This window comes from Dipodomys merriami, unplaced genomic scaffold, assembly GCF_024711535.1.
Source record: "Dipodomys merriami isolate MVZ:Mamm:240054 unplaced genomic scaffold, mDipMer1.0.p SCAF_28, whole genome shotgun sequence".
NCBI lineage: Eukaryota > Metazoa > Chordata > Mammalia > Rodentia > Heteromyidae > Dipodomys > Dipodomys merriami.
In genome coordinates, this window is record NW_027204270.1 from 8,797,016 (window position 1) to 8,857,963 (window position 60,948).

General features: G+C 52.4%; 2 protein-coding genes across 4 annotated transcripts; both read right to left on the reverse strand.

The window, feature by feature from the left end:
• Window positions 1–5,905: 5,905 nt before the first annotated feature.
• Window positions 5,906–12,441, reverse strand: LOC138837964 (PRAME family member 12-like). 3 transcript variants are annotated; one of them, XM_070036959.1, is made up of 5 exons: window positions 12,385–12,441; window positions 10,015–10,086; window positions 8,347–8,643; window positions 7,170–7,760; window positions 5,906–6,716 (listed from the first exon to the last, which is right to left on the reverse strand). In XM_070036959.1, the coding sequence occupies exons 2-5, from the start codon at window positions 10,056–10,058 to the stop codon at window positions 6,140–6,142; spliced, it is 1,509 nt and encodes a 502-aa protein (XP_069893060.1). In that variant the 5' UTR covers window positions 10,059–10,086; window positions 12,385–12,441; the 3' UTR covers window positions 5,906–6,139. The 3 variants fall into 3 exon arrangements, with proteins under 3 accessions (XP_069893060.1, XP_069893059.1, XP_069893061.1); XM_070036958.1 differs by lacking the exon at window positions 12,385–12,441 and adding an exon at window positions 11,465–11,487; XM_070036960.1 differs by lacking the exon at window positions 12,385–12,441 and adding an exon at window positions 11,138–11,157.
• Window positions 12,442–25,459: 13,018 nt separating this feature from the next.
• Window positions 25,460–50,826, reverse strand: Lrrc38 (leucine rich repeat containing 38). Its single transcript, XM_070036961.1, has 2 exons — window positions 50,202–50,826; window positions 25,460–25,742 (listed from the first exon to the last, which is right to left on the reverse strand). Exons 1-2 carry the CDS (start codon window positions 50,824–50,826, stop codon window positions 25,489–25,491), a joined length of 879 nt encoding a protein of 292 aa, XP_069893062.1. The 3' UTR covers window positions 25,460–25,488.
• Window positions 50,827–60,948: the final 10,122 nt, after the last annotated feature.

A 60,948-nucleotide genomic window follows, 5' to 3' on the forward strand; every position in this document is an offset into this window, starting at 1 on the left:
TCAGCCAGGCTAGCCAATCATCCTCTGTACCTAGGAGGGTCTTGACTGTTCCAAACAAACCAGTTGCCATCTAACAAATGGCTTAAGGGGAGGAGGAAAAAGGGAAGGGCAATACAAAATAGCAGTCTCTGGCCACCCAGTGCTCCAAGTCACCCTGCTTATTCCTCTGACAGGCCTTTACTGTGGTTTTTTGTTTTTCTTTTTTCTGGTCCTGAGACTTGAACTCTAGACCTGGGCACTCTCCCTGAGCTCTTTTTTGCTCAAGGCTAGCACTCTACCATTTGAGCCACAGCACCACTTCTGGTTTTCTGGAGGTAAATTGGAGATAAGAGTCTCACAAACTTGGGCTGGGAAGGTGGCTCAGTGGTAGAGCGCTTGTCTTTTATGCCTGAGGCCCTGGGTTCGATTCCTCAGCACCACATAAGCAAAAAGAAAAAAAGCCAGAAGTGGCGCTGTGGCTCAGGTGGTAGAGCGCTAGCCTTGAGCTGAAGAGCTGAGGGACAGTGCCCAGGCCCAGAGTTCAGCCCCACGACCGGACCCTCCCCCCCAAAAAAAAGAGTCTCACAAACTTTCCTGCCCAGGCTGGCTTTGAACCACGATCCTCAGATCTCAATCTCCTGAGTAGCTAGGATTACAGGCATGAGCCACAGGCACCTAGCTACACAAGTACTTTTCTGCCTGGGCAGGCTTCGCTCCACAAACCTCAGATCTCAGCCTCATGAGTAGCTAGGATTTCAAGTGTGAGCCACAGGCACTGACTGAGAGCCATGTTCTCTTGATTTTATGTAGAGAATTTCAAGATCTCTTTTTAAGAGGTTCTATAGAGCTCTCTCTTGCTCTCGCTCTCGCTCTCGCTCTCTCTCTCTCTCTCTCTCTCTCTCTCTCTCTCTCTCTTGTGCTGGTACTGAGGCTTGAACTCAGGGCTTTTTCCGCTCTACCACTTGAGCCACAGCTCTACTTCCAGTTAGCTACTGAAGATCTGAAGATATCAGTTCAAAACTAGCCCACTCAGAAAAAGCCATGAGGTGGGAAGGTGGCTCAGTAGTAGAGTGCTTGTCTTGCATGCATGAGGCCCTGGGTTCGATTCCTCAGCACCACATAAGCAGAAAGAGTCAGAAGTACCACTCTGGCTCAGGTGGTAGAGCACCAGCCTTGAACTGAAGAGCTGAGGGACAGCACCCAGGCCCAGAGTCCAGACCCCACACAAAGAAAGAAAGAAGAAAGAAAGAAAGAAAGAAAGAAAGAAAGAAAGAAAGAAAGAAAGAAAGAAAGAAAGAAAGAAAGAAAGAAAGAAAGGAAGAAAGGAAGAAAGGAAGGAAGGAAGGAAGGAAGGAAGGAAGGAAGAAAGAAAGAAGGAAAGAAGGAAAGAAGGAAAGAAAGAAAGAAAGAAAGAAAGAAAGAAAGAAAGAAAGAAAGAAAGAAAGAAAGAGCCATGAAACTCTTATAGCTGGAAGTGGAAGTGGGGCTCAACTGGTAAAGCACCAGTATTGACCAGAAAAAGCTAAGCAAGAGTGATATGGTGGAGGAAGTAAATATGGAATATAATATTTGACTTGGATTGTGTAAAATGGATAATGAATGATTTTAAGATATAAATGTAAGTGTGCTGTGGATAAGACTTCTTGGAAACTAGCTATTTTAGCTAGTAACTGTAATTGTAACTGTAACCCCATAACTCTGTAACTCTGCTTCTGCCGTTTTCTGAACAATGAGAGCCCTAACCCAGCTGAACCATCACCACCCTTTGTTCTATTCCCCTGCTTCCTGCTAGCAAAACCTTGGCAGGAAACTTAAACTTCAGGTGCAAATTTCTTGTAACAATCATTGGCTAAAACCAACACCCAACCTTCCCCCTTTCCCTGCCCTAGTCCAAAACGCTTAAAAGCTGATATGGGCTGGCACTCAGGGCCGTTTCCTGGGATCCTGACTCCAGGTGCGGTCCTGGTACATCAGCACTTTTCACTCAATAAAATCTTTTTTGTTGTTGTCGTTGTTGGTGGTGGTGGTGGTCACTGGGCCTGAACTCGGCCTGGGCGCTTTCCCTCAGCTCTTCAGCTCAAGGATAGCACTCTACCACTTGAGCCACAGCGCCACTTCCGGCTTTATCTGCTTATGTGGTGCTGAGGAATCGAACCTAAGGCCTCATACATGCAAGGCAAGCGCTCTACCACTGAGCCACCTTCCCAGCCCTCAATAAAATCTTTAACATTTTCACTGCAGACTCAGTGGCCTCACTGACCTCCCCACTACAAGAGTACTGGACCTGAATTCCATCCCAGTCCCAGCACACACATGAATCTGTTCATCTGAAGGAGAACTATTACAATATTTTCTGTGGCATCTTGAGCTGGGTCATCCCTGAGATTGGTTGAGGCCTGGACTCTGCACAAAGTGAGGGACTTACCCATCTTGAATCTGATGGGCAGTGATCTCTGAGACCCTGAAAGGCCAAGGAAGAACTCCATGTCCCCTCCTAGATTCTACTTCTCTCACTCCTCTTAAGATTCATTTATTTACCTTCCTGCTAACTCCTAGCCTCCAATCAGAAATCAGCATCTGTTTAGAGTTCTGAAGTTTCACCTAGTTGATCTGGATTGGCTCAGCTTTTGCTAGGTCTACCTTTAGAAAATGGAAAGGAGGGGCTGGGAAGATGGCTCAGTGGTAGAGTGCTTGCCTTGCAGGCTCAAGGCCCTGGGTTCAATTCCTCAGCACCACGTAAGAAAAAAGAAAAAAGCCGAAGTGGCGCTGTGGCTCAAGTGGTAGAGCACTAGCCTTGAGCTGAAGAGCTGAGGGACAGTGCCCAGGCCCAGAGTTCAGGCCCCACGACCGGACCCAAAAAAAAAAAACAAAAACGAAAATGGAAAGGAGGGCTGGGAAGGTGGCTCAGTGGTAGAGCGCTTGCCTTGCATGCCTGAGGCCCTGGGTTCGATTCCTCAGCAGCACATAAGCAAAAAGAAAAAAAAGCTAGAAGTGGCGCTGTGTCTCAAGTGGTAGAGCGCTAGCCTTGAGCTGAAGAGCTGAGGGACAGCGCCCAGGCCCAGAGTTCAGGCCCCATGACTGGACCCCCCCCCCAAAAAAAAAAAAAAGAAATGGAAAGGATTAGGTAGAGTGTGAAAAGCAGGACCCATAGATGTGAAATAACAAAGGGTGCTTAACCGATTTTGCAGTATTTAAATGAATGTTTTTGTTTTTGTTTTTGTTTTTGTCTCTCTCTCTCTCTCTCTCTCTCTCTCTCTCTCTCTCTCTCTCTCTCTCTCTCTCTCTCTCTCTCTCTCTCTCTCTCTCGTCAGTTGTGGGGCTGGAACTCAGGGCCTGGGCACTGTTCCTGAGCTCTTTTGCTCTAGTGCTCTACTACTTTGAACCAAAGCTCCACTTCTGGTTTTCTGGTGGTTGACTGAAGAGTCTCACAGGCTTTCCTGCCTGGGCTGGCTTTGAACCATGACCCTCAGATCTCAGCCTCCTGAGTAGCTAGGATTACATATGTGAGCCACTGGCAGCCAGCCGAATGCCATTTTTTTTTTTTTTTTTTTGCCAGTCCTGGGGATTGAACTCAGGTCCTGAGCACTGTCCCTGTGCTTCTTTTGCTCAAGGCTAACACTCTACCTCTTGGGCCACAGTGCTACTTCTGGCTTTTTCTGTGCATGTGGTTCTGGGGAATGGAACCCAGGGCTTCATGCATGCCAGGCAAGCACTCTACCATTAAACCACACTCCCAGCCCTCTTATCATCTTAAACAGCTCCAAACTCAGAAGATCAGTTCCCAGCAACTTGTTTCCATTGCTTTGCAGAGGTAAAAGTGGTGAAAATTCTCCAGAACTCCCCAAAGACAAAAGCTGAGCTATGGTGAACCCGGCCACACCCTGACCAGAACTGTTGTAACTCTGCAGAGCTTTCTCAGCCCCTGCCTCCAATTCTCCCTATTTAACCCAAGGCCAATGCCTGCACTCCTGAAGATGGCTGAAGGTGTATTGAAGTGCTGTCTTCCCTTGGATGCCATGGAATAAATCTCCTTTGTCTGCTCTTCATCCTCTATTTGGCATATGGGGAGGGAGTGCCCTGACCTAACCTGGGACTCCTGAACTTTGGAACTGGGGTCTAAAAAAATGAGTTTCACAAATACAATGGACTCTGACAGTGTTGGAGGTGGATTTGTTCTTGCTGTGGTTTTCACAGCTGATGGGGAGGAGCAGTGTGCTGCTACTCTCCAGGGTTTGAGCAACAAAAATGTTTTTGACAGGATTTGAAGATATGTGACCTGTGATGGAATTCTCCCGTAGCCATTGTGATAAGCCCAGCTTAAAATCCTAGCTATTCAGGAGGCTGAGCTCTGAGAACTGCGGTTCAAAGCCAGCCTGGGCAACAAAGGCATCAAGAAACAGTTTTCTCGAGTTAGCCACCCAAAAGCCAGAAATGGAGTATGGCTCAAGTGACAGAGTGCCAGACTTAAGTGAGAAGCCAAATGAGTGTGCAAGGCCTTGAGTTCAAGCCCTAATACTGGCACCAAAGGAAAAAAAAATATCACTAATTTTCTTTTTGGTGCCACTGTTAGGGCTTGAACTCAGGGCCTATACAATGCTCCTGAACAATTTTCTGCTCAATGCTAGAGCTCTGCCTCTGGAGCTACCGCTCCTTTCAGCTCTTTTTGGTGGTTAAAAGGAGGTAAGAGCCAGGCGATGGGGGCTCACACCTGTAATCCTAGCTAATCTGCAGTCTAAACCCAGCAGGCATGGGAAAGTCCATGAGACTCTAATCTCCAATTAACCAGCAGAAAACCCAAAGTAGAACTGTGGCTCAAAGTGGTCAAAAGAGGCTCAGAGACAGCACACAGGCCCTGAGTTCAAGCCCCACGGCCTTAAAAAGAGAGATGAATCATAATCCTCAGATCATAGAGCCGCTAGCACCTGGCACTAATTTTCTTCTAATATAAAAAATATTGCGGCCAGGCACCAGTGGCTCATGCCTGTAATCGTAGCTACACAGGAGGCTGAGATCTGAGGATCGTGGTTCAAAGCCAGCCCAGGCAGGAAAAGTCCGTGAGACTTATCTCCAATTAACCACCAGAAAGCCCAAAGTGGCACTGTGGCTCAAAGTGGTAAGCACTAGCCTTGAGTGCAAGTAGTTCTGGGACAGCACCTAGGCCCTGGGGTTAAGTCCCACAACTAAAAGAAAAAAAATGTTATTGGGCTGTTTTTTTTTCCACATTTCTCCAAGGTAGGATCACAACTTCAGTTTCTGGTAGACATTTGTTCTTTATTTTTGTGTTGGTCCTGAGCCTTAAACTCAGGGCCTATGTATTCTCCCCAAGCTTTTTTGCTCAAGGCTAGCACTCTACCACTTGAGCCACAGTGCCACTTCCGGCTTTTTTCTTTTTGCTTATGTGGTGCTGAGGAATTGAACCCAGGGCCTCGGGCATGCAAGGCAAGCACTCTACCACTGAGCCACCTTCCCAGCCCTCAGTTCCAGCTTTTTTAGTACCAAGAGTCTTACTGACTTTCCTGCCTGGCTTGGTTGTGAAAAATGATCCTCAGAGCTCAGCCTCCTGAGTAGCCAGAACCACAGATGTGAGCCACCTGCGGGGCCCTCCCCCACTAGTGTGCGCCTGGGTCTATTCCTGACCACCTTGACTGTTGTCTCCACTGCACATCTCAGATAAACCACCCGTGGTGTGTGAACCAAACCACAGACACAGAACGAAGCAAGAAGTAACAGGTGCCCCGAGAGAGAATGGGAGGGCATGAAGAACATGGCAGCACTGCATGCTGGGAGTTCCTGGAAACTAAACCCTATTGAACAGACAACATTGGTCCTTTGCCACCATCAAAGATGGTGATGTGTGAATTTAAACTGTAAAAGGCAAGAGGATCATGGAAGAAACAAAATGGTATTTTTCTGAGATGCTCTTTATTTCTATTTCTTTACAACCATCTATACTGAAGTAACAATCTCAAAACATGAAATCTTAACCTAGAAACTCAAAATTTCTATTTCTGAACCCTTTAGAACATGAATCTCTGAAGGTTCTCAACTTCCCAGGTCAACACCTCCCATCCAAGGCTGCCCCTGCTGTCGGCCCTGTCCTTTCCCCTCCCCAGACTGAACAGGTTCTGGGTCAATAGCCCAGAAGCAGGGTTTTAAATGCCTAGGCCCAACGGTAACACCCAGGGCACAGGTGAGCCTGGGCTTCAAACTGGGCCTGGTTGCCAGGGAGAGGACAGGGAATGGTACTGAACCAGATTGTTCTGGACTGTCTTAACGGCTCTGCCATTATCATCAGCTTATCACGAAGTTGGTTGAGCCTCCACTGGTGCAGGGCGCCCTGGGGGCCGTAGACCTCCAGCGGAGTAGAATACATCTCCAGGCTTAAGTGGCTCAGGTGCACAGTGTGGACCAGCAGGGCCTCCAGGGCGGTCACAGACACGGGGTTCCTCAGGTAGTTGAAGGTGGTAAGGCTGGAGCAGCGGCTCAGGGCGGGCAGGATGGCGGTGAGCTGGGCATCCCGGATCCCACAGTCCTCCAGGTCCAGGGTCTTCATGGTGGCTGCGACACTCTCCAGCAGAACTCGGAGGGGCTCAGGGCTGAAGCGAGTCATCCTGACACCGCTCAGGTTCAGCTCGCTGAGCTGACGGATGCTCGGGCTCTGCGACAGACACGTCAAGTCTGATTCTGAGAGCCGAGAGTCGGTTATTGAGAGGGACTCCAGTGGGGTCCTCAGGAACCTGAGGAGAGAGCCAACGGTTATATCTGAGAACTGAAGGGGAGAGGCGGGGAGCGGGGAGGGGGAATGGCCTCCAAGGAGAGGACCATGGGGAACGGGATCCAGGCTGCTGTGACCACAGCCAGGATGCTGTGTGGTGAAGAGCCTGACTGTAGTCACAGCCACCCTCCAGGGATCTTTGCCCCACAGATAGCTTCCTGGTATGGTGGCCCTTTCTAGGCCACACGCTCCAGCAAAACCCTCTGTCTTTCATGAACCCCAGGTTAGCCCTCTGTATTTATTTACATGCACCCCAGCTTTGACCTCTGCCTTCACATGTGTGCTAAGAGGAGACCTGGCTACAGACAGAAATAGACATTCCTAATGTTCTGGTGTCTGGATCTCTGAGACAATCCCTGGTGGCCGGCACAGTAGGTGCTCACTAAACTTCCAGGGACAGCAAAGGCTCCCTCACCTGAGCACCTGGTGCAGGCGGCCTTCCAGGAAGCAGACAGAGTCCATGGACAGCTCCTGGAGGCAGCCCAGGTGGGCAAACTGAGAGGTGAACTGCAGGACCAGCCGCTCCTGCTCCTCTGGGGCAATGGAGGCGGCCCGGTGGACGTGGGAGAGGAGGAGGCTGCGAAGATTTCCCATCCGGCTGAGGTAAGGAGCAAAAGTGGCCAGGCTGGACAGGGTCCAGTTGCAGTTCACTTCCACTTCCTCAACACAGGCCAGCTGCAGCTTGTCCAGGATCTTCTCAGCACTGTGCACGTATGGGGTGATGATCTTGAACTTCTTACAGCTCAGCAGCACCAAAGCCTTTCTCTGCTCCACCCACAGGAGGAGGTAGGACAAGAATGGGTCCAGGGTTCTCTGGCTGAGGTTCAGGTCCATCAACACCTCCAAGAGCGGCTTCGTACCCATCTCCCCTCCATTCTCCTCTGCTGGACTCTTCAGTCTCCTAGTCTTGGCCTGTGCAGGGCTGACATCGGCATTGCCTCCAGCCCAAAGCTTCCAGAAGTTGTGGTGAAGGTTCCTCAAATCCAGCACCTGCAATTTCCACCGTCTGCGGGGGAAACAGAAGCCCAGATATGCAGAAAGGACCAGGCTTCCACTTGAAATTCCCCTCTTCTTCCCAACTCCCTCTGTTTCCCTTTCTTCCCTCTCCCTTCCTTTTCTTTCATATCCTCTCCTCTTTCTCTCCTGCCCCCGCCACTCTTGTTTTTTGGCCAGTACTGGGGCTTGATTTCAGAGCCTGGTTGCTGTCCCTGGACTTCTTTGTGTTCAAAGCTAGTATTCCCAGTTGAGCCACAGCACCACTTCCAGCTTTTTCTGAGTAGTCTATTGGAGAGAAGAGTATCTGAGTAGTCATGGACTTTTCTGCTGGGGCTGGCCTCAAACCATGATCCTCAGATGCTCAGCCTTCAAGTAGCTAGGGTTGCAGGCGTAAGCCTTCTGCCCTCCCTGCATCCGTTCTAAGGAGTCCTACCACCCGGAAGATGTTCCTGGATGTGCTCAGCCACCGCCCAGGACTCGATGGTCCTCCTGACTGGTACCAGAAGAAATATCTGGACTACTAGTTCAACCCATTCTCCCAGACCCCAGCTGGCTCTTCCCTGCACTTTAAGGGGTTTTCTCTTGATAAACCTCACCTTGGCCGATCTGTCAGAGCAAGCAGCATGTCCAACCCATCTAAGGCAACCTGCAAGGCCTCCAAATCTGACGCCTCCATCAGCGCCCCCAGGGGGAGGCAGGGGAAGGGCCAGGCCTGGATCAGGGCCTTCAGCGCCTCTGTGCATCTCCTGGCGAAGGCCTCCCTGAACAGTGGAGGGAAGAGCTCCACGGGCAGGTCCTCCAGAGCCGAGATGGCCAAGGCCTGGTTCGTCAGCAGGCTCCGAGCCGCCAGCTGCACCAGTGTGGGCAAGTCCTGATCTTCCATCCTGATGGACCTGCAGGGAAAGGATTTTGGGACAGTATCTAGGAAGAAGTTTTCTTGTTCCCTTCACATGTGTAACCCTAACTTGTCCTCTCCCAAATGAAGACTCAACTGAGGATCGCACTCATTGTCTTCCCACATCCTCAGTTTACCCATCCACTTCCAAGCACCGTGTTACTGAATCCTGGACCTACTATAGCTGCTGAGGTAGACTTTCTCATCATTGGATGGGCACCAGTGGCTCACCCTGTAATTCCAGCTTGTCAGGAAGCTGAGATCTGAGAATCATGGATCCAAGCCAGCCAGATCTAAAAGTCTATGAGATTCTTATCTCTAACTGACCAGCAGAAAACCTGTAAGTGGAGCTGTGGTGCAAGTGATAGAGCACTAGCCTTGAGTGAAAAAGCAGAGGGAGGGGCTGGGAACCTGGCTTAGTGGTAAACTGCTCACCTAGCATTCATGAAGCCCTGGGTTAGATTCCTCAGTTCCATGTACACAGAAAAAGCCAGAAGTGGAGCTGTGGCTCAAGTCGTAGAGAACTAGCCTCAGGAAAGAAAGAAAGGGAGAAAGAAAAGAAAAGAAAGAAAGAAAGGAAGGAAGGAAGGAAGGAAGGAAGGAAGGAAGGAAGGAAGGGAGGAAGGAAGGGAGGGAAGGGAGAAAGGAAGAAAGGAAGAAAGAGAAAGCAAGAAAGAAAGAAAGAAAAAGCAAGCAAGAAAGAAAGAGAAAGGAAGGGAGGGAGGGAGGGAGGGAAGGAGGGAGGAAGGGAAAGGAAAGAAAGGAAAGAGCAGGCAAAGGGATAGCACTAGGTCCTGAGTTCAAGCCCCAGTACCAGCATACACACACACACACACACACACACACACACACACACACACACACACACACACACACACACACACACACACACACACACACACACACACACACACAATTCCCATCATCATTCAGCACTTTAAAATCAAGAGATCAGAAACATCCCGAGTCCCAACAGTCTACAGCCTTAGTTCCCACAGTTAACCTGGCTGGGAAAAATTAAGGTCATTAGTTTTTGTTTCATATAATCTCTCTTCCTAGACCACAGCCAGGTCCCTGCATCTCCCTTGCCCTTGTGCCCGGCCTCACACAGCTAGCTGGTCAGGAAGGCACAGGTACTAAGCAGGGTGAAAATCGACCTGTCTCAACAACAGGCCCTGGAATTCTCTCAGGTTATCAAGAGCCATCTGAGTGAGCTGAGTGGGGTGGGTCATGCCTATAAGCCCAGCCAACAGGGGATCAAGATGGGGAGAATGTCAGATCAAGGCCAGCATAGGCGAAATTAAAAGAAATCTCCCAAGTGAATCATCTGGGAGGAGTGGTCAAGTTTATCACTTGTGAACACAGTTACCTGGAGGACTGCAGAAGGGAGGACCACAGTCCAAACCTCTCCATGCCACAGAGAAAAAACGTCAGCCTCTATCTGAAAAGACAAAAATAGATAAAAGCTGAAACTAAACAGACAGGGTTCATGGCTTAAGTGGTATAGTGCTTGCTAGAAGCATGTGGTCCTGAGTTCAAATATCTGCACTGAAAATAAACCCTGAGCTACCAGAATCTATGAAAGTATGTGGGTGCCCTGGTTGGTGGAGGTGGGCAGAGGAGGAAGGTAGAGGCTGTGTTTTAGAAAAGGGAGGAAGCAGGTTGGATGCTGGTGGCTCACATCTGTTACTCTACCTACTCAGGAGGCTGAGATCTAAGGATCATGGTTGGAATCCAGCCAGGGAGGGAATGTCTGTGAGACTCTTCTTTCCACTAAGAATACCCAAAAAGCCAGAAGCAGAGCTGTGGCTCAAGTGGTAGAGTGCTAGGCTTGAACAAAAGAAACTTCAGGACAGTGCCCAGGAACGCCAGTACTAGAATTGGCACCAAAAGAAGAAGAAAAAGGGTGTAGCAGGGCTGAAGGCCTACAGGTGATCTCTAGAAGCATAGGAGATGTTTGGGGTGAGGATGCAGGAGGGGCCCCTTCCTTTGGGGAACGTTGGGACCCTGGAGTTGCCCAGATTCCTTCCTCCCCTGAAAACCCAGTGTGTCTGTGGGCAAATCTTTCTTTAGCCGGACTGGGGTTTGAACTCAGCCGCTCGCGCGTGATGCGCATGCGCTATTCCAGGTTCTCGAGCTGTGGATGGATTTCAGACGAGGGCAGGATGTGGGGGCTTTCGTTATTTGGGGTTAAAATGTACAGGTTTTTCTTGTTTTTGTGCGGGTCCCGGGGCCTGGGCGCTGTTCCCTGAGCTTTTTTGTTTCGTTTTTGCTGAAGGCCCGAGCGCTCTCACATGAGCCCCGCCTCCACTTCTGGCCCCTCGGTGGTCAGCTGGAGGTGACGAGGCTCAGGAAAGTCGCTCGGACCTCCCTGCCCGGGCTGGCTTCGAACCGTGATCCTCAGAACTCGGCCTCCTGGGTGTGTGGGTGGCGGGGCGGGGCGGCCCGGCTGGGCCCGGCCTGGCCCCGCGCCGGCCCCCCGCGCCGCGTACCCCGCCTGCGTGGTATCAACTCCTTCCTTCATCTTTTCTGCGCGGGCCTGGGGCCGGCGCTGGCCCGCCGCGGCTCCGCTCCGCCACGCACCGACACCGCACCGCGTCGTCCCCGACAGAGGGGCCCGCCCGCGATGTTCGCGCCTCCCGTTCTAGAAGGTTCTTCCCCTTGCACCTCGCCCCCTCCCCCACTCCGCCTCTCTCTCCCTCTCTCTGCAACTGCTTTTTCCACCGCACGACCCCTGCCCGTGACCCTCCCGCCGCCAGCCGAGCCCCCTAACACAGGCAGCCCGGGGCTGAGGAGAAGCCGCGCGGGACGACCCCTACCCGCTCACACGCCGCTGCCCCGCGTCCGCCGGGACAGTGCCCGCCGCGCTCCTGCGCATGCGCAAGCCCCTCCGACGACGACGCCCCGCCCCCGCCGCCAGGGGGCGCCGCGCGCAGCCTCGGCTCCGCTCTGGGGGCACAGAGGGGGGAGGGGAGGGGCGGGCAGGGGCGGGGCTCTGCGCAGGGCGGGGCTGTCAGGAAGGGGAGGAGAGAGCCAAGGGTTCTGCCAGCTTCGCTCCCTCCTGCCAGCCCTGTTCTAGAAGCTTCTGTGTGGCCCTGCGGTGCCGTCCGCCATGCCGCCATCTTGAGTGGAGTCCCAGGCCCGGAGGCCGGGTGGAGACAACGGGGGCGGGGGTGGGGGGAGGACGGGGACATAGCCCGGGACGCGGGGCGGGGCGGGCGCCTGAGGCCCCGCAGACTCCGGCCCGCCCCGCCGCTCCGGAAGCTTCAGGAAAGGTCTAGAACAGCAGTGTCCGCCATTGGTACGTGGAGGGAAAAATCTAGACACATTGGGAGAGAAGCTGGTCAGTAGCGCACGCTGCGGTCCTAGAGCCACCGGTGGTCGCCGGTGGTCGCCGGTGGCCCGCGCTTCCGGCCACCACCAGACTGATTCGCTCTGATCACAAGGTGATGTGCGGAGGGGCTGCGACTGGTCCCACGGGGAGGCCTGAGAGCCGGCCACGCCCCGACCACGCCCCCGCGCAACCGGCCACGCCTCGACCACGCCCCCGCGCACCCGGCCACACACCCCCGGCCATGCCACGCCCGTCTGGCCACCACCAGACTGATTCGCTCTGATCACAAGGTGATGTGCGGAGGGGCTGCGGCTGGTCCCGCGGGGAGGCCTGAGCGCCGACCACGCCCCCGACCACGCCCCCGACCACGCCCCCGACCACGCCCCCGCGCACCCGGCCACACACCCTCTGCCATGCCACGCCCGTCTGGCCACCACCAGACTGATTCGCTCTGATCACAAGGTGATGTGCGGAGGGGCTGCGGCTGGTCCCGCGGGGAGGCCTGAGCGCCGGCCACGCCCCCGACCACGCCCCCGCGCAACCGGCCACGCCTCGACCACGCCCCCGCGCACCCGGCCACACACCCCCGGCCATGCCACGCCCGTCTGGCCACCACCAGACTGATTCGCTCTGATCACAAGGTGATGTGCGGAGGGGCTGCGGCTGGTCCCGCGGGGAGGCCTGAGCGCCGACCACGCCCCCGACCACGCCCCCCGCGCACCCAGCCACACACCCTCTGCCATGCCACGCCCGTCTGGCCACCACCAGACTGATTTGCTCTGATCACAAGGTGACGTGCTGCGCTGCGGAGGGGCCGCGGCTGGTCCGGCGGGGAGGCCGGAGCGCCGGCCCCGCCCCCCGTGCCAGGCCCCGCCCAGGGCACGCCCCTCCTGCCTGGCCCCGCCCCTCCAGGCCCCGCCCACTGCCTCCTCGTCCTCAGTGTCTAGCCAGCGCCCCTTTGAGACCGGGAGTCTAACCACGTGCTCTTTTGTCTCCTGACGGGTCAAGAAACGGCAAGGGGGGTTGCAAGTTCGCCTGGCCAGCAGGAGGCCCCGGCTTCGGTCTTCGGCCTCCGGAGACTCGGTAATTAATTAATTAAAGTTAGACGTGGTCAGGGCTGGCTGGACATGTGTCTCCTGCCTGCACACCGTGTTTCTTCTGCATCAGAAAAAAAAAAGGACATGATATAAACTAAAGCAGGACGGAATCTTACCAACAGTTCGGATGAAGGCACAGGTGGATTTTGAGGCAAAATCGAAGCCTTACATCGGTTCCCTGGAAACCACGGATAAAAGGCAGTGCTTCCCGGTGTCCTGGGCTACCTAGGAGTTACCATCTCACACCAGCTGGCGGGGCAGCCAGCCCGGAGTCCTCATGGAGCACCCAGCTGGTTTGGAGAAGGCTGGCAGGTGTTCAGCAAGCCACATGCTTCGGGTCGTTTTTCCAGGAGCTTTTATTTATCTTTCATCCTACCTCTCCTTTCACCTACAATCTGTGTTCCAGTCCCAAATCTTCACACTATTATCCCTGCTTGAATTAAGCCTTTTCCAGAGGGATTTAATTAGATATTTGTGGGGTGGGGCAGGGGGGAGGGGAGGGGCCCTCTGCGTGTGTTCCTTGGGTTTGAATTCAGGATCACTGAGGAGGCTGGTGGGTGAAGATTCAATACCAGCTAAGGTCAAAAAGTCTCTGAAACTATCTCCAATTAACCAGAAGAATGGTAGGCTGGAGGAACTGCTTAAGTCCTATAAGGCCAGGCAAGCAAGCGTGCATGCATCTGAGTTCAAACCTCAGTACTGGTTTGAAAAACAAGTCATGTGTGAGCCAAGTTCCAGAGGATTGTGAGCTATAAGATGCTGACTCAACCAAAGTAGAAAAGGAAGTTGGACATACAGGCGAGATGCCACACTGGCAGTGCTCGGCTAGTATTAAGGTCCAGCAAACATAACAGGGTGAATTTTACTTGTGGGTCACATACTCCCACTGGGCAATGCGGGACCCCATCCTCAGTGGAAAACTACACAACCCAGAGCAAACAAACCTTCCTGATCTCTTAGACCTCCTCCCATCACAATCTCCCCTCCAACCCACCTCTTCAGCCTTGAGTTCTTGGCTTTCCCTTCCTTCTTGAACTGGCCTTCTCTTAGTGTCCACCCTGCATCCTTCCCATTGCACACAGGACACAGGAGATGGGATCTCATTCAAACCACTTGGGGTCTACAATTCCATAATCCATCGGTTCCATTTTACAAAAGATGACTCTGTTCTCCCAAGTTCTCCCAGGCCCTGGGATCCATAGAATCAGTCCAGGAAGAAAAACAAACTCCTGCTTGCCTCTTTGCTATTGTCATTTCTGCTTTGCCAATGTCACTTGGAGCGTTCAAGCATCTGGGATCTCTGCCTTCTTGTCCAGGCACTGTCGGTGTAGCTTGTACTGCACACGAGAGCATACTAAGACACATTGACAGGATGGGGTGGTCAGCCCTGGTGCCTAGGCTAGACTATTGGGGGCCAGTGGAATCTTGTGTGAGGATGCCCACTGGGAGGTCTTAAGTCATTGGTTGCTCACTCTGCAAGGGGATTGTGGGATGCCTAGCTTTTCCACAGTCTTCTCTCCCTGTCAGAAGCAGCTGCTTCTACCCTACAGAACCCTAAATGTGTTGACCTCATGCCTCATGAATATTACAGACAGCATGCTCGGATAATACTTTACCAATTGAGAGGATGATGTCATTTTCACTCATTTCCCTTATGTAATGACATTGGTTTTTGCAAAATTAAGACAAGTTAGCATTCCTGATTCAATTTCAAATGGCCATACAATCTCTTCCCCTTTTTGATAATGTGACTACATCGCTCTGTAGGATGGGTGGCCACAGAGGGTGCGTCTGACCTCACTTGAAACCTTTCATTTTATGATCACATGTGTGGAGTCCCCAGCCGACGCACGCTCATGAATAGAAGCCCCAGTTGGACTGGAGGCAGTTAGGGAGAAGAGGCCTCTCTGGAAAGGTTTGGACAAATCTGAAAGACACTTCTCTCCAATTCACCAGCAAAAAGCCAGACGTGGAGGTGTGGCTTCAGTGGTAGAGCACCAGCCTAACGAAACATGAGGCTCTGTGACGAAGCTCCAGTACCTCATAAACCAAATCAACAAAAAGATATTTTAAGGAAACTGTGCCATGCAGTCTGTTCTAAACTCATACATATTCATGAGAGGGTATGGGGAGAGGTTGTCTCAAAGTTAACTGGCTGTCAAGACATGGTATTTGTTTTTCTTCCACTTAATATTGCCGAGTGACTTCTCATTCCAGCCTGCACTCACATCCCAAAGCCTTGAGGGTGAGGAGGATTCTATTAACTTTCCATCACAGGCCGGGCCTGGCGCCAGCTTCCTGGTTGACAGGGAAATCTGGGAGAGATTTGTGACCTACTTTGATAGGGTTTCAGAGAGAGGGTTTGGCCTCTTTGAGAACTCAAATCCCTTTTATTTCTGGAGAGACAAAGTGACTGAGTCTTCCTAGTGGACTTTAGTGAATAGTTCCTTCCTGCCTACTGTGATTTTCTGAAATGTTTTCAATTTTCTCAAACCCATTATATTCGGGGGTGGGGGGAGAGAGAGAGAAGAATGAAAAAAAAATAGACACATGGCTCATGTCTGTAATTCTAGCTGCTCAGGAGGCTGAGATCTGAGAATTCCAGTTTGAAGCAAGCCCAGGCAGGAAAAGCTCATGACTCTTCTCTCCAATTAACCAGCGTTGTGGCTCCTGTGGCAGAGTGCCAACCTACAGGGAAGAAGCCAAGTGCGAGGGTGAGAACTTGAGTTCAAGCCCCAGTACTGACACACCAAAAAAAAGGCATTCTAAAGACCCAACCCCAGTCTCCCCTCCTTTGCTCTTTCTTTTAGCAAGGGAGACTTGAATTCTTTTTAATCCACTGAAAGCAGAGAGCAGAATCTAATTGTGTGTGTGTGTATGTGTGTGTGTGTGTGTGTGTGTGTGTGTGTGTGTGTGTGTGTGTGTTGGTACTAGGGGTTGAACTCAGGGTCTGGGTGCTGTCCCTGAACTTTTCTGCTTGAGGCTAGTGCTCTACCACCTGAGCCACAGCTCCACTTCTGGCCTTTGGGTGGTTACTTGCAGGTGAGTTTCTTTGACATTTTTTCATGGGTTGGCTTTGAACCTGGATCCTCAGACCTCAGCCTCCTGAGTAAGTAATATCATAGGCATGAGTCGTGGGAATTTGGCTAGTTTTTGTTGTTGCTGTTTCATTATTGTTGTTTTTGTTGTTGTTGTTGTCAGTCCTGGGGCTTGAACTCTGGTATTAGGCGCTGTCCCTCAGCTCTTCAGCTCAAGGCGAGTGCTCTACCACTTGAGCCACAGCACCACTTACAGCTTTTTTCTGCTTATGTGGTGCTGAGGAATTGAACCCAGTGCCTCATGCATGCAAGGCGAGCTCTCTACCACTTGAGCCACAGGACCACTTCGTGTTTTCTGGTGGTTTATTGGAGAAAAGAGTCTCATGCACTTTCCTGCCCAGGCTGGCTTTGAACCTTGCTCGATTCTCAGATCTCAGCCTCTTGAGTAGCTGGCATTACAGGTGTCATGAGCCACCAGAGCTGGCTTGTTTTTTTGGTTTTGGGGGGTTTTTTTGTTTTTGTTTTTGTTTTTTTTTTGCTGGTCATGGGGCCTGAACTCTGGGCCTGGGCGCTGTCCCTCAGCTCTTCAGCTTAAGGCTAGTGCTCTACCACCTGAGCCACAGCACTACTTCAGGCTTTTTCTGCTTATGTGGTGCTGAGGAATCGAACCCAGGGCCTCATGCATGCGAGGCAAGCACTCTACCACTGAGCCACTTCCCAGCCTCTGGCTTGTTGTTTTTTAACTCCCTTTTGCCTCTTTCACACACCATGGAGGTTTGTGTTTATTCTGGCATAACGTAGCTCATGATGCTTTGTTGTATTCTATTTGCAGGGGCTTAAAATGGATTTTTTCTTGTTGTCATTTTTTTTTTTTTTTGAGGCTGCTTGAAGGCCAAGTCTGGTGAGTATGATAAAAAGAGAATTCAGCAGCAGCCTTCGCCTGCCCCCTCCACTCCCTTCCTGGCTGGTTTTAGCACAACTCTTTCAGTGGCTCAGCAATTCTCCGGGTCTCTGAAATTGGACCGGCGGGTGGCTGGTCCCTGTCCCCCAGGCTCTCCAGCTCTATTGAAGACACTGCTTTGTCACGGACAGAGAGGAGTGTCAGGGAGAGATAAATCAAAGAGCTGTCACCTTGGACAGCAGCACATTTTACAAGGGACATGAACTTGCCTCTGGGCAACATTGAGGGGGCCTTTCTCACCCAGAAGGGAGGAAAGTCACTCTGTGGCAGCCGCTATTGAGTGCCTAGACATGGTTCTGCAGGCCGATGGACAGGCAGCCTCTCTGCTGTTTCCTGCCCTACCCTCTTTTACTCGGTTGACTCCTTCTCTATGCCCACCCCCCCAGGCCTCACCTCCCTGAACACCTCCCGGGTTCCCATGGTTACAGATCAGTGTGTCACACCATATACTCTTGTTTCTTGTGGACCAGGGTGTGGGGCTCACTCCTCTTCACTCACTGGTACATTGCAAAGATCCCCTGCTCAGGGTCGATGTTGTGGAGGGCTAAGGGTGATACCTGCTGGTGCCCTGATGGGACATGATGACCCTTTGTTTCAATTAACCAGAAAAAAAGCCAGAAGTGGAGGTGAGGCTCCAGTGGTAGAGTGCCAGCCTTAAGCAGAAAAAGCTAAGCAACAAAACAGGGTCTTGAGTTCAAGCTCTAGTATCAACACAAAAATTCATTTTACAAAGAATAAAAGGCTGGGGCTGGAAAGGTGGCTCAGTGGTAGAGCGCTTGCCTGGCATGCATGAGGCCCTGGGTTCGATTCCTCAGCACCACATAAGCAGAAAAAAAGCTGTAAGTGGTGCTGTGGCTCAAGTGGTAGAGCACTTGCCTTGAGCTGAAGAGCTGAGGGACAGAGCCCAGGCCCAGAGTTCAGCCCCACAACTGACCAAAAAAAAAAAAAAGAATAAAAGGCCAGTCATAGTGGCTTATGCCTGTAATCCTAGCTATTGAGGAGGCTGAGATCTGAGGATCTAGCTTTGAAGTCAAACTGCCCAGCAAAGTATGAGATCTTATCTCCAAGGAACTGGTAAAAAGCTGGAGGGCTGGGCACTGATGTCTCACTCCTGTAATCCTAGCTACTCAGGACGCTGAGATCTGAGGACTGAAGTTCAAAGCCAACCCAAGCAGGAAAGTCCGTGAGACTCTTATCTCCAATAAACCACCAGAAAATCGGAAATGGTGCTGTGGCTCAAGTGGTAGAGTGTTTGCCTTGTGCTGAAGAGCTCAGGGACAGTGCCTAGGCCCAGAGTTCAAGCCCCATGTTCAACAACAACAACAAAAGCTGGATGCCAAGCTCTGTGGCCCAAGTGGTAGAGTGCTAGCCTTGAGCAGAAGAAGCTCAGGGACAGTGCCCAAACCCTGAGTTCAAGCCCAAGAACCAGCACCTGCATGAGCATGTACACACACACACACACACACACACACACACACACACACACACACACAGAGTGTCAGAAAGTTGTTTTATTTTCAACTTGAGGAAAGTATTTTTGCTCACGGCTTCCCAGGCTTCGGGCCACAATCAGACATTTGTCTCTTCATCTTGAGCCTGTAGCCAGCAGAGCGTGTCCCAGTGTCCCAGCTGAAGAGTGGAAGGAGGGGCCACAAATAGCAGGAGTGGCTCATCCCTTGCACAGATGTCCCTCCCCCCCCCTTCTGCCACTCCCATCACCTGGCTTCCTCCCCCTAGGGCTGCCTTCCAATGGGGGTGGGGCTGGTTCTTCAGCCCTGTGCGCTTGCATCTGATGAGGGAGGAGACAATGGATGGAGGGCACAGGTTCCAGGAGAAAAGGATTTATGTGGGGTGAACAGTGGTGACACCACTAGAGGCCTGTACCCCAGGAATGAAGCCCAGCATCCCATTATGTCCATGCTATTGGTGTCTCCAGCATCGTATCCTGCAGGATTTGACAGACACATCAGACGGTAGATTTCTAGATCTGCCCCTGCTGTTAGGCTTCTTGTGTCCTTTTGCATCGAAGTTCTTCACCAGCTCCTATTTCAGAGACTCAAATACGTATACATATTTGCTTATATACATATATTTGCATATATACATTACATAGTATTGTATATATACAACACAAAATGTAGCACAATATACTATATTATATTATATAGTACATATGTAATATATGACATGTATATGACATATTGTCTGTAATAAATTATATATTAATATGTTATTTCATAATTACTATATATTACATATTAAATATACTATCATATAATTTATACATATAAGATATACTATAGCATATGTGTATATAATATAGTTTATATTCTAATATATAACATAGTATATATGGTATATATTATATATACTATAACATATTATAGTATATATAGTATGCATAGTATAACATATAATATATACTATAGCATAGTATATATAATATATAGTATATATAATATAAAGTATATATTATGTATTATGTATACTATATGTACTATACATATACCCTATATATACTATATATGCTATACATATACTATATATAACACATAATACATATAATATATACTATATATACTATATGTTATATGTGTTATAGCTGATATATAATATATTACATATATACATTATAGAGTTGGGGAAAGGGGATTTACAGGGATTTACAGCTCTTCAGGCTGGCCTTTGCTTGGAAGTGAATTCACAGAGGGGGCCACAAATAGCAGAGTGGTTCATTCCACCTTGCACAAATGTCCCTCTCTCCCTCCCCTCTCTTCTGCCCTCCTCCTGATACACCTGCCCCCTTCCCATGAGCCATCAGCCACTTTTGAAGACTCAGGATTCACCAGCAAGGTCAGGTCCTTGAAGCAACCCATTAAAGCCCCAGACTGACCTCAGTCTTGACTTAGAATCAGCGAGGGAACAAGGCCCTGGGGAAAAGGGGACCCCTGAACCCCACAAGTCTCCTCCCACTAGAAGCAGGTGACAAAGCACGTTACCTTCATTTGTCCTTGAGTTTTAAGCTATTTTTCTGCATAGAAAGCCTGTGCAGGTAATTAGCTGAAGTAATTAAGGGTTCAGATAGTCACAAATGAAAATCACTCCGGACCCAGCGGCCGATGTGGAGGCCAGCGTGGCGGGGGAGGCGGGCCTGACTTGCCTGGCCTGACCCAGGCCTCTCTCCTGGCTGTCAGCGTGAGGTCTGCAGGGGTCATGTCTGTAACCCAGAGGCCTGATCTATGACAGGGAGGGGGAACTGCTGAGGAAGGAAACACCTCTGAAGCTCAGACATGCTGGACCTGGGTCCTAGATGCCTGCCTTTATTGTCCTCAAGTCCTGGAGTGTTCTTCATGCAGTAGGTATGGCTTACATATCTGACTGTCATTTGTCCACCTCTCCATTCACCTACTATCGACTCATCTAACAATTGCCCACACAGCAAACAACCACAGTCCACCCACCTGCCTATCTACCTACCTGCCCATGGATTCACCCACCTACTCACCTGCCGGGAACACAAGCAGGCCAAGTTCTGCCCTTGAGAAGCTCAAGTCATGGTGCAGAGAGATAGACAACAGCCACAGAGACAAACGAGAATGTGTGAGGGAAGAAAGCAACATGAGGTGCTGAGAGGGAACACGAGCAAGACCCAGAGGACACCTGGGAGATGTGGGAAGGGAGGGACATTCCTAGTACCTAGAATGCCCTCTCTCGGGGTATGCCATTGTCTTGGTTGTTAAAAATAACAAGCTAACCCTAGGGCAGTCACGGCTAATCGGTGCCACTAATTGATGTGATGCAAGGGCATCTTGTCTCTCCGTCAAGGTGCAGCTTCTGGCTAGAACCATTTGCACTCCATGCACCCCAACATTCCCAGTTTTTCAAAGGAATTTTATTTTGGTGCCAGTACTGGGCCTTGAACTTAAGTGCTTAGGTGCTATCTCTTAGCTTTTTTACTCAAGGCCAATGCTTTACCACTTGAACCACAGATCCAGTTCTAGCTTTTTTTTTTTTTTTCTTACTGGTTAATTGGAGATAGGAATCTTACAGACTTCCCTGCTCCGGCTGGTGTTGAGTAAGTAATCCTCAGCTCTTAGCCTCCTGAGACACTAGGTTGACAGGCGTGAGCCACCAGGCCCTGCTTTCTATATCAAGCAGCAAGAAACTGTTAACTAGCATATGAAAGCTGTTCTCGCTCCCCAGAATTATGTCTTTGCCCACACTGAGGTTCAAAAAGAAGGGTTCACCTCCTAGTGCTGTGCAGGGCTGGCCAAAGAAGCAGCTGAGCCTGCCGGCCAGCGCCAATCACTTGACCCAGCTAAGACAGACACAGACTCTTGGGTCACCAAGTGTCCACCTCCAGAAGCATCTGCAGTTCCGCTGCCTGAGCACCATCCCCGGGGATTCTGGGAGAAACAGTTGAACGTGGTGGACTCCAATAATGGCCCACATAGGAGTGGCCTGGGGGTGGGAAGCAGGTGGCAGACAATTATTCCAACCCCATGTATAACTCTTAGTGGAACTCGGGGCCAGCCTGGGATTAGTAGGTGGCTGAGGAGATGGCGACACAAGACTATGGCTCAGACTCCCAGCTACCGAGCCCTTCAGTGCCCTGTGAGCTCTTCTGGAATCTTCTCCCGCCGTGGCCTGCTGTCAGTGAGGCATTCTCTTCTGATCAAAAAACCTTCCCTAGGAACTTTCCATCGCATGAATGTGACAGTGATAGCTGAGACCCTCAGCTAGGAGTTCAAGCCACACCTTAAAGGTCTGTGATCATCAGTTTCCGTTTGTTTATATTAATTCCTCAACAGATGTGCTATCTGATGTCCAGGAGCCTGGCCCAAGTGGTAAGGCCCTGTCTAGCAAGCATAAAGCCCTGAGTTCAAATCCCAGTGCAGCCAAAATACATTAGTATACACGCAATGGATTCCCTTTACATAATTAACTTGCACTAACCATTTTTTAGTATAGAAATGCACCAAGGGTCAGGTCACACTCAGTTGAAGAGAAGAAGAGAGGCTAGGAAGTGAGGGAAGGGAGGAAGGACTCAGCTTGAAGCTAGGCACTCTGGGAAGTGATCATTTTATGTGTCAACTTGACTGGACCACAAGGTACCCAGATATTTCCTGGGTGTGTCTGTTAAGAGTATTTCTGCATGTGATTAACATTTGGACAGGTAGGCCGAGTGGCACAGTTGACTCTTCCTGGAGTCGGGGTCATTATTCAGTCCTATAGAGATGTATCTTCTTCTGACCTCGGACTGGGACACCACCATTGGTCCTCCTCTCTCCAGCTGCCAACTACAGACCATGGTAGAGCATCAGCTTCAATGTTAGATGGGCCAATTCCTTACAATGAATCTCTCTCTGCCTTTCCCCTCCTACCTCCTCTCCCTTTATATTTTGGAAGTACTAGTGTTTGAAATCGGGCCCTAGCACTTTCTAGGCAGAAACTTGACCACTTGAGTCACACACCCAGCTCCTTTGCTTTACTTATTTTTTAAACAGTATCTGGCCTGGTCTCAGACCATGATACCTTTACCTATACTTTCCATGTATCTTGGGTTACACACATAAACCACCATACCTGGTTTGTTGAGATTGGTTGGTGGGGTAGGGGAGACTTGGCTGCTCTTCAGCTAAAATCTATCTGATCACCCCTTCAAAAGGTGTAAGATACCCTTCCCAGTCATCCCTACCCCTGGCTTTCCCCCTATTTTTTTTCCTAGTCCTGGGGCTTGAACTCATGGCTGGGCTGCTGTCCCTGAGCCTCTTAGGGCTCAAGGCTAGTGCTCTACCACTTGAGCCACAGCACCACCTTTGGCTTTTTTTTCTGAGTGGTTTATTGGAGATAAGAGTTTCATGCACTTTCCTGCCAGGCTGGCTTGAAACCTCAATCCTCAGATCTCAGCCTCCTGAGTAGCCAGGATGACAGTCGCAAGCCACCAGTGCCCAGCTCCCTACTTCCATTTTGAAACAGGGTCTTACCAAACCTCTTTCTTTTTGGTTTTTGGTTTTGGTGTTTAGTTCTTGTTTTTGTCAGTTGTAGAGCTTGAACTCAGGGTCTGGGCGCATCCCTGAGCTTTTTCGCTCAAGGTTAGCGCTCCACCACTTTGAGGCACAGCACCACTTCCGGTTTTCTGGTGGTGAATTGGAGATAAAAGTCTCCTGGAGGCTGGGAAGGTGGCTCAGTGGTAGAGCGCTTGCCTTGCATGCATGAGGCCCTGGGTTCGATTCCTCAGCACCACATAAGCAAAAAAGAAAAAAACGGAAGTGGTGCTGTGGCTCAAGTGGTAGAGCACTAGCCTTGAGCTGAAGAGCTGAGGGACAGCGCCCAGGCCCAGAGTTCAGGCTCCATGACCAGATCCCAAAAAAAAGAAAAAAGTCTCATGGACTTTCCTGCCCTGGCTGGCTTTGAACCGCAATCCTCAGATCTGTTTTCTGAGTAGCTAGGCATGAACCACCAGAATCTCTTTTTCTCTGGAAACCCTTGAGGAATAGGCCCTCTCTCTGTTCTGTGTCTCAGCACTTCATTTCTTCTGTCCTGGAGCTTGTCACTACCTGCAAGGACAATTTCCCTTCTTTATTTAATGTTTATTTCAAGGCCTGCCTGAGAGAGCAGAGACCTTATCTTTCTCGTTTAAAACACATCTGCGGTGCCCGTGTCAGGACCTGGCACTTAGCAAGCACTCAATAATTACAGAAGACAGAAGGGAGTGATGGTTGACAGAAAGGTAAGATCCAATATAAGCAAGAAAAGGGAAGTGAATCCTTCTCCTAAAATAGCCCCAATGCTTTCTGAGAGCTCCTGGTCCAAGTCTCAGCCCCCATCCCAAGCCAGCACTGCCAATGCCAGTCAGGTTACATTAACCCACTGGGATGCATGATGTGTGGGTCTCTGAAATGAAGCGCTGGGTCCCTATCCTCGAAGACACTGCCTGTCACAGCCAGTGCTCCAAAGAAATGTCACATAGACCCCGAGGCCACCGATGGGGGTGGTTCAGAGCCGAGTCTCAGTGGACTGTTTGTTTGTTTGTTTGTTTAATTTTTGAACATTTTATTGGTTTAATACAGCCTACTTAGTAGAACCCTGGAGAGTTCACTAAAAGTTTTGAAGACAGCAAGCCCCAAATTATATCAGCATAGGGAATGGCCAAGATGTGCTGGCTGAAGGAGATCCCATCCCCCTGACTGCACCCATCAGAGAGAAACGTGATTCTGAGCAAAGAGACCATCACACCTCCACAGAGCACCTGTCCTTCCTTTGCAAGTTGAGGCTTGGGTTCAGAGTTCAAGTGATGCTAACTGGTAATTTACCCAACCTGCTTCCTAAAATCCTATTACAAGAACGTAGCATTTAGCCAGGCGCCGGTGGCTCACACCTGTCATCCTAGCTCCTCAGGAGGCTGAGATCTGAGAGTCTTGCTTTGAAGCCAGCCTGGCTGGGAAGTCTGTGAGACCCTTGTCTCCAGTAAAACATCCAAAAGCTAGAAGCGGAGGTGTGGCTCAAACGGTAGAGTGCCAGTCTTGAGCAACAAAACAAAACAAAATCCCAAAACAAAAAAAACACTAAGGAAAAGTGGCCAGGGCCTGAGTTCAAGCCTCAGGACTGGCCCACACACAGATCGTAGCTTTTGCCTTTGGTACCATTTTAGTGGAACATGGAGGTCCTAGTTCATCTGGCCTCCTAGTAACAGAATACATTAGAATGGGTTTTTAAAATTACAAATAATAGATATTTATTTCTCACCAGTCTGGAGGCTGGAAGTATGGGCCCCACTGGTTCCAGTGAGGGCCTGCTTCCGGTTCACACATGCCCAACTGCTCACTGCCTCCATCCCCATGTAGTAGGAGGTCGAGAGAGTCCTCCACTGAGGGTCTCCAATCTGAGGGCGTTAATTCTATGCGGGGAGGGGCATCCACATTCCTGAGCGCCTCCCTTTCTAAAGGCCATCCCCCTGGGGGTGGGGCTTCATCTGGCAGGGGTGGGTGGGACAGGGCCGGGAGGGGGACACAAACATTGTCTCATGTGCAAAGTTTCTTCGTTCTCTCAGGAACAACTAAGAAGAGAAGAGTTCTTGCTCTCATGGAGAACTTGGATCTCCCACTGTGGGCAGCTCAGAGCAAGAACAGCGTGCCAAACTTTGCAGCCAGGAAACACTTGTTGTCCGGCCACCTTTAGTGCGTTTTAGCTGTCAGTCTGGAAGTTCGACTCTACTCGGCAGTGATTCCTTCCATCCTTCCTGGCTTCTCTGCTCTGCCGATTCCAGATTCAGAGATTGGTGATCCTACTGGACCTGCTCAGAAATTCAGACCTGGACCAAGCTCTCTGTCTGGCTCCTGACTGGGGTGATCATTCTCTCTCATTGGCATTTCTCTCTCCTGGAGAGGTGCCGCTGGCTGGGTTGGGTGGCTCAGTCTTCCTCATCCTCATCTTCGTCCTCTGTGTCCTTGTTTGGGGTGCATCTCTGGAAGCACTGCACCACGGTGGCCAGGAAGAAGCTGGAGATGATGGCAGCGATGGAGACGGCCACCCCGGAGAAGATGATGATAAACAGGTCCGTGAGGGACAGGCTGAACTTGCACTCGCTGAAGCTGGCCTCAGACAGCTCGCGCAGAGCCACCCTCCGGTTCTCTGTGGGCAGGGAGCACTGGATGGCATCCAGGCCTGCAGAGAGGCCAGTGGAAGGGGAGAGAGAGAGGGACAGAGAGAGAGGGACAGAGAGAGAGAGAGTTAGCCTGTAGCCCATCACTTCCCAGATGTACCCAAAGCTGGGCTGACCAAGCCAGCCTGACAGGTGCATCTTGGTTTGGAGATGCCTGGGGTGGCCGTGGAAGGCACCACACTGGGTCTGGAGTCAGAACCTCTGCGGACTTCAATCCAGACCAAGGCAACAGCTGTCTATGGAGACAGGGAAGGCGGTGGCAGATGCCATGGGTGGCAGAGCGCCACCTCATGGAAGGAATCCCCTCTGCAGGCCACTCTCCAGTCTGCTGTACCCTCCTCTTCCCTGTCCTTAAGGTGGAACAGAAGCCAAGATTTGCACAGCCAGGTTGGTGGTAACCCTGAAAGGGTTTCTCTTGGCAGCTGGTACTCAGAAGCCTGGCCCAATCACCTAAAGATGCTGTTCAATGCAGGTTTCCAGGCTCACCCCTGCAGACCCGGGTACAGGAATCTGCCATGAGATCACCAACTCTGCATGTTTAGTAGCCGGTGATTGCCCTGCTGGTCCAGAGGGCCAGTTAGAGAAGCATTGGTTTTTCTTTTTCTTCATTGATACGAAGGTGTATTGTGAAAGGAATCCTTCCTTCCTTCCTTTTTCTTTCCTCCCTGCTCTTCCCTTCCTTTCTTTCCCTTCTCTTTATTTGTGCTTGGCCTCGGGCTTAGACTCAAGGTCTGGCACATTTGGGGGAGGGGGAGAGGAAGACAGTACTGAGGCTTTAAATCAGGGCCTGGGCACTGGCCTTAGCTATTTGGCTCAAAGCTGGTGCTCTACAACGTGAGCTTTTCAGTAATTAATTGGAGAGAAGAGTCTTACAGACTTTCCTGCTGAGGCTGGCTTTGAACTGAGGTCCTCAGCCTCCCCAGCAGTTAGGATTACAGGCACGAGGCACCAGCACCTTGCCTTTCAGTGCTCAGTTCTTCCGAGAATTGACCTCAGCTCATTTTCTGTATTATCTGATTTGCTCATTCCTTGCTAAATTATCAGCCAGTTACCCAACAAAAAGCAGCCCTACCAATTTCCTGGGCTCTTCTCTCATGTCCTTTCTTCTCCAGCTCAGGAGACAAGGAAGATTGACTTGCCTCCTTCCTTCTATCCTAGACCATCCCTTAAGCATCCACAGCCAACCTGCTGCTGCTTTCTTCCCCCTGGGAGCTGTTGCCTAGCAACCACACTGGGCACTCTGCTCTGCCACCATCAGAACCTGTGTTAGAGACCTATGGAATTAATGTGGGCTGAGGCTCTATATCTTCCTCTTGTTTATATGCAACCAGAGTTTTAATTTTGTTATAAATAAATATAAATATTATATATATAATGACTATATATGTGATTTATACATATATATATAGAGAGAGAGAGAAAGAGAGAGAGTGTGTCAGAGTCAGTTCTGGGGCTTGAACTCAGGGCTTGGGCTCTGTCTCTGAGCCTCTTTGTGCTCAAGACTAGCACTCTATCACTTGAGCCACTGTGACTCTTCTGGTTTTTAATTGGCTAATTAGAGATAAGAGTCTCACGGGGACTTTCCTGCCCAGGCCGGCTTTGAACTGCAATCCTCAGATCTCAGCCTCCTGAGTAGCTAGGATTACAAGCGTGAGCCACTTTTGCCAGGCCTGCTATAACTATTAACATCTATTAATTGTGAAACTCAGTGGAATTCACTGAACTATATCCATAATGAATATACTGATATATATATATAATATATGCTGACACTGATATATTTCCATCATGAATATACAGTTATCTACAATGTATATAATCTCATATATATATATATATATATATATATATATATATATATATATATATATATATCCTGATCCTGTCCCTTTCCTCTACTTCCTTCCTCTTGAGCACAGGGCTCCTTCTGTTTTGTTGTTTGAGGCACTGGAGAGTGAATGAACTTAGGGCCTCATGCTTAACTACACAAGCAATGTATCTACCACTTGAGCCAGGCCAAAGTCCTCAGCCACAGTTTGTGTGTGTGTGTGTGCATGTGTGTGTGTGTGTTTGTGTGTGTGTGTTAAGAGTAAGGCTTGAACTCAGGATATCAAGATCTCCTTTGGCTTTTTCTGCTCAAAGCTAGTGCTCTACCCATTGAGTTACAGCTTTATTTCTGGATTGTTGCTCATAAGCGTTTCTGTCTTCAAGATCCTCATATCTCACTCTTCTTGGTAGCTAGGATTATGAGCTTCAGCCACCAGTGCCCATCTAACCACTGTTTTTGACTGTTTATTTTTCTTTTGTTAAAAAAGGCCAAAATATAGGCTGGAGGCATGGCTCAAGTATAGAGTACCAGGCAAACAAGCAAGTTGAGCAGGTAGGTCCTGGATTCAAGAATGATACTGATAAAAGGGAGGGGAATAGATACATGACTCGGCAGAGTACCAGCCAATCAGTGAAAGTGGCAGGTACCAAATTTGAGTCCCAGTCTTAGACATAGGAAGGAAGGGAGGAAGGAAGGAAGGAAGAAAGGAAGGAAGGAAGGAAGGAAGGAAGGAAGGAAGGAAGGAAGGAAGGAAGGAAGGAAGGAAGGAAGGAAGGGGAGAAGAGAGGAGCAGAGGGGAGAGGAGAAGAGAGATACACAGAGACAGAGAGACACAGTGACAGAGAAAGAGACCAAGAAAGACAGAGACAGAGGCAGAGAGGTCAAACTTCTGTCTACTTCTGAGCATTTTTTTTTTGTCTGTGGTGGGGCTTGAACTCAGCACCTGGACACTGTGCCTGGGCTTTTCTGCTCAAGGCTAGTGCTCTAACACTTTGAACCACAGCTCCACTTCCAGTTTTCTGGTGGTTAATTGGAGGTAAGTCTCACAGATTTTCTTGCCCAGGTTGGCTTTGAACCACAATCCTTAGATCTCAGCCTCCTGAGTAGCTAGGATTACAGATGTGAGCCACTGGCTCTTTTGAGCATTTTTAACACATCTGATGACTGAGGGGTGTGGTTCAAGTGGTAGAGTATCTGCCTAGCAAGTGCAAGGCCCTGAGTTCACTCCTGTCTACTGCAAAAGCCAAGACATATAAATGCAAATACCTAAGCACATTCGACTCACACTGGAGTGCTTTAAAAGGACAATCATGTGAGGGTTTCCTGAAATGAAACCGTGGAAGCTGGGTGAAAGAAAAAGGAAGTTTTACAAGTGGGGGAAGCCATTGATCCCTCTTCTTTTGACAGCCTGCCCCGGCCAAAGATGGTCTGAAAACAAGAAGAACAAACACACACACAAACAAATGCTATCAGGGCAGCAGGTTGCATGCGGCTCTTCAGCTGAGCACTGCCTAGCGATTTTGGTCCTCCACAACAATCACGATACAACACAAGCCCCACGGTGCTTGTGGTTGGAATCCAATCCGCAATGCTCTTTGTGCCTGCAGATTAGTTCTGGCATCTTTACAAAGCTGGGATCTTACGAAATGTCACCTGGCCTTTCAACATAGGTGGAAGAAGCGGCGAGGGGGGCGGGGGTTCTGGGTGCGGTCATCGTTAACACCCTAGCTGGCTTTCTGCAGCTTACAAAGGGCAGAGAAAGAAGACAAAGTGGACCAAGAAGGTCAGCCAGGCAGAAGGCCTGGCAGGAGGCGGGGAGGGGGCTCCGCCTGGTTCACTGCAGGAGTTGGGGGTGAGACATTCCTGCAGATATTTGTCAAGGTTGCCGAGGTAGGAGGACAGAGCCCCCTGGGGGTTGAACATGGAGAAAGAGTGGAATTGTCACGGACGGTTATGTGTAGGAATGTGTAGTAAAACAAGATTGTCTCAGCCACAGCAACACCGTGGAATTCTGGGACCTCCACATTGTGTGGGGATTTCTCCCGGCTGCAAACAGGTGGGCAGTTCCACAGGGGACAGCAGCGCGGTGTCCTCTCACCCAATGACACTGGGACGCCATCTACCTGGAGGTGACAGGTGGGCCTGGGTCCCCCCTTCAGATGCTCTCTTGTGAACTGCAGGTTGTTTCTTTCTGTCTGCTGGGCTGTGAAGGGGGTTTCTGTAACCTCGGGTTTCATAGGCGTTGCCAGCCAGCTAGCAAGTCAACACAACACACACACACACACACACACACACACACACACACATGCACACACACACGCACACACACACACGCACACACACACGCACACACACGCACACACACACGCACACACACACACACACACACACACACACACACACACACTTGCTGAGACTTGGAGGACTTTAGGCATTGTATGGTGGGTAACAGAGACCAAAAACAAATTTATATTTACTAAAAAACAAATCCGTGTCTCCCCAAATTCATGTTGAAGCGCATGTGCTTCCCGTTACTACCACCAAATACCCTGGACGATCACCTGATAGAGGACAGGTTTGCTTTGGTCCCTAGTTTGGAAGATCTCTGTCCACGGTTGATTTGACCCCAGTGTCTTGGGCCTGTGGAGAGGAGGTAACGCTTCATGGTGGTAGCATGCACTACAGAAACTGCTCCTTAGGGGCTGGGAAGGTGGCTCAGTGGTAGAGCGCTTGCCATGCATGCATAAGGCCCTGGGTTCGAATCCTCAGCACCACATAAGCAGAAAAGGCCGAAGTGGGGCTGAGGCTCAAGTGGTAGAGTGCTAGTCTACCGTTGTAGAGCTGAGGGACAGTGCCCAGGCCCAGAGTTCAGGCCCCACGACCGACAAAAAACAAAAAACAAAAAAAACCCAGAAACTGCTCCTGTCACCCATCGGGAGCACAGAGAAAGAGGAAGTGGGCCGGGGTCCCCTTCGAGGGCCAGTATCTCCCTACGACCTGGCACAGGCCCACCATCTCCCGGGAGAAGCCTTTATCCTCCAGGCCTTCGGGGTGCTCAAGAGCCGAACGATAAGCTGGACCTGGTGGCTCACACCTGTCATCCCAGCGATTCAGGAGGCTGAGGTCTGAGGATCAAGGTTTGGAGCCAGCTCAGGCAGGGAAGTTCATGAGACTCATCTCCAATTAGCCGCCGAAAAGCCAGAAGTAGAGTTGGGACCAAGTGGTAGAGCGTTAGCTTGGAGTAAAAAAGCTCTGGGACAACACCCAGGTCCTGAGTTCAGGCCTCGGGGACCAGAACAAAACAAAAGAAGGGCCTTTCACAGGAGAGGTCTGGGAGGCCAGGTGTGCTGCACATGCCTGTGATCCCGGCACTGTGGACACTAAGGCAGGAGGGTGGCCACCAGTTGGAGGCCTCAAAATCAAAAGAGAGGGAGGAGGGGAGGGAGGGGAGGGGAGGGAGGGGGGAGGGCTATCTCCAGGGAAAACCGTTGAGCAAGGGTGGGGGCTGGAAGGCGCGTAGGGCAGTGGTGGGGGTCCCTACTTGGCACTGTGTGCCCTCCTTCCCTCACCCATCTCCCCAGCCATTGTCACATTGTACCCCTCAAACCTACGCTAGTATCAGTCAACCGAAAAATAATCATCCACGCCACAACTCAACCCCAGAGGATGACGAGAGACAAAAGCTTCTCACGTAGCCTGGGTGTATCTGGACTCTGTCCTCAGGGCTCTACGTGTGTCACCCAGGTTCAGTCCCCGGCCAACCCCACCAGGAGGCAACTCCACTGGTCCCCTCCTTAAAGCTGAGGCATGGGGAGGGCAAAGGACCTGCCCAAGGCCAACTCTCCTAGCACAACACCATCCCCTCTACCACCCTCAGCCCCTGCCCCAGGACCTTTGCACACACAGTTCCTCCTGCTCGGCAGCCAGACCCTCTCCTCCAGCATCATTCTCCATCGCTACCTGGATCAATTTTGTCAGTTTCCCAAGGTCACCATGCATGAATTTACTTTCTGCTTCCCCGCTCATCCCTGCTCAAATGCGACACGTACAAGATGACACTTTGTTGTTGTTTCATTCTTCCCTGCTATGTTCCATTACACAAAACTTGCAAACACTTTTTTTTTTGCCAGTCCTGGGGCTTGAACTCAGGGCCTGGGCACTGTCGCTGAGCTTCTTTTGCTCAAGGCTAGTACTCTATCACTTGAGCCACAGTACCACTTCCAGCTTTTTCTGTTTATGTGTGGTACTGAGGAATTGAACCCAGGGTGTGTGTGTGTGTGTGTGTGTGTGTGTGTGTGTGTGTGTGTGTGTGTGTGTGTGTGTGTGTGTGTGTGTGTGTGTGTGTGTGTGTGTGTGTGTGTGTGTGTGTGTGTGTGTGTGTGTGTGTGTGTGTGTGTGTGCTGGTCCTGGGGCTTGAACTCAGGGCCTGGCTACTATCCCTGGGCTTTTTTGCTCAAAGCTATTCCTCTACCACTTTGAGCCACAGCTGCACTTCCAGCTTTTTGGATGATTCACTTTCTGGACTGGGCTGGCTTTGAACCATGATCCTCAGATCTCAGCCTCCTGAGTAGCTAGGATTACAGGCGTGAGCCACCAGCGCCCAGCTGCAAACACTGTTTGGATCTAAAACAATACGTGGATTTGGCTTCGATGAGTGGCCACAAAGAGCTTCCCAAACGATGCATCTCAGCAACAAACGGAAGCCCCACCACCCAGGGTGCGTGCGGGACCATGGCCCGCACAGAGCCGTTGGTACCCAATTGGTCAGCAGATGGCGCCATCTCCCATGGGCGGGGGCGGGGGAGACCCTGCTTTTGAAAACAGGAGGAGCACCCACAAATCAGCCTTACCAGACGCCATGCCAGGTAGCTTGGCTTGCTTAGCCTGTTCACTCAAACCTAGCGCTCTACCACTTGAACCACACATCTACTTCCCGTGCATTTCTCTCTAGACTCTCAGACTTCTTTCTTTCCTTTTGGTTGCAACCAGGATTCAGATTTGGGCCCCTGATGTGTTTTTGCTCATGGCTAGCCATGCCTCCAACCCCAGACTCTCAGATCCGCCTTGCTTGTTTTGTTCTGGTCTGGTCTGGTCTGATTTGTTTTGACACAAGGTCTCTATTCAAGATCTCCCTGGGGCTGGGAAGGTGGCTTAGTGGTAGAGTGCTCATCTAGCATGCCTGAAGCCCTGGGTTCAAGTCTTCAGTACCACATAAACAGAAAAAGCCGGAAGTGGTGCTGTGGCTCAGAGAGCTTAGAGAGGCTGAAGGACAGTGCCCAGGCCCTGAGTTCAAGCCCCAGAACCTTCCTGCTTCAGCCTCCCAAGGTCTGGGATTATAGGTGTGCACCACCACACCCAGCTGTCTTGTTCCTTTAAGTCTGCTTCTTCAGGTCACGTCCTTGGGATGAATGGCTTCTCCGTCTGTTAGCAGAGCTGGCCCTGCTCATGTATGCTCAAGTCTCACTGATGGAATACGCAGAACAGAGTTCAATGGTGAGCGGGGCCCCCATCCAGACCACCTAACTCTGGGACACAGCAGCATCCTGGGAGGAAGTAAGGGTGACTTCCAACACCCCCATGGGCAGCCAAGTAGCTTCCTATCTTTGACCCCATGATGGGTCTTTCTCTGTCTCCCAAATGAGCAAGCTCCATCTGGTCCTGGTTGCTTTGGAATGGGGCCCGGGACACACTCAAGAGAAACTGAGCTGGGTGCTCTGTTCACACCTGTAATCCTGCCTCAGATCTGAGGATCCTGGTTCGAAGCCAGCCCAGGCAGAAAAGTGCATGAGATTCTCATCTCCAATTAGGCACAAGAAAAAGAGCCAGGCGCCAGTGGCTTACACCTGTAATCCTAGCTACTCAGGAGGCTGAGATCTGAGGACCACAGTTCAAAGCCAGCCAGGCAGGAAAGTCCGTGAGACTCTTATTTCCAATAAACTACTAGAAAACCAGAAGTGGCACCGTGGCTCAAGCAGTAGAGCACTCACCTTGAGCTGAAGAGCTGAGAGACAGTGCCCAGGCCCAGGGTTCAAGCCCCACAACCCCTCCCATCCCACACACACAGCTGGAAATGGAGCTATGGCTCACATGGGAGAGAGTTAGCCTTGAACAGAAAAGCCCAAGTGCAGTGCCCAGGCCCTGGGTTCAAGCCACAGGACTGGCACAAGAAAAAGAGACAGACAGACAGACAGACACATACACACACAGAGTCAGGGGCGGGGAGGGTGGCTTGGGGCCACCTGTCACCCCCTAGCAGGCTCCCTCTCCTTGATGGATGACTTTCCCTACAGCTGACACCTGAGTGGAGCGGGCAAAGCGCTGCCATCCTAGAAATAGACGGTGACACAGCAGATGGTGGACTGAGATTAATCTCTTGCGCCCAGCCCGGCCCTTCGCCAGGAAACAGGCTGCAGCCAGGGCTGTCCAGGCCTTTCCCCTCAGCTGGCCCCGGGGCCTGCCCAGCTCCCCCAGCCAAGGCCCTCGTAAGCACTTTTGTGCTTAAAGGTACAATTTGGGTTTCCTAATTGTGTTTATAGGCGAAGCCTGCGTGCACACCGCGACAGCAGAAATAAACAGAGAGGAAGGGAACGAAAGAAGCCCTTCGCTCACAGCAAACACACCGGTTTGTCCTCTTCAAAATGCTTTCCTGTGTCTATCTGGGTGCACACGAATCTGCAGAGGAGAAATGTACCCCAGCACTGTGCGGCTCCTCTCCTTCCATTCTAGTGTGACCATCAAATACCCCCTTTTGCACCAGGTGCCAGTGGCTCACGCCTGTAATCCTAGGTACTCAGGAAGCTGAGATCTGAGCATCAAGGTTCACAGCCAGCCTGGGAAGTCCAGGAGACTCTTTTTTTGTTGTTTTGTTTTGGCCAATCCTGGGACTTGAACTCAGGGCCTGGGCACTGTCCTTGAGCCTCTTTGTGCTCAAGGCCAGCACTCTACCACTTGAACCACAGTGCCACTTTTTTTCCATGTATGAGGTACTGAGCCACTAAGCCACCTTCCCAGCCCTGAGACTCTTATCTCCAAAACCAGACGTGGTGCTGTGGCTCAAGTGGTAGAGCACTAGCCTTGAGCAAAACGAGCTCAGGGACAGCGCCCAGCATGTGAGTTCTAGCTCCAGGATGGGCACCAACAACACAATCGAAAACAAACAAAGAAGTATTGCCTTTTGTTCTGTTCTTTTTTTCCCTTCATTTCCTGAACACAGGTCCCACAAGCGGCAGACGGCTTTGGCCATCAGTTCCTGTTCGCCTACTCTGTCAGCCACGCCAGAGCAAAGCGATGCTTTCTGTTGCATTTCTCCAACGGCCAGCCCCACATTGGCCTGTTGGATTTGTCCTTCCGTGACCCGCCTGCCCACTGCAGGAGCTCTGCCTCCCTCTGGCCCCCCTGCTCTACCCCAGCGTCTCTGGGGATCCCTGGGCACTGGGCACTGATTCCTGTGTTCTTTGTGCTGGAACTCAAGCCTCTCTGCCATTTGCTTCCTCTTCTCTACACGGAGCCAAGACTCAGCCTGTGAAGGTGAATCCTTCCCCACCCTTCCTGCCTTTCTCCTGGGACTCCCAAAGTTAAAGGCCCAGGCAAAGGTGGGGATGGTGGGGGTGGGGGGGCTTGGATGCTCTCAGGCCGACTTACAGCCATGGTGCTGTTTCTTCCCACATCCCAGAAGCCTCAGTCTGGAAGCTCATGGAACACATCCCGCTCTCCCTCCCTCATTTCACAGAGGAGACGCTCAAGGAAGTCAGACCATTTGTCTAAAGTCTGGAATGGAACCTGGGCTCCAGACTCCTTGCTCAGTGTCCTTTCCACGTTCTTAATTCCCCCTGAGCACCTGGAGAAGGTGCGTGTGGCTGTGACCGCTGCTGCAGCCACTTTGTGCTGCAGAGGAAGGCATGTGAGAGGCGCGTGGCCCCAGGGCAGGGGTGCCAGGGAACAAGGGCTCTCATTTCTTTTAGTGCTGACCTCTGTCCTCCATCATCACTTTCATTCCACATCGACTGCCACAGGGGAAAGAAATTCCCAATCATCCTCCCTGTCTCCGCCGGCAGACACTTTGTCTGATTAAGTAATGCGCTGATTACACGCGGAAGAAGGCGTCTGTGTACGTGGGGTCAGGGCTGGCGGGGGCGCTGGCTCTGCAGCACAGGAGCCTGGGCCCAGACTCCCGTCTGCATCTGCACTGCACCCCCCTCCCCCCCCACCCCCCACCCCACCCCCCTCCCAACCTCGGACACAGACCTGCAGCAAAGGGACAGATTCCAGGGCCGGGTCCCCAGCGTGGCATCCCCAGGGGACACGAGGACTCTGCGGACCGGCACCGAGGGCTTGCCAGCACCGCCACCATCACCACCATGGCTGCTTCTACTGCAGCTGCTATGAGCCCCACCGCCGCCTGTGTCCACACCACCTCCTCCCGCCCTGACCCCTGTCGGACTCATTCCTCCTTCCCCTCTTCCGCCGCCTTCTTCCTGTTTCCCTCCTTTTCATTTTGGACAGGGTCTCACCATTTAGTCCAGGCTGAACTTGACCTCATGATCCTTCCGCTTCCGTCCTCCCGAGAGCTGGGATTACAGGTGTGCTCCCCAGGGCCTAGGCCTCACCTCCATCATTGCCACCGCCCTCACCCTGTGTGAGCATCCGCCAGTCGCTCCACCACTTCTCCCAGTTATAAGGTGGTTGGGTGGAACCAGCTCCACGCTCACCTCCTACACCAGCTCCACCAACTCCACCACGCTCACCTCCTACACAGCTCCACCACGCTCACCTCCTACACCAACTCCACCAACTCTACCACGCTCACCTCCTACACCAGCTCCACCAACTCTACCACGCTCACCTCCTACACCAGCTCCACCAACTCTACCACGCTCACCTCCTACACCAGCTCCACCAACTCTACCACGCTCACCTCCGACACCAACTCCACCACGCTCACCTCCTACACCAACTCCACCAACTCCACCACGCTCACCTCCTACACCAGCTCCACCACGCTCACCTCCTACACCAACTCCACCACGCTCACCTCCTACACCAACTCCACCAACTCCACCACGCTCACCTCCTACACCAACTCCACCACGCTCACCTCCTACACCAGCTCCACCACGCTCACCTCCTATACCAGCTCCACCATGCTCACCTCCTACACCAACTCCACCACGCTCACCTCCTACACCAGCTCCACCAACTCCACCACGCTCACCTCCTACACCAACTCCACCACGCTCACCTTCTACACCAACTCTACCACGCTCACCTCCTACACCAACTCCACCACGCTTATCTCCTACACCAACTCCACCACACTCACCTCCTACACCAACTCCACCAACTCCACCACGCTCACCTCCTACACCAACTCCACCACGCTCACCTCCTACACCAGCTCCACCATGCTCACCTCCTACACCAACTCCACCAGGCTCACCTCCTACACCAACTCCACCAACTCCACCACACTCACCTCCTACACCAGCTCCACCAGCTCCACCACGCTCACCTCCTACACAGCTCCACCACGCTCACCTCCTACACCAACTCCACCACGCTCACCTCCTACATCAACTCCACCACACTTATCTCCTACAGCAACTCCACCACGCTCACCTCCTACACCAGCTCCACCAACTCCACCATGCTCACCTCCTACACCAACTCCACCAACTCCACCATGCTCACCTTCTACACCAACTCCACCAACTCCACCATGCTCACCTCCTACACAGCTCCACCATGCTCACCTCCTACACCAACTCCACCATGCTCACCTCCTACACAGCTCCACCATGCTCACCTCCTACACCAACTCCACCATGCTCACCTCCTACACAGCTCCACCACACTCACCTCCTACACCAGCTCCACCAGCTCCACCACACTCACCTCCTACAACTCCACCACGTTCACCTCCTACACCAGCTCCACCAACTCTACCACGCTTACCTACTACACCAACTCCACCACGCTCACCTCCTACACCAACTCCACCACGCTCACCTCCTACACCAACTCCACCATGCTCACCTCCGACACCAACTCCACCATGCTCACCTCCTACACCAACTCCACCACACTCACCTCCTACACCAGCTCCACCACGCTCACCTCCTACATAAGCTCCACCACGCTCACCTCCTACACCAACTCCACCACGCTCACCTCCTACACCAACTCCACCATGCTCACCTCCTACATCAGCTCTACCATGCTCACCTCCTACACCAGCTCCACCACACTCACCTCCTACACCAACTCCACCACGCTCACCTCCTACACCAACTCCACCATGCTCACCTCCTACACCAACTCCACCACACTCACCTCCTACACCAGCTCCACCATGCTCACCTCCTACACCAGCTCCACCACGCTCACCTCCTACACAGCTCCATCATGCTCACCTCCTACACAACTCCACCACGCTCACTTCCAAACCCAAACAAACACTGGGAAGGGACCCTCCCTGCATCTATTATTGGTGACCTTGTTAGACAGAACCTTCTAGCAAGACCATTGTGAGGCAATCTAAAGTCAACCATGACTCTGGTCCTTCCCACACCCATCATGACACTCAGGTCCACACTGCCTCTGGAGGCCCAGACACAGCATGGCTCCCTCCACGGGCTGCCCTTCCCATCACCAGCCAGGGCGGAGTGAAGAAGGAGATGAAATGACCCGAAGAGAAGCCAGAGCAATGGAGACAGCGGTGGAGGATGGGAGGTGGAAGATGAGGGGAGGGGAGGATGGAGGATGGAGGATGGAGGGGAGGATGGAGGTGGAGGATGGAGGGGAGGATGGAGGTGGAGGATGGAGGATGGAGGTGGAGGATGGTGGTGGAGGATGGAGGATGGAGGTGGAGGATGGAGGGGAGGATGGAGGATGGAGGATGGAGGATGGAGGGGAGATAGAGGTGGAAGATGGAGGATGGAGGATGGAGGGGAGGTGGAGGACGAGGGGAGGTGGAGGATGGAATCAGCCTCTAGAAGCTGCAGGAGGAAGGGCGTGGCCACCTTGGCTGGACAGCCTGTCAGCGCCTCCTGGACGTCCAGTCTGCAGAACCATGATGGAGCAGGTTTGTGCCAGTCCAGGCCCTAGGTGAGGGAAGCCCCTGGTGCCAGGCAGCGCAGGTCTTCCGCGGCACGCGGGGAGCAGGTGGCAGAGTGCACTGGGCTGCGAGTCCCCACGCTGAGACTCGGTGGCTCAGGCCTCTGCTCCGCCATGCCAGCGCGAGTCCCCACGCCCAGTTCTGGTGCCATGCTGAGACTCGGTGGCTCAGGCCTCTGCACAGGAGGCGGAGATCTCCTCAGGCTCACAGGGCCAGCTGCCATGGGAGCTGGTTCAGCTGTGATGGATCTTGATCAAAGACCCCCTTGCCCCCAGCCCTTGCTCTGTGTCCCCCTTCCTGACCAGTGTGTAGTGCTGGGGAATGGTACTCACCCAGGAATGACAGGGGGTGAGGGCTAAGCACTGGTCTAGCATTTTCACTACTCTGCTCTGTGGCTTTTGGCAAGGCACATGGTCTCTGGGAACCATGGTTTCCCATCTGAGAATGGAGAAGGTCTGTTTCCAGAATCTTCTAGAATGTTCTCTCCAAGATGGCGGTGCTATTGTCATATTTATCATTGTGTCCAGAGTACCTGAAAGACAATTTTCTTTCAGCAGGTGTTTGGTCTGCTCTGTTTTCTCTTCTGGATACAAGTCACCTTTGTTGGCTACCTCCAGGGCTGGGCTCTGTGGCCCCAAGGCCCAGGACTGAGTTCTGCTCTGGTTGTGAAATAGATTCACAAACCAGGTGCCAGTGGCTCACGCCTGTAATCCAAGCTACTCAGGAGGCTGAGATCTGAGGGTCATGGTTCAAAGCCATCCTTGGCAGAAAAGCCCCCATAAGACTCTTATTCCCAATTAACCACTCAAAAGCTGGAAGTGGCACTGTGGCTCAAAGTAGTAAAGCACCCAGCCCTGAGTTCAAGCCCCACGACCAACAAAAAAATAAAGTAAAGCAAGGCACCTAGCTGATTCAGGAAGCTGAGATCTGAGGATCTCAATTCAAAGCCAGGCCAGGCAGGAAAGTCTGTGAGACACTTATCTCCAATAAACCACCAGAAAACTAGAAGTGGCACTGTGGCTCAAGTGGTAGAGGGCTTGCCTTGAACTGAAGAGATCCGGGACAGCGCCCAGGCCCAGAGTTCAAGCCCCACGACCAACAATCTATCAATCAATCAATCAATCAATCAATAATAAAGTAAAAAATAAAACAGATTCGATAGCCCAAGAGAGAGGGCACAGTGCTCAGGGAGCCTGGACACAGGCCATGGAGCAGTGTGAGGAATGTGTGAGCACCAGTGAATGACCAGGCCCAGTGGGTGGCCCTGACAGTGAGACCACCTTGGTCTCCCTGGTGCTCCTGGGAGCCACAGAAGGTCAGTGTCCAGGCCAAAGGGCAGCAGAAGGAGCTGGACATCCAAAGCGCATTTAAAAGCCAATTCCAGTTGCTGGTGGGTGATGTGGTTGCCAGGGAGGCTCAGAAAGAGCCCAGAAGCACGCACAGCTTGCATTTCTGTCTTGGCTTGGGGGACCCGGAGCTTTGACTCTTCAGGTTTGGAGAGGGGCAGGGAGTGGAGATGTGGCTCAGTGGTAGAGGAACTGCTTAGACTCTACAAAGCCCTGGGTTCTATCCCCAGTTCCTGGGGGAAAGAAAGCTCAAAGTGCAGAGTGTTGTTTTCTTTTCCATTGTTGTTGTCTGTATGTGTATGTTTCTGTCGGTCATGGGGCTTGAACTCTGGGCCTGGGCTCTGTACCTGAGCTCTTCAGCTCAAGGTGAATGCTGTACCACTTGAGCCACAGCATCACTTCTGGTTTTCTGATGGTTAATTGGAGATAAGACTCTCACGGACGGGCTGGGAAGTTGGCTCAGTGGTAGAGCGCTTGCCTTGCATGCATGAGGCCCTGGGTTTGATTCCTCAGCACCACATAAGGAGAAAAAAAAAGCTGGAAGTGGCGCTGTGGCTCAAGTGGTAGAGCACTCGCTTTGAGCTGAAGAGCACAGAGACAGCGCCCAGGCCCAGAATTCAAGCCTCATAACTGACCAAAAAAAAAAAAAAAAGTCTCATGGACTTTCCTGCTGGGGCTGGCTTTGAACCACAATCCTCAGATCTCAGATCTCCTGAGTAACTAGGATTACAGGCATGAGCCTCCGACTGCCGGCTGTTGTTTTGTTTTATCTAAATCACAGAAAGGCCAGCACAGGTACCAGATGCACACCCAGGAGTACAGACACCCACCAAACCCCTGCCCATCCTCTGTGACCACCGGCTCCATTGTCACAGCACACTTCCCCAGCAGCCCTCCGCCCAGATCCCACACTTCCCCAAACCCCGGAGAGCCTGCCTTCAGATGACGAACCTAGAGGTACAGCTGTGGTCAAGGACCATGAGGTGGCCTGCCCAGCCCCCTTCCCCCATACCCACAGTGACCCAAACAGTTCCTGGTGCCACTATACATGGAGTCATCCCATCCATCTCCAAACTGATAAGATCCAGGGAGGTGTCCTCCCAAGACTCCAAGACCCTCCCAGACCCCCTCCCAGACTAAGCCCCACTCGCCCAGCCTGGCTGTGGCTCTTAGTGGAATGCATGAGCACAGGGGAGATGGAGGCTCTTCTAAATGGAAGGAGAGACCCACCTGTCCATGGAGAGAAAGACAGGAGCGAGGGAGGACCCGGGGGGCCTGTGTTTCCTGTGAGTCCCCACCCCTCCAGTTCTCAAGTCCAAGAGTCTCTGGGGCACGGCTATAAGGCCCTCCCCTAAAGCCCTCCCCACAGCTGATGCCAAAAGTGGCAGGCACCCCCCCCCCCACACACACACCCTTTTCTATCAGCTGAGCAGCCCAGGTGTCCAACTCAGCAGGGGGAACTAGAGGTCTCCATCCTAGGGAGCCTGGAAACAGGGACCCACAAGCTCCAGTGGTATCTGTAGCCTCCTTCCCCTGCTCTGGCTGAGGACAGGAGTTCCTGGTCTTGTTCCCCATCACCCGGGAGACCTGAGGCTTGGGAAGGCCCTGGGATGTGACCAGAATCCCACAGACCTGGGGAAAGAAGTCAGAAAACCTGCACTCCCAGGGTACCTCCCTCCCTGCCCCTGCCGGTGAGCTGGACTTCCCCTACTGGCTAGAGTTGGGATGGGGAATGTCTGGAAAGAACAAAAGCAGTGGCCTGCTCCTAATGGCGCTCGGGAATGTGTGTGTCCACCTGTGGGCTGCCCCACTGCCCCACTGGGACCCAGGGATCCGGGCATGTCTTGGTGTGTCCTTTATAGTGGGATGAGTCTATGGATAGGCCATGCGCTCTCTGGGAGGCACAGACGTGTGCTCACAAGTGACAGCTGACAGGTGGGAGGGCCAGGGAGGCTCAGGGAGGAGGAGTTTCCCTGGACACAGCCATCTGACCGTCTGGGGAGACGTCTCAGCCGGCGGGCTCAATGAACTCAGTAGCCCTGGCTGGAGACTGGTACTCAGTTGTCCCAAGGACAGAAGAAGGCATAAGGACCTGGAAGAGGAAGAGTGGGGGAGGTTAGAGGGTGTGGGAGGAAGCCGGGCTTGTCCTCAAGAAGGGTGAAGGCCATCAGAGTCTTCCAGACGTGCCATGTAGGTTTGGTACTAGCAACTAGAACAAGACACATTTTTGGGGTCCTCAAACAGGGTCCCAGACATGGCCTAGGATGCCTAGCCGTGGTCCTGAGTTAGGACAGGAGCCAATATTACACAGAGCAGGCTCTCCACCCGGACTTGGGGGCCTGGGCAGGGTGCCTAGAAACCAGGGACAGATAGGGAAGCCCATAAAGAATGGGGAGAGAGGACAAGGAGAGGATGAACCCCCAGAATGGTAACACAGGAGAGACCAGGCGTCAGAGCCCAGGATGTTCACATGGGCTGTGATCAGGGTAAAGACACAGCGGGCCCACAGAGCTTGGAGCAAAGAGGGCTTTACCATGACCTCCGTGACGTGGAAGACTTGATGCCCCTGGACGGCCCCCTGCCCACCTGCCGAGCACCCCAACACCTTGAGACTCTAGTGGCTACCAGATTCAGAGACGAGCAGGTACCAGTGGCTCAAACCTGTAATACTAGCTACTTAGGAAGCTGAGATCTGAGGATCGTGATTCAAAGCCCATGCAACTCTTATCTCCAGTTAACCACCAAAAACAATCAGCCAGAAGTGGAGCTGTGGTTCAAGTGGCAGAGCACCAGACTTAAGCAAAAAAAGCTAAGAGACAGTGTGCATACCCTGAGTTTGAGCCCCAGGGCCAGCACGCGCGTGTGCGCGCACGCGCGCACACACACACACACACACACACACACACACACACGATTCCCAAAGAACTCCACCCTTCTTTGAGATCTGAATTGGCTGATGATGGACAGGTGAGCTGGGACTCACAGTGACACTGTCCCCTCCAGAGAGAAGTCCAGTTGTGCCTCCAGAGGCTGGCCGTCCACCCCGGGGTATCCGGCTGTGAGGTGTCCCTTGAGTTGGCCAGCACAGTGAGACAAGGGTGCCCTTTTTCAAGGAGACCAAGCATTTAGGGGCAGAGTCTCAGGACTTGTTGGGGGGGGAGGGCTCTAAAATGCCCAGTGAGGCAGGGCTTGTTGAGGTCACCCAGAGTCAGTCTGCTGGAACGCGCCAGCCCATGGCACCGGGAAACGCTGACACCACCCTGGTAAAGGTGACACCGCACCGACTCACTTCTAGGAGACAATCTGCAAATTGCCTGATGGAGACATACCGTCAAAGGCGGTGAGAGGACACGTGTCCCCAACACGATTCCCTGAGCTGCATAAACACACAAGAAATGCTCCCTGGACCGGGGCTGACACCACAGGAGCCATTACCTACTAAAGAGCAAGCCTTTTGGACAGCATATGGAAAGCCAGGATGGAGCATTGAGATCTGAACGCGGTCTACCACCAGTTCTTGAGGCAAAAGCATAGCCAAGGGGGTTGGAGAGTTGGGGCCGGTCCTGGGACTTGAACTCGGACCCAGGTGCCGTCACTGAGCTTTGGTGCTCAACTCTAGCACTCTGTAGCTTGAGCCACAGCTCCACTTCAGGCTTTCTGGTGACTGATTGGAGATAAGAGTCTCATGGACTTTCCTTTCTAGGCTGGCTTTGAACCATGAACCTTAGACCTCCACCTCCTGAATAGCTAGGATTACAGCCATGAGCCACCAGCTCTTTTATTTTCTTTAAAATTAATTTTATTTACTTATTTATTTGGTACCAAGGAATGAAACCCAGGGCCTCGTGGATGCGGGGCAAGCACTCTACCACTAAGCCACGCTCCCAGCCCTCCTTTTACCTTCAAATAAACTGGCTCTGTGTGCTTTCAACACTGTCCAGGAGAAACAAACCCAAACCCCAGGCAGCGTCAAAACCACAGAATTTTTCCAGTGGGAGCAAGCCCTCCCACCCAAGAACGTCTCAAGCCTGGAGACAGCAGGCAGCCCTGGCAGGTCCCCCAGGCTCCTGAGTGAGCACCACCCTGGGGGCGGGGCCTGGGGGGCAGGGGCACGTGGGCGGGGCCAAGAGGGGCGGGGCCCACGGGGTGGATCCGAGTTCCCCCCAGAAGCTCATTCATGAGGCCAGGGCCCAGGAGCCCCAGCTTCACACAGGCTCTCAGATGGCCCTCTGAGAAACACCATCCTCTGGTCCTTGTCCTGTCACCATTTCTGTCCCCTTGCTAGGGTGCTGTAAAGGGAAGATGGATGGATGGATGGATGGATGGATGGATGGATGGATGGATGGACAGGGTGACACTGAGAGGCTGTGAACCTCATCCTGCCATGACAACAGTACCAACACCTCCATAGCTCGGGGGACTCCCCGCACCCTCCACACTCTCTCCCTCTCCACCCTGACTAGTCACCTGAGCTGTTTTGGAGGTCTCTGGCTTCCAGAACTTTCTACTTAGAGATTATCCCTGTGAGCCACTGTCCCTGACTGCTCTCAAGGAGAACCATCAGAACCTGGGGCAGAAGGGAGGGAGCTGGAGGGCCATAGCAGGGATGCTGGGGAGTATCTGGGTATGGGGTTAGACACCCAGCAGGCACCAGAGAACCAATGGCCATGTTCAATCCATTTCACTTCTTCGTACCTCGTTTCTTTCTTTTGGGTGGGTCGTGGGGTTTGGACTCTGGGCCTGAGTGCTGTCCCTGAGCTCTTCAGCTCAAGGTGAGCACTCTACCACTTGAGCCACAGCACCACATCCAGTTTTCTGGTGGTTTATTGGAAATAGGAGTCACAGGACTTTCCTCCCCAGGCTGGCTTTGAACAGTGATCCTCAGATCTCAGCCTCCTAAGTAGCTAGGATTACAGGCGTGAGCCATGGGCTTCCGGTTCCTTGTTTCTTTCTTGTTGGGTAGGGTTGATAGTGGGCACAGGTGTCTGCCAGGCAGGGCTGCTGTTAAAGGAGTCAGCTCTTGTGAGGCTCTAACATGTCTTAGGCAGTACGTTAGGGCTGCCAGATGAAATATACAACACCGGAGTTAAGTGTGGCAGTACATTCCTGTAATCCCAGAATCTGGAAATTAAGACAGGAGGATCACAAGTTCCAAGTCAGTCTGAGCTATGCAGCAAGACTTTACCTCAATAAAACAAACAAACAAACAAAAAAAAGCCAGGCACCAGTGGTTCACAGCTGTAATCCTAGCTACTCAGGAGGCTAAGATCTGAGGATTGTGGTTTAAAGCCAGCACAGTCAGGAAAGTCCATAAGACTCTTATCTCCAATAAACCACCAGAAAACCAGAAGTGAGCTGTGGCTCAAAGTGATAGAGTGCTTGCTCTGAGAAAAAGAGCTCAGAGACAGCACCCAGGGCCCCAAGTTAAAGCCCCTTGAATGACAAATAAATAAACAAAAGATGCCCCAAATATATTAAGTTTCAGATAAATGACAAATAACATTTAATATGAGCATATTCATAAGTATATTTCAGTATAATATTGTTAGATAAATTGTATGATCATATAATTTTTTTAAGGTCCAAGACCAGAACTGGCTTTCGTTCATGGGCTGGTGCTCTACCCACTGAACCAGGCCTCCAACCCCTCATATGATGTTTTGTATGATTTACATTAGAATATTATTGACCTGAAATCCAGCACTTCTGGGGTACTCTGGGGGTTATTTGCATGGTGGTTGTGTTTAGGTGTTGCTAATGGAACCTTGGGGTCCTTGTGTCCTTCAAGCTCCTATTGGGGGGGGGTTGAGGGGAGAGGTGGTTTCCTTCTTCCACCTCAGGCCCTGCGAAGGAGGCGGAGAGGAGGGGACCCCGGGGCCTCACGTACTTTCCCTGGTGGCTTGCTCTGTGGCTGTAGGTGCCGTGGCTGCAGGAGATTCACAGGGCAGACAACTCATGTCTGCGAGCACTGGAGCTAGTCAAGGTCACAGGAGACAGCTCTGGCTCAGTCCTGCCTCTCTGGGGAGGAGGGGAAGAGGAGGCCAGGGAAGAGGGAGGAAGCTGAGGAGGAGGGAGAAGGCTGGGAAGGTAGGAGGAGCATGGGGAGCAGGGAGGAGGCCCAGGGAAGTGGGAAGACACCTTTCTCTGTCCTCCTGCCCTTGATTCTTTCCTAGGGAAGAGGCAGCAAGCTCACCTAGAAGACCTCATGCTTGCCTGGCAGTGGCTCACACCTGTCATCCTAGCTACTCAGGAGGCTGCGATCTGAGGATCGTGGTTTGAAGCCAGCCCAGGCAGGAAAGTCTATGAGACTCTTATCTCCAATCAATTACTCATAAAAGCCGGAAGTGGTGCTGCGGTTCAAGCGGTAGAGTGCTCGCTTTGAGCAAAAGAAGCTTGGGGACAGCACCCAGGCCCAGAGTTCAAGCCCCAGGATCAACACTCCCCGCAAAAGAAAAAAAAAAAATAAAGCCTTGTGCTTCTACTTGGATGGAGCCCAATTTTCTTGGGCAGGAAGTGGGTGGTCAGCGTGGAGGGGTACCAGACCACAGAGGTTCAGCGCGCCCCTCCCCCAGCCCTGCTTTTGACTCTGATCCAGGCCCAGCCTCTCACTAGCTCCTCTGGGCAGGACAACAGGACCTCTCTGAAGGCCCAAGCAGCCTCTGTTCCAAGTCCATTACATACAGAAGATCCTTCCCATCCTCGCTGCCCCATCCAGTGGGCACTGGGACACTCCTGGCTTACAGATGAGAAAACTGGGGAATCAAAAGGCCACTCAGGCTTGAGGGCACAGGAGTTGAGTGCTTGCTAAGTACATGCCAGGGCTCTGAGTTCAAGCCCACAATTCAGCAAGGGAGGAAAGGGGAAAGAAAACCACCTGAGTGCTGAAGCCGGGTCTTCAGCTCATGGCCCTGGGGTCTGTGAAAAGCATAGGTGGGGAAGGGGAGGGAGGGAGGCAATAGAGGACAAACAATGGGTAACAAAATTAGGAGGAGCCGGTACTAGTGTTCTACAGCATAAGGTGACTAGAGTGTACAGAAAAGTATTGCATATTTTAAAAAAATTAAGCTAGGCTCTAGTGGTTCACGCCTGCAATCCTAGCTACTCAGGAAGCTGAGATCTGAGGACCACGGTTTGAAGCCAGCCCAGGCAGGAAATTCCATGAGACTTGAACTCAGGGCCTGGGCACTGTCCCTCAGTTCTTCAGCTCAGTAGATTAGTGCTCTACCACTTTGAGCCACTGCACCACTTCCGGTTTTCTGAGTAGTTTATTGGAGAAAAGAGTCTCATGGACTTTCCTGCCTGGGCTGGCTTTGAACCTCGACCCTCAGATCGAAGCCTCCTGAGTAGCTAGGATTACAAGCGTGAGCCACCAGTGCCCAGCTTACCACGAGACTCTTATCTCCAATAAATTTAAAAAAAAACAAAAACAAAAAACAAAGCAGAGTTGTAGAGCACTAGCCTTGAGTACAAAAGATCAGTGACAGTGCCCAAGCCCTAAATTCAAGTCCTAGGACCAGTACACAGACACAGACACAGACACACACACACACACACACACTCACACACACACAGATACACACACACACCTAGAAGAGTCAGTGTTGATGGCTCATGCCTGTCCTCCTAGCTACTCAGAGGCTGAGATCTGGAGGACTGAAGTGTGAAGTCATCTTGGACTGAGAAGCTCATGAGACTCCATCTCCAAAATAATCAGCAAAAAGCTAGACTGGAGGCATGGCTCAAGTGGTAGAGTACCAGCCATGAGGAGGCAAGCCTGCTTTGCATAATTGAGAGTCTGAAAGTTCCCAGGACAATGAAATGATACATGATTAAGGAGATTTTAAAAGATGGTAACTACCCTCCCTATCTTATCACTACACATTGTGCCCCCAAAATAGGTACAATCATTGAGTCAATTACATCAGAAAAGCTTTTAAGTATGAGCAGCATTGAAAACACAGGCAGAAGGACATGTGTTCCATGTTACTGGGGCCCTCGTGTGGAAGTTCAAACTCAGCCAATACACTGGGAGTCACCGTCATTCCATTCTGCATTCACTGGTAGGAAACTGAGGCTCAGAGAGGTCAAGAACTTGCTTGCCCAGGATCATAATCTAAGCCAAAGTCTGAACTTGGGACCCATGCCCAGCTCCCTCCCCTCCCCCACCTTTAGTTTCACAGCCTCATATTGAGCACAGAGTGCACTAGTACTAAGGGCATGAACTCAGGGCTTCTTCACTCAAGGCTGACACTTTACCTCCTGACCCACAGTTCCATTTTCAACTTTTGCTAGTTAGTTGGAGACAAGAGTCTCATGACCTTTCCTGCCAGGGCTGGCTTTGAACTGAGATTCTTAGATCTCAGCTTCCTGAGTCCCTAGGATTCCTGAGTTGGTGAGCCACCAATGCCTGGTCTGGCTCCATGTTTCCCTGGCTGAGTGAGACCAACTCCCCACCATATTCTGTCCCCAGGGCCCTAACACTGTTGCCTGCTCTGAGTGAGCCCATCTTCCCTCCTGGAAGCGGCCAGGGAAGCAGGGCCCCTTGGTGCCCATTTTCTTCCCCAGGCGATGGAGAAGATCCTGGATTTGCATGTCTCTGCATTTCCTTCCACTGTGCCATGTGTCAGAGTTCATCATCAGGAGACTACGCAGCATCGCTTCACCAAGTTCCAGTTTTCCACGTGGAGAAGTTGAGGCTCTTAGATCTTAAGCCAGGACCCAGCCCCACCACCCAGCCCACCTAGGGCTCTGGGGAGTTGTCAGTACTGTTGTCAAGTACTGTTAAGATGAGAAAAGTGAGGCACAGAAGCCATCGGGGACCTGTTTGAATCCCAGCCTCCTAGGATAGAAGTAAGAGCAGACTCTGAGCCTCTGACTCTCCAGTTACCGACCCACATCTGGAAGACCCTGGGACCTCCGAGTGGGTTGTGGATCTTATTAGTTTATTCATTATGCAAAGGCAGGGCTCACTGAGGACAAGCCCAGCGAGGTCTGCACGAGGCTAGTCCTTTCTTCTCGAAGGCCCAGGGGAGTCAGGCAGGACAAGGGGGACAAAGTTCAAAGCCAGGGGACCTCTTCCCTTTGCAGGTTAGATCTTCTCAGGGACTGTTCACAAGGTGAATTCAGACTGGGGTGAACATGCCAGCGAGGGGATCTGACCTGCTTGGGGGGTGGGCAGGGCACGATGCCGGTGACATTGTGGAATAGTATGGAGCACACGCAGATTCTGCGCACTGAGGAGCGGATCCCTCCCCTCTCAGAAAATGGATTGAAGACATACTGGAGCTCAGGCTGCATCTTTCCATCTTCTGCGAGGCTCCTTAGCTTGGGGCGAGGGAGGAGCCCAGGGCTGACTCCAAGTAGAAGCTGAAAGCCACTCTAAGAGAAGAGCATCGCTTGGCCCTGTCCTGGTGGAGATCAGTATAGATGCTGGCGTTGCCCGCTATCCCTGAGCCTCACTTTGGCATGCTTGCTGCCGGGCCCCTTCCTAGGGCCATTGCTCCCCCTGTGCCCTGTCTGCCAACTTGGGCATCCATGTTGCCAACTGCAAGGGGGCACCGGAGAGCAAAGGAGGTGCAGGCACATCTGGGCTGAGAAGCCACTGAACTCTATAAATCACTGCTGCATGGCTGACTGTGAGCAGGCTGCCTTTATCCTGGCCAAGAATGTTCTTCGCCTGTCTCCATCAGCAGAAGAGCAGGCAGGGAGCTTGAGAGGCCAGCGCAGGCTTGCAGGCTTCTGGATACCCCTAGAACCGGCCGGCTTGTGTCTGTGCCCTGGTTCTGGGATTGGGTGCCTTCCACTCATAAATGACACCCGCACCCACCTGTCCTGGGACCAAAGCCCTTCTGAGCTACAGGTGAACTGAGGCAGAGCCTACAGACCTCTAACTTGGGAGCATTAAGTGAAGATTGGAGAAAGGATGGCCACAGACAGGGCCAGAGAATTCTGCACGCACCGTCCAGATTCCCTTTCCCCAGCGGGGATCCAGGATCCGTCCACACTGAGAGCCATCCGCACCCAGAGCCGCTCACACCAAACAGTTGCTGGTTGAGCCTCTGGTCTCCTCTTCCAGGCTCCGTTAGACTCGGGGCCCACGGTGACCTCTCCCTGCGGAGGGGCGCCCCACCCCGCCCCCATCGTGTCCTCCTGCCCCGTCCAGCCCTCCACTCACCTTTGGGCAGTTTGGAGGTGTTCTCCTGGATCCAGGAGAAGAGGTGGGCGAAGTCGCAGTCACAGAGCCACGGGTTCCCGTCCAGGCGCAGGGCGCGCAGCGCGGGCAGCGCGTCCAGGGCGGCCACGTTGAGGCTGCGTAGATTGTTGTCGTTCAGCTCCAGCACCTGCAGCGACTCCAGGCTCTCGAAGGCCGCCTCGTGCACGCCCGCCAGGCGGTTGTTGGCCAGGCTCAGCTTGACCAGCCTCCCGGCCGAGCGGAAGGCGCCGGCGCGCAGCTGGGTCAGGTTGTTGTAGCTGAGGTCCAGGAAGGCGAGCTTGGCGGAGCCGCTGAACGTGCCGTCCTCCAGCGCGCGCAGCGAGTTGTTCCTCAGGTCCAGGTACACCAGGTCGCCGTAGAAGATGAAGAAGTCCTCCGGGATCCGCTGGATGCGGTTGCCGGCCACCAGCAGCTTGCGCACGTCCAGGGGGAAGGGATCGGGTACGCTCGGGAGCCCGCGATCGCGGCAGTCCACGGTGTGGGGGGCGCTGCAGGTGCAGCCCGCGGGGCACGCGTGTCCGGGCCGGAGCAGCAGGAGGAAGCCGCAGAGCCCGAACACCCCGGCGGCGGGGGCGCGGGGGCGCATGGCCGAGCGGAACGCACGCCGATCTCCCGGCTGGCCTGGCGGGGGGCGGGGAGGTCGTGCGCCCCGGGCGCACGGAGAGGGGACCGCGGCGGCGGGGACGGGGACGGCGGCGGAGGCGGCGGCGGAGTCCCAGGCGGGAGGGGGGGCGGGAGGAGGGAGCCGAGCGCGCCTGGGAAGGGATTCGACCGCACAGGAAATGAAGCCGCTTGGAAAATCCGGGGGCAGAGGCGGGGCGGGGTGTGGGGTGTGGGGGGAACCGTCGCCGACGCGGGCCCCAGGGGGATCGGTCACTCGAGCCCGGCGGCACTGGACGACAAGTGCAGCGATCCAGCCCCAGAGCAGCTTCTAGAGGGCGCGTCCTGTCCCGGGCATGCGCCCCGCGCGCGGTGCCTGCCTGGTACCCACACACTCCCCCCACCCCACCCCCTGCGCGCCAGAACCTGGGTCACTCGGGCTCTGCCCATCTGATCTTGGGTAGGGCTCCAAGGTGGCTGGAATAAATGCCCTCCTTCCTGCCATCTCCCTCCTGCGTTTGACACGTGGCAGCAAGAAGGAGAGTGAGCAAGGTTGGCAGTGCCAGTCAGCCCTGTCCAAGCTGACCTGGCGCTTAGGGCTGAAATCCACAGACACCAGACACTGCGGCCGGGCTGACAGAGAGAGCTAACCACCCTAGCTGGGTGGCCTAATCCTAGTTCGAAACATCTGTGAAAGGGGAAGGGCTAATATTGGCCTCACCAACTCCGGGTCAAGACATAACGTTTGGGCCAGGCACCAGTGGCTCACACCCCTAATCCTAGCTACTTGGGAGTCTACGATCTGAGGATGGCTGTTCCAAGCCAGTCAGGGCAGGAACATCCATGCAACTCTTATCTCCAATTGACCACCGAAAAAGCCAGACGTGGAGCTGTGGCTTAAGTGGTAGAGCACCAGCCTAGATAGAAAAAGCTCAAAGCCAGGCCCTGAGTTCAAGCCCCAGCACAGCCCCCACCCCCACCCCTGCCCCCCAAAAGAAATGATCAAATTCCTCCAATATTTTTTGGGGGGGGATGATATTCTTGTTAGTTTTATTTTTGCCTCAGCCTGCCCCTCTACCACTTGAGTCACACCTCCACTTGTGGCTCTTTGCTGGTTAATTGGAGATAGGGGTCTCTGGGATGTCTTCTGCCCGGGCTGGCTTCACTCTGAGTCTCCTGAGTAGCTAGGATTCCAGGTGTCAGCCACCAGGGCCCAGCAACTCCCCAGCTTTGATGGCCAAGGGAGCTAGTCAGCCCAAGAGGAGAGCTGGGGGGGGGTGCTGAGGTTGGCAGGCCAATTTTCTCCTCACCATCTTCCAGAGCCAAACCTCCCCCCCCACCACCTTATTCGAGAAACTTCTCCTGGGGAGGGTCCTCCTAGAGGCCCCAGGGATTTCCTGCTGCTGGCTATTTTGGTTCAAACACCTTGGAATTGACCAGCTCCCCTGGGACCAAAATAACCTAGTGAACAGCTGTGGGCCACGGCCCCCCTCAGCGCCCCCCACCCCCGCCCCCGGCCTGCTGGGGGTTGTTGGGAGCCTGTGACTTGTGAAACCCCAAAAGCTAAGCCCCTGCTCCTCCCCCCGGCCTCTTTCCAAAGATACAGGCAGGCAGTTGATGTCTCTGAGCCCCAGGATCAAGCAACTGAGCCTCTGGGTAGCAGCCAAGGACTGGGGGGGGGAGGGGGTTGGCTGGAGCTTGGAGGCCGGCAGGGGGAGGGGGAGCTGGGTCCCCAGCGTTTTGGGGGATCCATACTCTGGTGAGAGCCCATGGTAGAGGAGGAGAGAGGGTCAGAGTGCTCCCCCCAAGGGGGGAGGGGACAAGGCAGGCCAGTGACAGTGACGCAGTGGAAGAGTCACAGACAGGTGGCCAAATAAACACATCACCCCAGCCCAGCCCTCTCGGCTCTGCACACAGAATGATCTATTGCACTCTCCCAACCTTGGTGCTGGCTGCTCACTGTAGTGCCCAGGGCCATCTACTCTGAGCCTTCTGGAAGTTTCTCTGGATCTCCTCACCAGGGCTGCTTGTGCTCCAGGCCTCAGAGGCTCCTTCCCCAGAGGGCACCCAGGAGGGGGTTCATGAGACCCGAGCCTCACTCCAGGTTGGGCTGTGTCCTTCACATGTGCACACTCTGTGGTTTGCCCTGTGGCTCTGAATGTGCCCCAAGCCATCTCAGCCCAGCTCGGGGGTCTGGTTAGCGCACAGGACTGGCCTCAGGACCCTGGGTGTGGTGCTGACCTCACCGTTTGTGGCTCCGAATCTTTCACAGGCCACTCAGGCTCTGTGCACTTCCCAGTTAGAGTCTGATGAAGATAACTCCACCCTCCCACCCCACCCCCCAAGCCAGTCCTAGGACTTGAACTCAATGCCTGGGCGCTGTCATCAAGCTTTTTGCTCAAGACTGGGGCTCTGCCACTTGAGCCACACCTCCACTTTGGGCTTTTTGGTGGTTGATTGCAGATAAGAGTCTCAGAAATTCCCCTGCTCTGGCTGCCTACAAACCATGATCCTCAAATCTCAGCTTCTGAGTAGCTAGGATTTTAGGCGTGAGCCACAGTCACCTGGCAAACTTTACATTTTTTTTCAAGTCTGGGGCTAAGTAGGCCTTGAACCTAGGAGGGGGTCACCCTGGGTCCAGGGGTCACCTAATCCCCAACCTGGGGGTCCCACAGGTTCTTTTCTGTTGAGCAGAAACTCCAGCTTGCAATCAGGGTGAGTCTGATGAACATAAACCGTGGGTTTCTCCCTACTAAATTCAGAGTATTTCCAACAAGAGCTTTCAAAATAGGGGCAGTGTAAGGGGGTGGGCATGGATGGCTGGTAGTGAAATCAAGAAAGGGGTTCCCCCATCCTAGGGACCCTGACCCCCAAATGTGGGAGAAAATGCCCCCTCCCACCCAGGTACAAGGGAGGTGAGGACACGTCAGGATGTGAAGATGTGATCTGGAAACCCACAGAAGTGATCAGGGCCCCAGAGGCTCACGCCTGTCATCCTAGCTACTGAAGAGGCTGAGATCTGAGGATTGTGGCTTAAAGCCAGCCTGAGCTGGAAAGTCTGAGAGACTCTTATCTCCAATTAGCCACCCAAAAGCCAGAAGTGGAGCTGAGGCTTGAGGGGTAGAGCACTAGCCTCGAGCAGAAAAAGCTCAGGCAGAGCATCCAGGTCCTGAGTTCAAGCCCCAGGACTGCTGGCACTCAAAACAAAACACAAACTCCCCCATATGCAGCGTCCTCTCACTCCTGGGACAAAGATGAGCTTTGTCACCTTGGATTTCTTACACACACACACACACACACACACACACACACACACGAGACACAAAGCCATGACCTCAGCACGGTCACACTGCAGGTCAGCCACAGAGTGTCCCCTTCTCCTGTGCTAGTCACCCACTCATCTGCAGCTTTAGCACCCCGGGTGAAAGGGTCCGGAGAAACTTCCAGAGTTCTGCATGTATTCTCAGAGGCATTACCCTTGTGATTCCTAGGCAAGAGGCTCTGGACAGGGGTGACAGATGCCTGATGTCACCCCGATATCATCCTTCCCCAACTCTCCTACACTGAACCTCCAGAATCCTCTCTCCTCCCCTAGAGCCCCTCTTCCCTTCCCCCCCCCCAGCTTCAGAGCACTTCTGCTCTGATCCTGTTCTCTCCTTGCTTAATTCCTGGCACTCAGGGGTCCCCAGGAGGCCTCCCCTCCTCCGCCGTCCAGGGCCTGGGCCCTGAAAGGATTTCCCCTGACACATCCATCAGCCAGGCTGCGCCAGGCCCAGCTTAGTAGAGATGATGTCAGAATGTCAGAACATAAGTGGGAAGGCTGGGTTTGGATGATATGAATGTGGCTGGGTGTTTGGTGATGTCATTTGGGTTACTAGTGTGAATCATTTCGGATCACAGGCCTCCCCTGGGCTGCCAGCCTCTTTGCCTGGGGCAGGCCGGGCTCTGACCTAGAGATGCCTTCACAGGCCTCCCACTGAACCACCAAACCCAAGCTCCATCTGCTGCACTTCCCCACAGCCACCACCAGGGGGCATTACCTGCCTCCTGCACTGGTGATATAAACACCTCTGGACCCTGCCACTGGCCCTGACCACTTATGCCTGTAGCCTGGGTGGGCTCTGGTTATTTTTGAGAGAGGCTCTTGGTTTGGGTTTTTTTGTTTTCTGTTTTTCTCAAGCCGGGTGTGCACTGCGACCCACCTTAGGGGGGGATGACAGGCATACGTGAACACACACCCAGCTTTTCCTGTTGACATGGAGTCTCACGATTTTTTTGGGGGGGAGGGGTCTGGAACTTCAATTTGCATTTCAGCCTCCCTGAATCGCTGGGGCGACAGCCACGCACGCGACTACCACCCCATCCAGCTATTGGCTGAGATGAACTTTTCTGCCAGGGCTGGCTGGCCCCTCAGATCTCAGCCTTCTGAATAGCTAAGATGACCAGCATGAGCTACTGGATGGAGCCTGGTTTTCTTTCCTAGTTAATATTGCAAAGGGAAGCGTTTAGTTGGAGCCCATGGGATAAAGATAAAAAGAGCCTCGGTTCTGGCAATCTCCTTGAAGACAAAAGAAGTGCACAACTGCAGAGTCACAAACAACACAAAGACTCAACACGTACTCAAGCAAATACTGTGGGCTGCACAGGGGGCCTGGGCGCCACCACGGGGCACAGGTACATCTTGACTGTCTTTCTCAGAGCAGATCTTGGAGCACGAGGCCATGTGGCTTCATGCTTCTGTGCCCTGGCACACACTGTTCCTTCTGCCCGTCCACCTGGCAGTCTGCTCCTCCTGCTTCCCCATGGCTTTGACCTTCCCAGGTATAGACCGAGCTCTCCCTCTTTGTAGCTCTCCAAGCTCAGGCTTCTGGGACCGTCCCCGACATGTGGCAGAGGGTTTGTTTTTATTGTTTTTTTATTTTCATTTTTTGCTGGTCCTGGGGCTTGAACTCAGGGCCTGGGCGCTGTCCCTTAGCTTTTCTGCTCCAGGACAGTGTTCTACCTTTTGAGCCACAGCTCCACTTCTGGCTTTTGGCTGGTTAATTGGAGATAAGAGTCTCATGGATGATTTTCCTGCCTGAGCTGGCTTCGAACTGCAGTCCTCAGATCTCAGCCTCCTGAAGAGCTAGGATTACAGGCGTGAGCCACCAGCGCCCAGCTTAACACTCTCCACCTTTTACACACCTGTGTGAACAAACAAGTTGGCCCTTGGGAAGTACAACTGGACAAACCCACTTGAAGACTGGGGTTGCTTTGGAAAGTTCTGGAAGCCCAGGTCTTCCATCATGGGGCTGAATGGTCTGATGAGCACTTCCCTCCTCCATACATATTCCAGATTCCCAAAGGCGTGTGGCATCAGACACTGGGGACCAAGTCTCCTGAATGTGTTCAGTAATGCCAGGAGGTTACGCCACGTCCGTGTGTTAGGTGGGAGGAAAGGCCAGGGAAAACAGAATGTTAAAATAAACGTTTTGGATCAGACACAAACACCTGATTGTGGAGTGTGTGTCAGCTGTCATGGAGCGCCTCCTGGGCCTCTTGGCTCTGTTTGCACACGTGCCCACGTCCATACCTCTCCCCTTCCAGATGTGCTGGGCCTACCTGCCAGCAAGGTGCACACCTGACATAATCAAAGACAGGGTGGCACAGAGCTGCCAGAATGCGTTCTAGTAAAGGCCGAGGCACGAGTGGAATTAGCATGTGATTTGCATAAATTTGCCTGCCACTCCCAAAGCCCTTACACTGAGTTCATGAAACACAATTCTGGGGTTAAGATACCTCATCAAGGCCAGGTCTTGTTCTGGGAGCTGTAAAAGTGTGTGTGTGTGTGTGTGTGTGTGTGTGTGTGTGTGTGTGTCTGTGTCTGTGTCTGTGTGTGTGTGTGTGTGTGTCTGTGTGTGTGTGTGTCTGTGTGTGTGTCTGTGTGTGTGTGTGTGTGTGTCTGTGTGTGTGTGTCTGTGTGTGTGTGTGTGTGTGTGTGTGTGTGTATGTGTGTGTGTGTGTGTGTGCTCATATTGGGAGTTGAATTCAGGCCCTCTCTCCCTCGGTTGGCTTTTTCACTCAAGGCTGGTGCGCTGTCACTCAAGCCACACCTCCACTCCAGCATTTTGCTGGTTAATTTGAGATCAAATCTCAAGGGTTTTTCTACCTAGGCTGACTTCAAACCTCAAGCCTCAGATCTCAGCCTCCTAAATATCTAGGATTACAGGCATGAGCCACTAGTGCCTGGCTAAATATAATCTTAATCTCAGTTATCCAAAAGATGGGCCTGGTTGTGATTTTCCAGGCATGGGGGCTAATGTCCCCAGCTTAGGGCAGCACGGCTGGTCGATGACTCAAATGCGGTTATTCAGACTCATTTCTCTGCACAATGTTGACTGAGAACCCTCTATGATCTAGCTGTTAGCCTGGACGCTGGGCACCCCAGCGAGTGAAAAGCTTTTATGGGCATTAGTTAGAGGAAAGTTTGGTTGCTATGACAAAGAGATCCCAAGTTTACACAGGAACTTGGAAGCTGGGGCAAACACAGTGGTGTACGACTATAATCCCAGCTCCTTGGAAGGCAGAGACATATAGGAAGATGTATTTCGGTCTTCCTATCTGAAGCTGTTCCAGGCAGAAAAGGTACCTGACCCTATCTGAAAAACAAACTAAAAGCCAAAGGACTGGGGTCATGGCTCTCCTGGTAGAGTGCTTGCTGAGCAAATTTGAGGCTCTGAATTCAAATTCTGCTATCACACACACACACACACACACACACACACACACACACACACACACACACACACACACACACACACGTATTTCTTTCTCAAGGGATAATTCAAGGTGTGCGTCCCAGGCCTGGGCCACCCTGGACATGCAGAAAATCCAAGTTCCTTCCGCCGCATTTTTCTGCTAAGCATCTGGGCGACTCCTTGGCTGTGGGGTGGGGTACGTTTCCAGTCGCAGCCGGAAGGGGTAAAGGGTGAGCAGGGAGAGGGGGCCCCGGCCAGCATGCTAACGCCCAGGCCGGGAGGGGCAGCACTCTGCTTTTTTCTTTCTGCTAGTCCACACCTGGGCCAAGGCCAGGTCTAGTTTTATTGCTTGTGTGTTGTTGTTAGTGTTCTGTGCTAGCACAGAGACTTGAACTCAGGGCCTGGGCATTGTCCCTGAGCTTTTTTTTTTTTTCACTCAAGGCTGGCATTCTAACCCCTGACCTACACCTTCCCTTCTGGCTGGTTCATTTGGAGATAAAGAATCTCACAGACTTTCCTGCCCAGGCTGGCTTTGAACCATGATCCTCCGATCTCAGCCTCCTGAAAAGCTGGGATTCCAGGCGTGAGCCACCAGTACCTGTCTATCCAGCTTGGCACTGGGTTTGGCCGAGAGCCAAGGAGGAAGCGAGAGGCTGGGGCGGGGTGCGGGCGCTGCCAGCCTCTGCCAAGGAAGCACTTCCCAGGGGCCGAGGGGGGGGGCTGTTTATTGGATGACATCAGGGAGTAAGAAGGGAAATGGAGAAGCGGGAGGTGGGGGTGTATTTTAAGGGGAGGCATCCGCTCATTCCCACTGTCCTCGGCTGACCCCGGTCACACTCGGCGCTCGGTTTACAAGAGCCTCAGGCGCGACTTGGACCAAATAAAGACAACTTATGTCCGGCTGAGTGGCCAGGTGCTCCGGCCACACCAGACATCCTGAACTTGACCTTCACAGACTCTCCTGTAAGTCCAATGAAGCTATTTTGTGCATTCACTATTGTAATTTTTTTTTTGTATGTGCCAGTCCTGGGGCTTCAACTCATGGCCTGGGTGCTTGATTCACTCCAGGCCGGTTCTCTGCCAATTGAGCCACAGTTCTATAAGCGCCTGGCCCAATGTCCGTATTCTAGAGAAGTGTCTAGTCTTCGGTCACTAACGGGGTCTCTCACTTCCCGTTGATTCACAGCCCCGGGGGAACAAGGGTGGCATTTCTCCCCAGACCCCCACCCTGCCCTGTGGCCCATCCGCCCTCCCACACCCAATACCAGCCACCCTGATCCACACACACTCCATTTTCTTTCTTTTTCTTCTGAGCATCGGCCTTACCTGTTTTCTGATTCTCCTTCAACCACAGTCTGAGAGTGTAACATGGAAAATTCCAGAAGTAAACAACCCATCCATTTCACGTGGTGTACCGTCGTTCTCTGTCCTGCCTGGGAAGGGGATCATTGCTTTGTTCGGCTCTGCTGATCAAACTCATCCCCCGTAGTCACTTCACAGCCACTGAAGGCCCTGATGGGCCGACCCAGTACTGTGGGTGTTGTGTTCAAGTTCTGTGCACAGGGGCCTGATGAGACATCACCTCAGCCTAGGCGGGAAATCTCCTCACATCATCATCCCAGGAGGCAAAGAAGAATATAGGGAGAGAGACACACACACACACAGAGGCAGACAGACAGACAGACAGAATTGCAGCACATTAAACCAGAGCCATACCTCCAGTCCAGCCATTTTGCTGGCTAAGTCTCTCCAACTTTTCTGTCCAGGTCAGCCTCAGATCCTGATCCTCCAGATCTCAGCCTCCTGAGGAGCTAGGATTACAGGTTGTGAGCCACCAGCACCTGGTGAAGTTATTAGTTCCAACCATTCTTTCTGAGACATCTCTAGTGTTTTGCATTGTTTTGCTTTGTTTCCCCCCACCCTGTTCTTGGTTGGTTGCTGCTTCTGGCTGGAGTTGACATGTGATTTTGTTTTCCCCTAACGTGGTATGAGCGACAGCGGCCAGTTCCCTCTTCTCCCCTGCTTGAGCCCCGGTGGCTTCGTCTCGTGGAGCGTATTTCCCTAACAACTTCCCAAATTTGCCACGAGCATGAGCTAGGATAGCCTGAAAAGTTCCTGGGAAATTCTGAAAGGCTTCCCTCATGGAGGCCCCCTTTGTACTGGTGTTCTGAAAACTATAACACCCCCCCAGCCTAGCCTCAACTCCACCTAGAATAGCCTAATAAAGGAGGGGGGGGTGTAAGGTGGGAAAGGACAGCACCTGTGCTTTTGTGCTTTTGAGAGACTCCCACCTGTTCCGCGCTTCCCTTCACAAGGGAACAAAGAGGCGAAGCGAGAGGCGGGTGGAGCTCTTACAACTAACACTCTAAAGCAAAGAACCAGGGGGATTTTGTTTGTTCGTGGAGACAGAAAACAATCTAGTTCCCCCGACTGATCTCAGGGAGGCAAAGAGATGTGAAGAATGCCAAGCCTCTGAGTGGGTAAATGAATTCCTCTCCACTGGCAGACAGAAATAGATGAAGCCTACTTTCCGCGTCGAGTGCCAGCGACCTTTCCTCTCAGTGCAGCCAGCCTATTGCCTCTGAGTCTTGATGCTGATGGATGACTGGCTCACGAGGCCCAGCACATCTGGAGAAATCTTTGATATACGTTACCCATTTAGGCTGAGCCGCCATTGTTACCAGCTATGTGCAGATGAATCTTTTCTGGTTCTTTGATGGGGAAAACATGTATGTACATACATAGGTGCAAAAATAGCTTTTTCTCATATAGGAGATATATAGCACACAAAGCCTATAATACTCTGTTTCTTGATGGTACAGGACCTCACTCCTTCTGCTCACTCACTTAGACCTGGTGCTCTACCACTTGAGCCATGCCCCCAATCCAGCTTTTTGCTGGCTAATTGGTGCTAGGGTCTTATGGATTTTTCTGACTGTATTGACTTTGAGCTCTGATCCTTTGAGTCTTGGCTTTATGAGTAGCTGGGATTATAGGCTTGAGCCACTGGCACCTGATAACCTTTGGTGGGTATGTGTGAGTATGAATGCGTGTACATATGTGCACTAGTCCTAGGGATTGAACTCAGGGCCTGGATGCTGTCCCTGGCTTTCTTGCCCAAGGCTGACATTCTACCACTTGACCCACAGCTCCCTTTCTAGCTTTTTGGTGGTTAATGATAAATAAAAACCTCACTGCCAGGCCACGGTGATTCACGCCTATAATCCTAGCTACTCAGGAGGCAGAGATCTGAGGATCGTGGTTCAAAGCCAGCCTGGGAACAAAACTCCATGAGACTCTTTTTTTTTTTAATTTAATTTTATTTTATTTGTGAACATACTGTACAGAGGAGTTACAATTACATGGGCAGG

Coding starts and splice junctions, on each gene's coding strand:
- Lrrc38 (XM_070036961.1), bottom strand. CDS start 50,826: ATGCGCCCCCGCGCCCCCGCCGCCGGGGTGTTCGGGCTCTGCGGCTTC. Junction 25,743..50,201: donor CACCTCCAAACTGCCCAAAG/GTGAGTGGAGGG, acceptor GCCTCTCTGCAG/GCCTGGATGCCATCCAGTGC.
- LOC138837964 (XM_070036959.1), bottom strand. CDS start 10,058: ATGGAGAGGTTTGGACTGTGGTCCTCCCTTCTGCAGTCCTCCAG. Junction 7,761..8,346: donor GCTCTGACAGATCGGCCAAG/GTGAGGTTTATC, acceptor TTTCCCCCGCAG/ACGGTGGAAATTGCAGGTGC. Junction 6,717..7,169: donor CGCCTGCACCAGGTGCTCAG/GTGAGGGAGCCT, acceptor CTCTCTCCTCAG/GTTCCTGAGGACCCCACTGG.